Here is a 55,660-nt window from a genome sequence, read left to right as displayed (position 1 = left end):
CAATAATATGCACCATACACGAAAAACAAACGCAGCTACAAAAGGTCATTGTCCTCAGGAAAATGTGTTCATGTCACTGGGAGTTGTAGCCGCCTGCGGCCAGTAGCAGGTTGCGTCTGGTGAAATGCAGATGGGTGACAGGTGTGGATTTGCTGTGGTACGTCCCGAGCAGCAGCTCCTGGGAGTTATCGGGCAAGTGAATGTGGCCCGTCGTTGCAGTGAAGTCGTCAGTCTCCACTTCATCGAAAGCCTTCATGGAGTCCCACAGCCGAACCGTGTTGTCCATAGAACCTGGAAAACACAAGGAATTCTACACTGAACTGAACGACTATCAGTCAGACGACAGAAGGCATTCAGTATACGGTGTGCTGACCTGATGCGAGGATCTCTCCATCTCTGCTGAACTTGAGGGCATAAATTGTGTCTGTATGACCCTTCAGCTCTCCGATCATAAGCCCATGTCCAATATCCCATAGCAAAACTCTCCCGTCTGTGGATCCAGACGCCAGGAACTTTCCATTAGGTGAGAATGCTAGAGAATGGACGGGCCCCTGAAAAACAAACGTAGTCACTTTTTACAATTACTCATATGTTTAACACTGGTCATAGGATAATGGTCAATAGGTAATAAATTGCAAGAAGGTTAGTTGGTGATGGGTTTGAAATGGCATGACAAAGTAATAATAAAAATACATAATTTATATTAAAAAAAACTTATTTAGAAATATTGTCTGGGCAACAAACTGAAATACAATCGGTTTAAGCTGAAGTACTCAAATTACTAAAACTGAAATACAAATATAGCTAAATTATATATATAATTATATATATATATATATATATATATATATATATATATATATATATATATGAATACAATACTATAATAGTAAGGCTATATGAACAACACTGACAGGGAGAACATGAATAATGAAATGCAATGCAAATTCAAACATAAATGAGATGAATGGGATTTCCTGTGCAGTGCTCATATCTTCCGGTCACCTTTGGAAGCTTTCGATACCTTGTGACCTGTGAAAATGCGGACACAGTTTCCATTCAGGACGTCCCAGAGGCGTACGGTGCGGTCGGTCGAGCCTGTGGCCACATAGTTAGAGTTGGGGTGGAACCGTGTGCAGGTGACGTCAGCCAGGTGCCCAGCAAATATCCGCAAGGGCTGGTAATGATCCGTCGCCCAGAGGCTGGGAAGCAAATAAAGATACCCTACTTGATTAAAATCTTGTAAACGTCTGCAAAATCTTGTCATTCATAGATGGGTCTCATCATAAACAGACTATATGTTAATCATGTAATGCTAAGCTATGTGGGTGAAAAAACGGTCCAAAATCTTTCAGGGCATATTTCTCGCTAAAATCAAAAGACTTTTCTTAAAGGAAATAAGCCTTATTATTATTATTATATTTACAGATATATTGATACATAAAGTTATATATGTATATAAATATATAATTTTTATTTAATTATTATATATTGATCGCAACACACTCAAAAGAAATACTATTAATATTTATAAATTATTGTGGAATGTGCCGATCCTGTATATGTATTAGTAAACACAGTTCTAAATAAACCCAAATTGTCATTAATATAATAAAAACAATTAAATAAATAATAATAAAAAAGTTGTTTTGATTGATAAAAGCATTACAATAATGAGAATCTACCGTACCGTGCTACTCTATCGTGTCCTCCTGACACAAAGTAATAGCCGAAGGGTGAGAACTGAGTGTCCCACACTGGATAGTTATGTCCTTTATACCCCACGAGACACGTAAACGTCAGCAGGCTCCACAGTCGGACCGTACCGTCCTCTGAACTGGACAACAGATAGTTCCTGAGAGACACACAGAGAAATCAAAGCCCACTGTCAGACCAGCTCCTTCATAACTGCAGGAAGACTGCAGGAAATCACTTCAAACAGGTTTAGTGCATAGCAAACTAATTGTTTGGTTGTTCTCCTGCTTACACACTTCCCCTGTTGACCTGTATTTCTCAGGGATGCTCAGAAAACACTTTTAATACCTGTCTGGACTGAAGCTGACACCATACACCGGCCCACTGTGACCGTAGAGTATCTTCGACTCACTGGCCGTCTTCTCATCCATGATCCTCTCCAGAACGTCATCAGACTCTTTATCAATCATATTCAGATCTAGAGAACAGGACAACATGACTGAAATCAACCATACACCACTTACACTGGGGTCTAGAATATTAACGTTGGAAGATTTCACTCAAATGTGAGAGTGATTATGGAGGTCCGTGCCTGCTGCAGATTTGACTTTGCGCAATTTCTTGGGTGTGACGCTCCACACGCGGACTGTGGAGTCTGCAAACCCTCCCGCCAACAGACTGGAGTCGTCCGTGAAGTCCACCGCCGTCAAACCCTGAGCGAAGACACACAGTCAGCAGGTGGGAAGTTAAGAAACACCTAACTGAACCATCAGCAAACACACTGCCAACCTGGTAAGCGTTGAGGAACGTATAGAAGCAAATGGAAGGCAGGTTCTCGGGGCCGAGCCGGATTCTTTTGGTGCTCTCCTTCATGTACATGATCTTATCCAGTTTGTCCGAGTCCTTCAGCTCCGGCAGAGGGATCCTGTCAGTCAGAGAACACCCCGAACGAGAAAAATAACAGGTTATGAGACTATAGATCCAGAAATCATTCTGATATGCGGATTCATTTTCAATAAACATTTATAATTATTATCATTTGTGGTGCACAATAATTTCATGGAAACCATTGATATGATTGGTAAATTGAAAAATCTTGAAAAATTCAATGAAAAATCTTCAATGGCACTTTTGATCAATGTAATGTGTCCTTGATGAATAAAAACTATAACAAAAACAGTCATACCTGTTCTGTTGAGGAGCGTTGGGGTCTTGTTTCTTACTCTTGGAGCCCAGGCTGTCCTTTTTTGTTTTCTTCTTCTTGGGCTTGCCTTCCTCATTCTCTGCTTCTTCATCTTCATCATCTAACGGGACCTCAATCTCTGGCTCCTTTAGCAGTCCATAGAATACCTGGAGCCATTAGAAACAAAAAACACACAATCATTTTCAAATAAGAGATGATTTCAATTCAAGAGACTGCAATTATGAGATATGCCCATCCTTATAATTTCCTCAAAGTGCAGACTCTGTCACTGTGATACCGTCAAGTATCCAAACGTCCATTATATACACTACCTTTCAAAAAAATTTAATGCCAGAAATGCATTAAATGAATCAAAAAAACATTTACAATGTCACACAATATTCCTGTTTATTGTACATTGTCCATACGGAAACGTATTTTACCTTGGCTTTATTGACTTCTCGTCTGGCCTCTCCCGCAAGACTGCCGGACATGCTGTCGATCTGGCTCTTGCTGCGAGGCATGCCATCAAAGATGTCGATGTACAAGTGCTCCTGAATGATGTTCCATATCTGGTTATTATGCCTTTCCTGCAAGTGTCTCTTCAGCAGCTGGTACGAGTCTCTGGAGATGCGCAGCACGAAACGGCTGGTGCGGAAGTCCAGCAGCGCCTCGTTCCCCTTCAGGTGCTCTTTCTTAGTGAGGCCGCAGAGAACGCGCAGGTCATCCTGATAGTAACACTCCTGATCACCGCTAAACCTGTCAGCAAACAGGAAATTAACTGGTTAAGCCACTACTGAAGAGTGCAAGGTTTAGATTTACAGAATAAAAATGGTCACCATAGTCAAATAACATGAGGATAATCATATCATTCTCTAAGATCTGATGCTTACTTCTCAAAGAAAGCCTTTGCTTCGTTCTCATGGTTGTTGTAGACCAGCTCCAGGTACATGTGGACGAACAGAGGGTAGAAGAGCTGGGACAGCTCCGCTCGGTGACAGTCCAGCACGGACTCGATGAAGTTCTTCAGGCCGCTGTAGTACACCTGGTACAGAGAGGGATCCCCCTGCTGGCTGTACGCTGATAACACCACACTGACATCCGGCTGGTCATCTGCTCCTGCAGCAGACAACATGAACATCAATGGTGAATCACACCTGGAGATATTTATGATATAACTGCATATTGAAAAAGCAAGTTAAATCACAGCAAAAGATGCTACACTGTAAAAAGGGATAAGATATATACACATATGTCACACACAATTAGTAAGATTTTTTTATGTTTTTTAATGAAGTCTCTTATGCTCATCAAGGCTGCATTTATTTAGCACATTAATGTAGCCATAACTTTTCTAGTGCATGTGGAGTGACAGTAAAATAAGCAAGACTATTTGGACATTTTTTTTACTGTTTAAAAGGTACAGTACACATTTACTTCGTTTATTAAAGGTTACACTGCATGATATATATCAGCGATCAGAAGTAAAGACACTCACTCTTCACGGGCATGTTTTGGGGGGCGACTGCTGATGTGATGGACACCCGGCTGAGCAGAGAGTGTGCATCCCCTCCATCCCCGTCTCCCTTCCCTCCTCCGCTGCCGTCGGTAGCCAGCGAGTCCTCCTGATCTTCTCCTAGACCGGCTTCCCGCCGCAAGATCTCCACAGAATCCGTCAGTTTATTCCGCTTTAGAAACTGCAGAACTGCGATCAAAGTCTGCTGGTCCTCCATCTTCGGGGCTCCGCCGGCGGGGGCAGCGGTGAGGGGCGATGACGACAGCGTCCCACTCGCTGTGTTCCCCGAGAGGTTTGACGTCCCATCGCTGAGAATCTCTGGCTTTGTCTCTTTCTCTGCGTCCAGCTCCATCGGTCCATCTTGCACAGCCGCCATTTTTCCCTAGCGCTAAAAGCATATGGCGTCATGACGTACGCAGCGTACTACGTCAAGGCGTACGTATGCAGTCCTTTTTTTTATGAGTTCAGTAGCCTAGCCACAGATATATACATATATCTATGTAGCATAGCTAATTCGTTTTCAAGGGGTAAAATGATTATGAATATGGACACTGTCATTGTCCTTTCTGAAGCATTTTTACTTTTGGAAGGGCATTTTGTTTTACAGTTTAAACATAATATCGTCCTTTGTACGTCGAATACTTTAATTGAATTTGAATAAATTATTAGGAATCTGAAAAAGTATTGGTGTTAAGATACGCAATCATATTAACACGAAATTCAAAAGTAGCTGTAAATGATGCACAAGTATAATATTGTATCATAATAAAATAAACGCAATAAAAATTCGTTTGACCAGTATGAGTTTGTATGAGAGATATCAACATTTTTATCAAAAGTTTGAAACCTATAATAAATATTTCAGTAATCATTGGCTGGAGGATTCTCCGTTCATATCCCTTCAGAGATATTCGAGGACGTAGGGATAAATTCGCGTTCACAATTTCGAAATCACATACAAGTTGCGTTGGTCAGCGTTTGAAAGCTGGTATTTGGTTAAAATACGTATTATTTTCCAAAGCGACGGTAGAGGCAGTAATGTAACAAATGAGAGAGGGAGCACTGTGCTGTCTTTTACTTTCCGGTAGGAGGTAGTGGTTGGAAGTCTGACTCATTTCCGGGATTCGGTTCTTTTGAACAGTTCATTTCAAAGAACCAAATCAGGGTTCCCTATCATAGGTCACTTCGATGCTGCGGTGACGTCACCACGTATGGGAACACCTCTGGTGTGACGAATGTCTGAAGCCCTATACCATCCCGCCAATCCTATTGGCCAAATGGCGCATAGCACCACCCTGCGCATGCGCACGCATGATATACCTGGGTGCAGCGCGCCATTTCGCTCAGATTTCATTCCTTCAGGAATAGCGAATCATCTGTGCCCTATCGTCTCGCGTTCTCCAGCGATCTCTTCGAGCAGTGTTAACTCCTCTTCGCGGACGCGATGAGTTTTCGGAAATGTAAGGAGCCATGTACCAGGTACATCACGGCGGGGGACACTCATGACAGGTGCGTAGTATGTCTTGGTTTACATCACGCACAGGCGGCGCTTAGCGGCCTTTCTTCCTGTCCCCATTGTGATGGCCTGCGGCTCAGAGTACTGCGCTCCAGGGTGGAAGTATTCTCTAATGTCGCCCTCGAGTCTAACCCCCGTCAGGTCACCTCTGCGACTGCCGAGGTACCGCACGAGGCGAGGGCCTGGGGTGACACGTGCGACATGGATTTTGTGGACAGCGCAGCGCTGGAATATTCTCCACATCGCTCGCTCTCCCCTACCCTGCTGCAGAATAAAACTTATACTGAGCCCGTCGTCTTCTCTAATGAGGATTTACTTCCCACACCGGAGGCATGCGCCGCCATCTCCTTCGGTTGTGGACGCTATGACGACGATGTTTTATCCACCGCGGCCTCGGGGTCTGAGGACTTCGCGACCGACACTAGCCCTCTTCCTCCTAGCGGACAGGATTGGCGTGTTTCCCCCTCCTACAGTGAGCTGTTGGATGTGGTTTCTCGTGCGGTGGGTAAATTGGGGCTAGACTGGGAGGTTGACAAGGCCGAGGCCCAACCTTCTTCCAAGCTGGACGACCGTTTCCTAACCAGTCGGACACCTACACAGCCCCGGAGGCCTTTGCCTTTTTTCCCGGACCTCCACCAGGAGGTTTCGAGGTCCTGGAAACAGCCGTTTTCGGCGCGGATTACTAACGCCGCGGCCGCGGATTTCGCCACCGTTTCTGATATGGCGAACCATGGCTATACTATGATGCCCCCGGTGGAAGAGACTCTGGCCGAACACCTTGCGCCTAGTTCGGCCGCGGCTTGGAAGTCTCGCCCCCTTCTTCCTTCGAAGGCGTGTCGAGTCACGTCTAGTTTGGTGGGTAAATCCTACATGGCGGCTGGTCAGGCGGCTGCGTCGCTCCACTCTATGGTGGTCCTTCAGGCCTACCAAGCGGAGTTATTGAAGGAATTGGATGAAGGTGAGGGCATCACACCGGAGGCAGTTAAAGAACTGCGTAGAGCTACGGATTTGGCGCTACGCGCTACCAAACATACCGCTCGTGCAGTGGGCCGTACTATGGCCGGTTTGATTTCGGTTGAGCGCCACCTCTGGCTTAATCTCACCGATATTAAGGAGAAGGATAAATCTTTCCTTATGGATGCCCCTGTCTCCAGGGATGGATTGTTCGGTGAGGCTGTCACGTCAGTAGTGGAGAAGTTCAGGGCAGCGAAACAGCAATCAGCCGCTTTCCGCCAGCTGATTCCCCGCAGACCCAGGGAGGTCGAACGCCGGCAAGCGCCCGCGCGTTCTCGCTCAACCTCCTCTCACCGCCAGCGAGCAGCCTCTCGAGAGGAACCCACACCCATGGCGCCTCCTTGTAAGGACTGGGCCCTAGGGTTCTTCCGGCGCACCAGCGTCAACATAAGCGATTGAACCTGACCTCGACGGCTAAAGCCTCTCGTTCTCGGGTGCCGAATAGCAGCTCCTGATCTTTTTGCTGCTTGCCAGGGACTGTGCCCTCCGCTAGAGAGCGCTGTCGGACCGCTTTCGCGCATCCCACACTCTCATTGCAGTCCCCATGCTCAAACATTGATTGTCTCGCCGCTAACAGCGCCTCGAGCAACATTGGATCGAGCTATAATAATACACGCTCCCTCAGACACTCTGCGCAATCCTGCTTTTGGAGTTCGAGGGACGACTCAAGGACCCTGCACAAACGGCCCGTTTATGACGGCTCGCACAGCCACCGCTTTTTCGCTAGCGGCAGAGCCCGATGTTCCATCTGTTGGCCTAATTCCTGCCGTGGACACGTTTCAGGATTATACTCAACGGAACGCAACGACTCTGGCGCATACGCTTCCCCGGTGCACGAACACCACGGGTTTTTCGTGTCCGGTCGTTTTAACGCGTATGACGGCGTTGCTGGGAGCGGAAGTCTTGAGACCGCTAATATTGTTTCGGGCCGCGTGGGAACGCTTGCCCGGCATTCCTCAATGGGTGTTACGCACGGTTTGTCACGGATACACCATTCAGTTTCGGAAAGGCCCGCCTCCTTTCCGCGGAATTCTTCCCACTACGGTGAAGTCTACGGAAATGGCGGTGCTGCGACAAGAAATGTCAGCTCTGCTGAGCAAAGGGGCTATAGAAGAAGTACACCCCTCTCAGATGGAGACAGGTTTTTACAGCCGTTATTTCGTGGTACTGAAAAAAGACGGCGGGTTACGACCCATTCTGGATTTACGCCGTCTGAATCTTGCACTCAGACCGAGCAAATTCAAGATGTTGACGGTGAAATCTATTCTGTCTCAGATCCGACCAAGCGATTGGTTTATTACGATCGATCTGAAGGATGCGTATTTCCATATTCAGATCGTCAAGAGACACAGGAAGTTCCTCAGATTCGCTTTAGAGGGCAAAGCGTATCAGTACCGCGTTCTTCCTTTTGGCTTGGCTTTAGCGCCCCGTACTTTCTCAAAATGCATGGACGCAGCTCTGGCCCCGTTGCGGCTCCAGGGCGTTCGTGTGTTGAATTATTTGGACGATTGGCTGGTGCTATCGCAATCGCGGACTCAAGCACACTCTCACCGAGATCTTGTGCTGAATCATTTAAACAGCCTGGGCTTACGAACAAATTTCAAGAAGAGTGTTTTAACTCCCTCTCAACGGATAACTTTTCTTGGAATAGATCTGGACTCTCGCGCGATGACAGCGAAGCTTTCTCTCCCGCGCGCTCAGTCGATTGCGTCATGCGTGCGGCACTTCAAAGCGGGTCGCACGGTGACAGTGAGATTGTGCCTCAGGCTCTTGGGTCTAATGGCAGCAGCATCCCCCGTGATTCGTCTGGGATTGCTTCAAATGCGCCCCTTTCAGTGGTGGACAAAAAGGCGGAATATTTCACCCCGTTGTCTCCCGCATCGCACGATTTCGGTGACACGGCGGTGTGTGATGTCGCTAAGAATTTGGATGTCAACCGAATTTCTCCTGTCAGGAGTTCGATTGGGAATTTATGCTTTCCGAGAGACTGTTGGGGAGCTGTGTGTCGAGGGCGACCAGCCCACGGAGTGTGGACAGCGGCTCAGCGCGGCTGGCACATAAACAGACTGGAATTACTGGCAGTTTTTCTGGCTCTCCAGTATTTCGCGGATCTGCTGAAGCGGCCGTCATGTGCTGCTCTGATCAGACAACACAGCGGTTGTGTCTTATCTGAACCATCAAGGAGGATTGCGCTCTCGCCCCCTGTGCAGGCTGGCGAGGCGTGTTCTTCTGTGGTCTCGGGACAAGTTTCTCTCGATCCGGGCCATTCATGTCCCCGGACGATTGAATTTCGGAGCGGACCTGCTATCCAGACAGGCTCTGGAACAGGGAGAATGGCGATTACACCCCCAGACGGTGGATCTGTTATGGCGGATATTCGGCAAAGCGAAAGTGGATTTATTCGCATCGAGCATGACTACGCATTGCCCGCTATGGTTCTCCCTACGCTCCCCATCGCCCCTGGGCGTGGATGCGTTAGCTCACAGCTGGCCCAGGACCAGTCTGTATGCTTTTCCTCCGATTCGTTTGATCCCAGCGGTATTATGCAGAGTACGCCGGGACAGAGTGGAACAGCTGCTGCTGGTGGCTCCGCGATGGCACACGCAGCCGTGGTTTGCGGATCTGATCAGTCTGCTAGCGGGCTCTCCGTGGGAGATTCCCATCAGACAGGATTTATTATCACAAGCACAGGGGCTGATTTGGCACCCGAGGCCAGATCTGTGGAAACTGTGGGCGTGGCCACTGAGCGGAGTGCAATAGTATGTCCCGGTCTTTCTGTTGAAACTACTGAGACTATATTGAGTTCTAGAGCAGCTTCTACGAGACGCTTATATGCTTTCAAGTGGAGACTGTTTACAGCCTGGTGTGGCAATCATAATGTGGATCCAGTTTACTGCCCAGTGGCTTCAGTGCTGGAGTTCCTCCAGGAGCGTTTCTCGGATGGCGTTACACCAGCCACTTTAAAGGTTTACGTGGCAGCCATTTCAGCTTACCACGAATACATAGGCGGTGCCTCTGTGGGGCGTCATCCATTAGTTTCTCGTTTCATACAGGGTGCGCGACGGCTGAGGCCTTTCCGCCCTGTGCGAGTTCCTTCATGGGATTTATCCATTGTGTTGTTAGGTTTATCAGGGCATCCGTTTGAGCCCTTGGAGACCGTCTCAGATAAAATCCTGACACTGAAGACACTTCTTCTCATGGCCTTATCCTCCCTCAAGAGAGTTGGGGATTTACAGGCTCTTTCGGTTTCACCCTCATGCATGGAATTTGCACCAGGCTCTGTGAAGGTGCTGCTGCGGCCCAGGCCTAACTATGTTCCTAAGATCGCATCTAACCCTTTTCGCTTTCAGCAAGTGGTTCTGGAAGCTTTTTCACCTGCTGAGGCCGGGTCAGGAGATCTAAGTCTTTGCCCTGTGAGAGCTTTAAAGACTTATGTGGATCGCACAGCCCCTTGGCGTGGATCTGACCAGCTGTTTGTCTGCTTTGGACATAAGAGTAAGGGCCATGCAGTTACAAAGCAGCGCATGTCCCATTGGCTGGTGGAGGCAATTTCTTTGGCCTATGAGGCGCGCGGACTCGCTTCGCCCTTAGGGGTTAAGGCTCATTCCACTCGAGCTGTAGCTTCTTCTCAAGCTTTTCTCAGTGGCTCTTCTATGGATGATATCTGTGCTGCGGCAGGATGGTCCTCACCGAGCACTTTTATCAAGTCCTACAGTCTGGATGTGAGGATGGCCCCTGGCTCCCGGGTTCTCTCCGCTTGAGCAGTTGCTTCCTCGGATCTCAGTTATCAGGTACGTCAGGCGTTTTGGTATATCGTTCCCATACGTGGTGACGTCACCGCAGCATCGAAGTGACCTATGATAGGGAACATCTCGGTTACGTATGTAACCTTGGTTCCCTGAATAGGGAACGAGATGCTGCGGTTCTGGCCGTTCCGTACCTTGATAACTCTTCATCTTCAGTCATGAAATCTGAGCGAAATGGCGCGCTGCACCCAGGTATATCATGCGTGCGCATGCGCAGGGTGGTGCTATGCGCCATTTGGCCAATAGGATTGGCGGGATGGTATAGGGCTTCAGACATTCGTCACACCAGAGGTGTTCCCATACGTGGTGACATCACCGCAGCATCTCGTTCCCTATTCAGGGAACCAAGGTTACATACGTAACCGAGATGTTTCTTTACTTCATGACGGAATTGCGTCACGTGGTCCCTGAGTGGCTCTAAAACGTTACAGTAAAGCCACATTTAAACACACGTTACTGTTTAGTATAATTTTTTCCGATTACGTTTTATTAAAAGGAGTTTAATGTCCCAGTTCAGTCCGTTTGTTGGAATGACCCAACTCATAAAAACATAATTTGCATTTACATAAAAAAAAATCCTGATTATTTTAGCTGATTCAGCCGTCCTACACGTAATTACAGAAGAGCTACGTTTTAATGGTCAACCTTTCTACAATTTGTCTATTAAAGTATTTTACAATGAGTTAGTCAAATATTCGTGAAATCTAATATCAGCTTGATCAACGGAACAGCTCATTTCGATTCGGGAACGAGTCGTTTGGAGCGTTTGGAAAGATTCATCCAAAAAGATTCGTTCACATCGCTAGCAGGAGGCGCCCAGAACGGCTGTGTCAGTCGAAAGCGAACATCTCCATCAGGAATTTTGGGTTTTTTGAGGACTCAAGGAAACGTTAACGACATTTTCCGTCGCTTGGAAGAAAAATGCCTGAATTACTTTCGTTTTATCGGATCTAGATCAAATATTCATGGACTGATGCGGCCATGGCAAGTCTCGGTGTCCGCTTTATCGATACACGCCTGCAACATCTGAAGGATATAAAGTGAAAGATACATTATAATTAAGTTGATCTGATCTCGGCAGGCTCAATCTGTGCGCATGCGAGATAACAGTCCTGTGCTCTGGATATGCTGATGTGAACTGATACAGGCTGAGTATCTGCTCAAGATAATGTGATTTTGTCTTTCCATGGACATTTTTCTGTGACACTATCATTGGCAAGTCTAAAACGGGGACTATTTAGTTTGTAACTTGTTTTTAAACGGCACATTTGATGGTTAATGATCGGATATCTTCATCTACAATCAGCTGACCACCTCTGAATTCACTGCATTAGAAGATATATCCTGGAGTTTTCCTTCATTTGCCTAAAAAAAAGCAGATTTGGACCCCAGATATTTAGTCGTGTGTTAAAGGAGCCTATAAGGATCATTGTGGTCGAACAGTAACGGGATCTTGGAGATGTCAGGCCGGCCTAGGACCTCCTCATTTGCGGAGAGCTGCAAGCCAGTGCCGCAGCCTTCAGCCTTTGGCAACATGAAAGTCAGCAGTAAGTATCAACATCTACTCTTTCTCATATTGTAACAGTTCTCAGGCAAACACTATAAGAAAAACAAGAATCTCACAATCGTTTTTGATTAGAATTCATATGTGTAGCATCTGTCATGTAATCTTGCATTGCTGCCTGGATCTCAAGGGATGGGTCAGGTCCTGTCTCTTATTATCAGATCTGCTCAATGGAAACACATTTGCTGCACTGCTCAGTAATTTATAACAGGGAGGTTGCAATGCTCAGACCTTTTTTTTTTTTGTGGTTAAGATAATGACTGTGTTAACTTGCAGAAGGATTGTCAAAAATGAATAATTTTTTTTCCTCATATAAGCATCATGTAGTATACACAAATTTGTGTGTGTGTGTGTGTGTGTATATATATATATATATATATATATATATATATATATATATATATATATACATACTTTTTTATTTGCTTGAAATTAAACATGTACTGAAAATAAAATATAAAAAAAGCTTATTTTATTTGAGCAATGTGGCGCATTGTTTAATTTGATGTAATAAAATAACTCTGAATAAAAGCTAGATAGTAACAAAAATGACAGAAACATACAGCAAAATTACTAAATTTTTGACTTAAATGAAAGCGTATATAAAATAAAAACAAATGACATTTTTAAGGGAAGCAGGAGTCTTAAACAGGATTTGATGGATAATTAAAGTGTAATGTGTGTGTATATTTTATCTGTGTGGCCTATGTGAGTGTTATATAAGTGTTAGTAGGGAAAAGGGAATAGATTAGGTTTTATTTTAACTTATTATCTGATCCACACTCTGGAGCAGAAGGGGTTGGTAATGCACCAATAAGCTGGATGCCAACTGCTGTTAAACTGAAAAGAAGAAGAATGAAAGCAAATCTAAAAATTAAAACTAGTTCCAAATATTAATAAAAATTATAATAGTATCCCAGTGGCCGTAAAAGACCCGAATGTCTGATTAATGAATATTCTGTCTTCTACAGGTTTTAAAAAAATACTGTGTCCAGTCTGGTCCATCATTTATATGATGTATACATGACCATTTTTTCTAATCAGAATATTCCCATGGACACATAAAACTGTCATTTAAACAGACAGAAATAAAATTCTGTCATTGTCATTTACTTAACCCTCAAGTTGTCCCACTCCTGTATGAGCTTCTTTCTTCAATGAAAGTCAATGGCTACCGTCAGCTGTTTGGTTACCAACATTCTTCAAAATATCTTCTCTTGTACTCAACAGGAGAAAGAAACTCGTACAGGTTTGGAACAACTTGAGGGTGAGAAAATGAAAAGAAAAGTTTTCGTTTTTGGGGTGAACTATCCCGTTAAGGGCTTAATCTGAGACCCTTTTAGCTGGTTAGATTCATTGTACTACCATGGAAGATGTTCCACAATGAGCTCAGGGCTTGTTTTAGTGCCCTGAGATCCTCGAATAGGTATTGATTTATAAGCCATAAATGTCTTGAGGCACACCTTACTACTTAATATCTCACTTACTTTCTAGCTGCATGAGCTGTAAAATTGTCCATTGCCCCTCTTTGAACCCATGCCCCATGGTTTGATTGACAGGCCTCTCTCCAGAGCCTCAGCTCAGCTGGATGACTCATTTCCTGCACTAATGATGTGCATCTCACCACTGTGCTCCTCAGGAAAGGAGGATCAGAGGGATGCATGTGACTCACCTCTGACTCTACATCTTTTCCAAGTGAAAATGCCTACAGTAGCTGTCTATAGTGTCACAGTCAACTTAACAATGGGGAGGACATATGTGGATTGGCACTTAAAACATCCATGTCTGTCCAATGGTGTCATAATGGAAACATAATGGTTTCATTAGATTATTTTCTCCTTGGGATTAGGTTTTGGAGGGTTTAAAAGCAGATATTGTGCGGTAGAGATGCATTAAATTGATCAAAAGTGACACACAAAAAATTTTTTTATGATGTTGGAAAGGTCTATATTTCAAATTGATGCATGTATGTGAGAGTATGTGGCGGTGGTCCTGTGGTTGATCTGATCAGCTGACTCATCTTGCTGCCATAGCAACACTCAGGCCTGAGGCAGCGGGACTTCCTCCACAGGGAGCGTCCTATAGAGGGGCTTCACCTGAGCATGTGATGCACTCATTACCATCACACGCCAAATAGTCTAACGGTTCTGGGGGGTGAACAAAGGCCTGCTGTAGTGAATCGATGTGTTTTTTTAAGAAGAATATCCATATTTAAAGTGTAATTATCACTTTTTTCTAGCTTGCGCTCAGTTGTAAACGAGGAGTGGCATCTAACGGCTTAAAAGATCAAAGACAATTTTAAAAACAAATAACTCCAACCGAATTCATCTGAAAGAAGAAAGTCATATACACCTAAGGTGTTTCTCAATGTCAAGGAAGGATCCTCGGAAGCCAGTATTTCGAGCATGCTACGTCATCGACATCCGTTGAAGGACTGTTCCAATGTCGAGGATCCTCGGAATTTCAACCAAGGACTGAGTCCTTCGTTCGAAAAATATCCCATACACAGGAAAGGATGCATATGTGTATCCTTCGTGCTCTTCGCGCTCTCAAATCACCCACAATCCTATGCACGCAGCTTTGCTATCTAACGTTAGTTCAAAAATTAAAAAATGTCGAACATTGACATAGTCGAAGCATTAACGGTTTTTATTTACGTTACCAAACATTTGTTATATCTGTAGTAAATATAAGTAAAGTTTGACGTTTAAATGCCAGTACAAATTACTACCGTATTGATATTGTAAATTATACAAATACAAATGGTTAACAGAACCGGACCTGTCATTTAACAATAGGTTGCGTCAACGGCATTTATTTTATAAATAACTAGTTAAGTTGTCCAAAGTAATTTAATTATACCATTCACAGCGTTATTCAAACGGACCTTTTCACTGATGTAATGACGCAATTACGTGCACTTGCTAGCCTGTTCCATTTACATGTTCTCCGTATGCTAAAGAGGAGTCTCACTTAGCCTCTGAAGGAAGTGACTTGGAAGGATCAGTCCTACCAAGGAAGTATCCTTGACATTGAGAAACGCCTCTAGATTGACTTCAGGGTAGGGGTGGGACGATATGGAAAAATATAATATCACGATTTTATCACAATTCTTGTCATGTTGGTTTTACTATTTTGCAAGTTGTCTGAGCATTACAGCCAAACTAATTTCCCTATTATAAAGACAAAGCCTTTCAAGGTAACAAAAAGAAAAGAAAAAAAAGATGGCAGATATTTAGGCCAAAGAGGGCGAAGATAAAAATCTTTGTTCTTAATTTTTATATATCAAAGATAAAAGATTGACAAAGATACACATTACAACTACACATAATATACAAATAAAAAAACAGTGCTTTATATTTAGGTACAATAGGTGTATTTTGCAGGAGCATTCAAGAAATTGAATGAACAAATATGAAAATGAAACACTATAAACTGATTCCTAAAGCAACTGTGTTAAATTTCTTCAGGAAAGAGCAGTGAGTGATTTTCCACCATTTACTCACTAAAAAGTGGTTTTAAACCTGAATGAGTTTCTTTATTCTTCTAAACATAACTGCTATTTTGAAGAACGTGGAAAACCAAACAGTTGCTGGTCCACAGTGACTTCCATTTTTTGATACTATCAAATTAGCATCTGTTTGGTTAGCAACATTTTTCAAAATATCTTCTTTTGTGTTCAACGCAAGAAAGAAAGTAATACAGGTTTAGGACAACGTGACAGAGTAAATAATGACAGACATGAAATTTTAGGGAGATCTATCCCTTGACAGTAACGACAGTAGGCTGCATGTTTAATAGGCCTACTGTCCCTTTAAGTGTGCATTTTTCTCTCAACTGTTTACTTTCATTTAAGACATAACCAACTTGAGTCTATATGTAAACCTTGTGTGTTTTGACAGTATTAGTGCAAAAGACAACTTAGTTCAATAATCAGACACTGTTTGAAAGGTTTTAGGGAGCACACTTCCGCTGTAAAAAAAATCACAGAAAAAGCTAATTTTATATATATTTTATATAATTTTTGAACCCAAACTTTTAAATGATAGTGTAAAATATATTTTTTTTTAACTTTTTTATAATACTATTAAATGTAATCTCAAAATGAATATCCATTTTGCATACTGTATATTATAATTCCATAATAGGAAAATAATTATTGCCTTATTATTATCATTCAGGATTTAAATATTAGTACAACCAGTTGAATGCATTCAACATCATTGCCTCACAGCCTGTTTTGGTAAGTGTCAAATTAATTTTGACATTACCCTGACTAATGTTCTTTATAATAAAATAACAAATATGCAAGGGCTGATATTTAGAGAGTAAAACTATGCAGAGCTGATAGATATTCATAATCCGTTCATGTTTATTTGTGATCGTTTCATTTTCATCTGTTCTTAACATTGCAGATGGAAAGGGATAATCATTTTGTATGTGAGATAATGTGAATAAGTCTCTTAGACTGGAGAATATTAAGTATTAAATGCCTCGGTTTATCTGAATTGCTAAATGACTAGTCGGTTTGTGAGCTGGATGGTGTCAGAGGAGCAGGATGGTAAGATGATCTTTGTAAGTAATGGGCCGTGACACAATTAAAATTCCATGCTGCCGAGCCGAGATCTTTAATAGCTCATCATACAGTTGTGTGTGCTCTCTCACGTCCTCTGACTCAACACAATTCCCCGTCCTGAGCGTGCGCTCTGTCTGCATTTCACTCCACGGCTCACCTGACCTGTCAAACACACACTCGCACTCACAAAATATACTATTTCACTTAACCTGGGCTTAGATTGCCTGCTCATTTCAAATGTCCTAAAGCTGTACATTAGCTATGCGTGAGGAACAGATAGAAATTGAAATCATTATTACCTGAGCAAACTCTAAACTAGGTATGTTTCTGATCTGATTCACAAAATAAACTAAACCATTTGTTCATGAATCGGTTCTCTAATTCAGCTCACTTACTCATTGATCTATTCTCAGCGGTTCTAATCAGATTTATTCAGTGATGATGGCTGTGTTGACTGTAAAAATTAATCTCATGTGACTCATTTAGAAAGCAAACACAAGCCGAACTGCTAATTATTCCCTTTATTTTTGTAACACTGATGCATTCCTCACTTATATGCTCTGCGGTGAATCATGAAACTGTCTATACTTTGAAACCTGTATGGTAAAGCTGATATTTCCTCCCTTGTGCTTTCATTCTGTAGGGAGTGTCTGTAATAAACTGAAGAACAGATTCACAATTTCTTCCCTTACCTTGATTTTTATTGATTTTTTTTTTTCAGAAATAGGTCTGATTGAAAGTCTAACTTGGCAAAATCAGTTATATATTAAATATATTTATATTTTTAAAGGGGTGGTTGGTTATGATTTCACTTTTAACTTTAGTTAGTGTGTAATGTTGCTGTTAGTTCATAAGCAACGTCTGCAAAGTTACAACGCTCAAAGTTCAGGGCAAAGGGAGATATTTTATTTAAAAGAAATCGCTGTTTAAGGGATACCAAAAAAAAAAAAAAAGTCTGGTAGGCACTACAATGAGCTTCTTCCTGGGTTTGTGACATCACTAACCCTGAAATTTACATAAACCCTGGCAACTACCTGTAATGAGGAAGGGGCGTGGCTTTTCTAGACAACGTGCTCTAGGCAGTTAGCGAATCACAACACACTGGGCCAGCAAACCAATCTGAGCCCGACTGCTTATTTCTGAGGGAGGGGCTTCAGAGAACAAGGAACTCAACAGACTGTTTTGACGAGAATGGAAACAGCGGTGTAGAATTAAGGTAAAATATGTGAAAATAATGTTTTATATATAACCCCCCCCCCCCCCCCCAAAAAAAAGAAAAAACGCATGAACACGTTACACTGCAACCACCTCTTTTAGATATAAATGTATATGTTTCTAGGGGTGCTCCGATCACGATCGGCTGATCATTAATGCGCATCTCGTCAGTAAAGCCGGTTCTCTAATCAGCGGTTAATTCCATCAGGTGCGTGATTTCACATAGAGCAGCTGTTACTACACAGAGCCGTTGTTAACTGAGAAGATGCGCCAATAAACGCGGAAAATTAAGTGGATTTGCGCATCTTCTCTATTAACAATGGCTCTGTGTAGTAACAGCTGCTCTATGTGAAATCACGCACCTGATGTTTCTATTTTTTATGCTTCTATATTTTTAGTATATATTTTTATTCAGCATTAGATTTATCAAAACTGACAATTATTATATTTACAAATTACAAAAATTATTTCAAATAAATGCTTTTTTATTAATCAAAGAATCCAAATGCTAGCTATACAAAGTCAATATCCATAATTTAAACTCACAAAAGGAATTAGTATTTAGTTAGTTTCATATTACAGTTCCAATTTTGTCCTCATATTTCCCATTCTCATGTGATCAAGCACTTGCTCAGGGGTGTGAAAACATGAGGTGTGAAGCAGATGAGCTCTGGTGAATGAATGATAGATGCAGGATCACACACTAATGAGCATAGTAACACCTAGAGCAGCACGTGTGACCATGCAAAACAGACCAGTCAATTACAAAGGAGTATTCATGATACATTGCACTTTCTCTCTCGCTTTAGGAGATAAAGATGGCAGTAAAGTTACAACAGTGGCCGCGACACCTGGTCAGGGACCCGACCGACCCCAGGAGGTCAGCTACATGGACACAAAGGTCATCGGGAACGGCTCGTTTGGGGTCGTATATCAAGCGAAGCTGTGTGACACCGGTGAGCTGGTGGCCATAAAGAAGGTGCTGCAGGATAAAAGGTTCAAGGTAAGCATCTGTTTATCATTGCTTGTGCGCTTACATCAGAAATGTTTAGTCTTGAGCTGACAGGTTTAGTCGTATAATCAAATTTCTCATGATTTTTCTTTTCTTTCTCTGTCTATAAATTGTTTCTGTGTCAGAATCGTGAGTTACAGATCATGAGGAAGTTGGATCACTGTAACATTGTCCGTCTGCGCTACTTCTTCTACTCCAGCGGAGACAAAGTGAGTGCCACTTTTCTTTTTCTTTTTCTTTTCCTGTTCAGCATCATGTGCACTATAAACCAGAAACATACTGTCCAGCAGTTTCCAGCAACTGCTCTAGGTCATGGGATATGTATTCCTATGGTGCATCCAGAAGTGAATAGCAGTCTGATATGTTTGAGATGAATTCAACAAATTCAATAAAATGTACTTTACTGTAGCAGAAGGGAACTCTAAATCTGTTAATAATATGTACAAGCATACAGTACATAGACTAGAAGATGTGGTATTTTTGTTGTGATTTACAGCTCTGGCTGCTCATGCCCTACAGTATTGACCTGTGGATAGGATTTCTGGTAATCCTGCGATATCCCCGAGGGCAAAACCTGTCACAGCAGTGGCCAGAGACAGCTCAGTAGGAAACTTTTGATTGATGGGAAAATAAACTGTTAGACTAGCCCTATTTTTACTTTATGACAAGCTCTGGCTCCTGTGCAGCCGACCAAAGGGACAGTGTGTAGAGAATGTGTGTGTAGAGAGGTCATCAAGTCAGGTCTATGGGAGTTCAGACTAGGGATGCACAGGTTGACCGGCCACTAATCAGGTTTTTGGTCTTCTTTTCGGCCGATTTTTCCGGAAGTGCACCCATGTGCACAGACTACATTGTAATAATTCGCTATCATGTAATTTGTATGGAAGTATTTCGAAATCTGTGCGCAAGACACGGACAGCTGTTCAGCACTGGAAGTGCAGCGCAAACCGTCTGAGGCACAGATCGCAGGAAGTGAACCGCTGACTGCACAAAAAAGAGCCCATTCCTGCTCACTGAAGCTGCGTGAGCGTACTGTACCTGTCCCGGCAAAAGCGGACACAGTGAAGGAATGTTCAGCTTAACTTACGTGTGTTGGATGAGAAACGAAATGGACTAAACTGTGACAAAACTGAAATGCTTTTTTTTTGTAAAGTAGAGCTTACATGTCAGTCCATCCTTAAAAATATTTTGGTTTGCAGTAACAGTAAAAATTAAAATAAAAAGGGTTGGTAGGTAGGTCTATATATATTTTTTTTTCAATGTAAGAAAAAAAAAGTACAATTTTGGTGATGGTGATGACGTAGGTATGAATTTAAACAAATTAGTATATCGTGACGTCACTGACTGGGTCTTCAACCCGTGCCTTCGGGCACATTATTGCAAACCTCATTTTGATGCAGGCTATATAGACCACAAACAATTTAAAATCTTTTGTCAAAAACATGTTAATTGCATGAATTTTAGGTGAGAAGAAAAAAAATGGGGTAGGCTACTGTTATACTGTTTTACTTGCATCCACCGCTAGGTGTCATGCAACCTAAAAAAATGAGAGACTGTTTACTTTGCTTTCTTGGGTTGTCACTTTAGTGAAAAAAAATCCTGTTTGATTTGAGTGGCAAGTGTTCATTGAATCAATTGTAAAATCCATTTAGTATGTCTAAATGCATTTTATACAGCAAATAACACCAAATATAGGTAAATGCACGGACAACAGTCAGGACGAATATAAAGATTGAATATATTGGTAAAGACCAATATTTCTGATGATTTATTGGCGTTAAGTTTCGTGCACAATTACAAACAGGAGTAAAACATTCTCGAAAAACAAGAAGCAGAGTGGACTGCCATAATGCAAAACATTTACTGCAGGCTTCAACATGGCTGTGTTTACGATTAGAGATGGCAACAACAAAAAAATCGCATACGAAGGCGATTCTTGCCTGAATCTGAATCTGAATACCGGCAGAATTCGCATTTCTGTTGTAAAAAGAGAAACATTGAGCAGATGTATTATTTGCTGTTATGAGTGTGTGTCCGAACCTGCAGTTGCTGTGTGACGCGTGTTCCAAAAAAAAAAAAAAAACCTGGATGCTCTCCGAGAGAAGGTCAGTTAACTATTTTCGTTTTCAGAACTTGTGTTGGTTGCTCCAATCAATTCGTCGAGAGGTGTTGAGCTGTTTTAATGCATTTTTTAGATGTATTATTGTGCCCGAACCCGTATGACTTTGAACAGTGTCCGCAAACATTTTGTTTACTGCAGCCGCAGCCATCATTACCAAGCACGAACCGTTGACTCTGACAATGAATGAGAATATGATACGAAGAAAAAAGTGTTTCATTCATCCAATTAAATTTTTTTAGGGTAATGATTCACATCTATATTTTTTAACTTGAGACAATATTTATTTATTTTTCATTGGCTCAAGTAAAAAAATAAACATGTGAATCATTCATTACCCTAACTTTTTTTAATTGGATGAATGAAACACTTTGCATCTTTGTTTTAGTTTGCACCAACATTATTTGGTTTTACCATTTTGGAATAATTTATTTATATTAGTACTTGGCGGTTTGACCAAAAATTTACATCACAGTTTTTTTTCAAAATCATACAGGTTTTCCGGTTTATGACTTTTTTTTTTCATGCATAATCAGATGTACAATGCATTTTCTGTTGGTTGATATTCCAAGATGTGCCTGCGGCTAAGGGGCTGGAGCAAATTGCTCGTGCTACTGATCCGCGTCAGTTTAGTCCGCAAACACAACATTTGCTCATTGTTTTGATTTCATATCATGTAATCAAATCATGCTTTTCAGAGTAGCTTTTTTAGCCGCTCTGATCTCCTTTGTTAGTCGGTTTCTGGCCTGGTTATACAAGGTTTTATCCCCACTTCTGTAAGCATCCTTCTTGGCATGATGAAGCTGTTTGAGCTTCCCAGTAAAACATGGTTTATCTTTATTGGTGATAGGAGTGTCCGTGTAGGGATGCAAATATTCTCACAGAAACTGATATATGAAGTTACAATATCTGTGATCTCATCCAGATCGGTGGCTGCAGCTTCAAAAAGAGAAGAAACCTCCCGCGGCGAGTAGAAAGGTTCACAGTTTATGAAAAGTGCCTCTAAATTAGGACAGCATATCTTTTTCAGTGTTGTCACATGTGAAAACCAACTTTTGTTGATGAGAAACACAATTCACCACCTCTTGTTTTCCCCCGTTAACTCCGCGATGTGATCCGCTCTGAACAGATGGAAGCCCCACAGATGAAGCACGTTGTTGAATGGCTTCACTCAGCCAGGTTTCAGTCAAGCGCAATGCAGCACTTTGAAAAGTCCTTGTTGATGCGGGGAGAGGAGCAGTTAAAGAAGGGAACGGACATTTGCAAAGAGAATGCTTGACCGTTCAAAAGCCGTGCTCGCAGAGCTTAACCAGTGTGCTTCCCTCTTCTGCATCTGTACATGTGTTTGAACAGCACCGCTGCACCAGGGATGTGTTGCTTAATGTTAAAGAGTTTGTCTCTGGTAATAGAAGAAGAATTACTAAACACAGAACAAACAAACACTGCAGGATCTTAAATCTTACAAGCTGCAGATAACCCAAATCAACCACTTCTTTCTTTTGAGAAAGAGGAACAAAGGTACCACAATGTAACCCAACACTAACCACATTCATATATGCATAATTCATGTCAGAGGTAGTCCACTTTAGCCAGGAGAGCCACATTCATATAGAAATATAGACTGGTTTGGACCCTGATTGGTGGTGAAACTTGAGGTTAGTTTTTTTTCTGAGCAAACAGGGTCTGTTTCATCCACATACTCTTTTGTTTCCCTTTATGTTTTAGAATGAATTCATTAAATTTAAGTATCCAATATAAGTGTACAAATAATTTTTCTCTGTGCTGGCTTGTGCCAGAAGTTACGATTTTCAGTATCACTTCCTCAAAAATCTGATAAGTTAATATTTTTTTGTGACGTCGTTTATATGTGTATATCTGTATAAATATAGCACCTTTCAAAAGTTTGAGGTTGCAAAGATTTTGAATGTTCTTGAAATAATTATTTCACCAAACACATATTTTATTTGGTAAAATAAAAACAAATTTTTTTTTTAAGTATAATTTATTCCTGTGATGCAAAGCTGAATTTTCATTTCATTACTCCAGTCTTCTGGAGTAGCCCATTTAAAGTTAGCATGCGAAGAGTATGTTTGTGACCTGTGAAGTGATCGTCAGGGCTGTCCTCACCATTTAACCCTCCATTCCAGCACGGTGACATAGTGTCTGACCACAGCGACTTCGTTCTGACGGCTCCCCTGGTGTCACAGATAGAAGATCAGTTCATTTATGTAACCCCGTCCAGTCAGGAATCTCATCCATTTACATATCTGTTTACTCACGCATTGCAGTTGAATCAAAGTTTGCGGATATTAGCTATCACATCACCTTGTAGTCAAGAACAGAAATGCAATCTAGACTCAGTAGTATGCAACTGCCAGCTGCATTTGCTAAAACGTGCAGTCTACAACAAAGCACACTACACTGGCTATTATATCCCACAATGCAATGCACTTGTCTTATTTCTTGACTCTTTTTTTTGTATTTTATTGGACTGCTAAAAAGACATTTTCACACAAACATGGATTAAAAATAAAAAGAGCATTATATCTATTTATTTATTATATTATTTTGTCTGTGTGTGTGTGTATGTATATATATATGTGTGTGTGTGTGTGTATATGTGTGTATATATATAATCGTGTGGGGAAAAAAAGCATCTAAATATTTTAATATTTTATATGCATTTAAATATTTTTATGGATATTTCAGCTTTATATTTTCTAATGTATACGTGTAAGTATAATGTTTATCCTTGCATTGCATTGCATTCACAAGCCTTTAGGCAGTATAGAGTACATACTGTATATAATGAGTTTTCAGATGTTACTATATCATGTATTTTAGCATATATTCCAATAACCATGCTATTGTAATAAATACTATTTATAATAGCAAGTAAACACACACCTGTGACCTTACACCTATATATCGCCCAAAAATGATAATTTGGTAAGTTTCATTATTCACTCTCATGTCGTTCCAAAAGAAGATGGGATCCCAATTTTTGTAAATACAGTGTAAGTCAGTGGGAACCAGAAGCAGTTTGGTTACCAAGATTCTTCAAAATAGCTCTTGTGTTGCTCAGAACAAGGAAAGTCATACAGGTTCGGACCGTCGTGAGAGTGAACAAATGATGACAGAATTTTCATTTTTGGGAAGACTGTCCCTTAAAGTGTTTTCTAGATATCAACCTTCTGAACTCTTTTCCTTTTGTCCCTCACCCATCTTCTTCATGCCTACAGAAGGATGAGGTCTATCTGAATTTGGTGATGGACTATGTGCCTGAGAATGTGTACAGAGTGGCCAGACACTACAGCAGAGCCAAGCAGAATCTGCCTATGGTCTATGTGAAGGTAACATCTGTTAATACAATCTCAAATTTTCCTCTGTTTTGAAGACATGCGGTTTCTCCATGCTGGTCAAGCTCATGAACCAAAGTTGAACAACCTACTTAGTGAAACCAGTCATCTAGTAGCATGGACTATGGGCAAGCTGGCCGTATGATCAGGTTTTTTTTTTTTTTTTTGCTGCATTAAAATCACTGTTTATGTGTGTTTTCAGCTATATATGTACCAGCTGTTCCGCAGCTTGGCATACATCCACTCGTATGGGATCTGCCATCGAGATATCAAGCCGCAGAACCTCCTGCTCGACCCAGAGACAGCTGTACTCAAACTCTGTGACTTTGGAAGGTGAGACGGGGAAATGAGGTGCTGTCATGCATTTAACATCTGCTGTACACTTACCAGCACTCATCATTTATTTTGAGATCTTCAGTAAAACATTGCTGAAACATTGCCTGAAGTTCTGTATTGATGCTCATAATCTTTAAAACCTTTTGGTGATTGACGACGGTAAATATAAATGATGCATACCTTTCTGTTCAAACGTTTGGAAATTTAAAAATGTATACTTTTATTCCCCAAGGAGACATCAAAAGTGACAGTAAATACACTGTCAGAAAAGTTCTCTATTTCATATAAAGGATCTGGATCACAGTTTCCACAAAATATGAAGCAGCATATGTAGACGTGTGTTGGTGTAATTTCTGGTTATGTCTAATTCTCTCTCATTTGGTGTGTTTCTTTCTATCTCCTGCAGTGCTAAGCAGCTGGCGCGTGGTGAGCCTAATGTTTCCTACATCTGCTCGCGCTACTACAGAGCCCCTGAGCTCATTTTCGGAGCCACGGACTACGCTTCCAGCATAGGTAATCTAATGCTCTTTTTATCTTTGAAACTTTTTAAACTACACCAGGATTTGTGTACTAATGCTAACTCTTTTTATAAAAAGATTCAGTATCATGCAAAATCCTTTCCTGTTGCAATTTGTCACACTAATGGAGTCATTATGCTCACCAAGGCTGTATTTATCAGTATGATACACTGCTCAAGAAACATTTGATATTATTATTATCAATGTTGAAAACAGCACAACTGTTATTTCTGATATATGATTTAAAATGCATTACTTTACATGTTTTCATGGTTAAAACTGCATGCAACAGCAAAAAGTGTATCAATTTTGACCTTTTTTTTGTGTCTAAATGCTTTAATAAACACAACTTCAGCGTAGTTATCGTGTAAATGCTGTATTATTGAGTGTTTAACTTTGTTTCCATACAGACATTTGGTCGGCTGGCTGTGTACTGGCTGAGCTGCTGCTTGGACAGCCCATCTTTCCTGGTGACAGTGGTGTAGATCAGCTCGTTGAAATCATCAAGGTAAGTGTGCGTGTGTGTGTGTGTGTGTTTTCAGAAATAATCTTAAAGGGATAATCCACCCCATAATGACATTTTTGTCATTAACCACTTCACCCCCACGTCATTCCAAACCTGTAAAAGCTTTGTTCGTCTTCGAAACACAATTTAAAAGGGGAGGTGAAATGCTTGTTTTCACTCAATATCCTGTTAATCTTGAGTACCTATAGAGTAGTACTGCAGCCTTCATAACTCCAAAAAGTCTTTAGTTTTATTATATTTATAAGAGAAAGATAGTCTGTACCGATTTTTCCCGGAAAAACACGACCGGCCGGAGGCGCGACGTGTGGGCGGAGCTAAAGAATCACGAGTGCCAGTAAGCTTTTGCGTTGAGAGCGTTTGGAAACTGTGACACAGATCCAGAGGCTGAAATTTAACAAGAGCAGCATCAGTAACGGCGTCTCTATGTGGTATATACTGAAACTGTATATATTTGCTTAGCGGTTTTGGAAAATGACTAAGTTTTTTAAGCTGTACATGTGGAAAGTGCAGTTTGATGACAACATCGCATGTTGTTTACTTGATGTGCTTACACGCTGATAGCTAAGTTAATAACACAGAGATATTTGAAGCAGTTTTACTCACCGCCTTCGGTTCCAACACACGATCGTGACCCTTTTTCGTTGGGATTGCATTATCCTTAAGAAATAAACGATGTGCAAGTCCGGCGTCAAACTGGCCCTTGTTTGTAAAACAAGCATCTTCGAAATGCAGGGAACAAACACAAACACTTGCACAACTCCGTTGATGCTCTGTAAAAATAAACTCCATCCACTGGTCCCTTAATGCTGTTTCTCTTTTGGTAATCTGTGCAGGGTTGTCTTGCCCTGGCAACCAAAAACACACTCCTTTTGTGACTTTTCGCGACACTTTCGCTCTGATCAGGCTGTGCTCAGCCTCTCTCAGTGCTCTGCTCTACGGGAGCGCGTGCTCTTCCGGCAGACGTGCCTTAGGACCCATATAAGGAAATTCCGCTCCATTTAACGTCACACAGACCCATACTCGAAAAAAACTTTCCGAAACTTCTGACAAACCGGTTTCGGAAACCGTTTTGTCCGTTTTGTCAGACAGAAACTGAGTTTTTTACACTGTTAAAGAGTTGGATTCCCATGGCATGGGAATCCAACTCTTTAACAGTGTAAAAAAACTCAGTATGCATGAAATAGCATTTCACCCCCCCTTTAAGATATTTTGGATGAAAACCAGGAGGCTTGTGACAGTCCCATTGACTGCCAAGTAAACAACAGTGTCAAGGTCCAGGAAAATCTGAAAAGCATCGTCAGAATATTCCCTCTGCCATCGCTGCCTTCTGTGTCAGCCGCGCCACAAGGATACTTTTGATTTGAAAGAAAACGGTGCATCCTTGTGGCGTGGCTGACACAGAAAAGCATACTCTGCCTGCGTTCAGCTCAGATTCGCCAAAATGGTGCTGCGCTGATGTGGACCACTGATAGCAGATGGACTATTCTGAAGATGCTTTTTATACTTTTCTGGAGAAAAATTGTTGAATAAATTCGTTATTTTTATTTATTTGCTATTTGTGAAATGCAGTTATATTTTTTTCTGTGGCGCTCTCCTAGTTTACAGCCCAATCATAAATGCACTACTTAAAAAAAAAAAAAAAAAAAAAAAAAAAAAAAAAAAGTCTTGCTTCCTGTAAGTTAAGACTTGTTCAGTGTCATTCTCATCATCAAGAACTAAAAAAAAAAAAAAAAAAAAAAAAACGTTTTTATTAATGCAATTTAAAACAAAATTGAATAATTAAACTGAATTCGTTATTTTTATTTATTTGCTATTTGTGAAATGCAGTTATATTTTTTTCTGTGGCGCTCTCCTAGTTTACAGCCCAATCATAAATGCACTACTTAAAAAAAAAAAAAAAAAAAAAAAAAAAAAAAAAAGTCTTGCTTCCTGTAAGTTAAGACTTGTTCAGTGTCATTCTCATCATCAAGAACTAAAAAAAAAAAAAAAAAAACGTTTTTATTAATGCAATTTAAAACAAAATTGAATAATTAAACTGACTAATATTTTAAATGTTACCTACAGAGTTAATTGAAAGAAGTTAAAGTACTAAAATTATTGAAAAGTACAAAAACTGAATTAAAAATGTATAAAAATAAAAAAAAATCTAAATAATAATATAAAAAATATATATAAATATATATAAAAATATATAAAGATAAACAATATTACCATCCATACAAATGGACGATAATGTTTATTCTGGTATATAATAATAATGGTTGTGCATTTTTTGCTCTGAAAGTGACTCCAGCTGTATTGTTTCTCTGTATTGTTATAGTTGCGGTGTGGACTATACATTTAATTGTCAATATAATAATAGAACTTGTTTCCTCCAGGTTCTGGGAACTCCCACACGAGAGCAGATCCGGCAGATGAACCCAAATTACACTGAATTCAAGTTTCCACAGATAAAGGCACACCCGTGGACTAAGGTTTTTATATCACTTTCATCCTTCTCTTTTCTCCTTACTTTAATTCTAGACTTTGATTCTGGCCCATAATAACTTCTTATTTTACAGAGTGTGTCTTAAAGAGTATTTTCTACCAACACAATTGTACTTTAATTTCTCCCCTGTGACTTGTTTAAAACTAAGAGGACAAATCTATATAAAAAATCTGTATTTGTGCAGTCAAAAGCTGAAATGATTATACAGACAATTGAGAAAGCATTCATAATTCCTGTGTTGTTGTCTTTGTGTTAGGTTTTACGGCCCCGGACCCCTCCGGAGGCGATAGCTCTGTGTTCTCGACTGCTGGAGTACACCCCTACGGCCCGCCTCACTCCTCTAGAGGCCTGCGCTCACACTTTCTTCGACGAGCTCCGTGAGCCCAACCTCAAGCTCCCGAATGGAAGAGAGCGGCCTGTGCTGTTTAATTTCTCCACACAGGGTATGTTGCACACAAATGATGGGGATCGATTGAATCTTTTTGAGGTACTGGAACAAGTGTTAACTCATTTCAATAGCAAATATACAGCACCATTCAAATACTTTTTGAGTTTGTTATATTTTTTAATGTTTCTGAAAGTGTCTTGGGCTCAGAGTTTATTTCATCAAGAAGGCAGTAATATTGTGAAATATCATTACAATTTAAAAGGACTATTCTTTAGTTGATGTATGTTAAAATGTAATTTATTGCTGCGATGCAAAGCTGAATTTTCAGCTTCATTCCTCCAGTCTTCAGTGTCACATGATCCTTCAGAAATCATTCTAATATGCTAATTTGTGAATCAAGAAACATTTAGCAGCCATTACTTCAGCCATTTCTTATTACCGTATTTTTTGGACTATAAGTCGCACCTGAGTATAAGTCGCATCAATCCAAAAATCATCATGATGAGGAAAAAAACATAAGTCGCACTGGACTGTAAGTCGCATTTATTTAGAACCAAGAACCAAGAGAAAACATTACCGTCTACAGCCTCGAGAGGGCGCTATATGTCTTTAGTATAGTCTACAGGAGCACAGAGCAGCATAGAGTGCCCTCTGCCGGCTGGAGACGGTAATGTTTTCTCTTGGTTCATGTCTCTTAGTTCGTTTCTCTTGGTTCATGTCAAATTAATTTTGATAAATAAGTCACACCTAAAAGTGGGACTTATAGTCAGGGAAATATGGAAAAACACTATATGTTTTTACAGTCTGTTTTGTACAGTTTAGTTTAATGTACAGTCCAGCTTAACACAGTCTTGCTGAATAAAAATATTAATTTATTTCCCCCAAAAAAATATTTTACAGACTCCAAAAGTTTTTTTGAACGTAAGTGTAAATGTGTTTGTACGTGCATAATTCTGTCTTTTACACCAATATTTGTTGATTTAATGATCAGAGTTGTCCAGTAACTCCTCGCTGGCCTCCGTACTCATTCCCTCACATGCTCAGAACCAGGCGGAAAACTCTTCCCAGTCTGCCTCGGCTGCAACAGGTCAGTGTTTCACTTTCAGCCACTCACAAAGCCCTAGACTCTCCTCATCAGCTCTTTTTTAATAACCTTCTCTTACTGTTCCAGGTGCTAACAGCGGCGACCGTGGCCTGAATGCCAACGCTGCCTCTGCCGCCCCCAATCCTTCAACTTGAACCCCATCCACCCCTCAATGGGCCACTTTACCCTGCTGCTTATAAGCCACGCCCATTCCCCGAGGTCAAGGGGCGTGGCTAAAACTAACCGAAAAGCTCATGATATGATGGATGCACCAACCAAACCTTCCCCCAGTCATTGTCTTGGTTTTTATTATTATTATTATTATTATTTTATTTATTTGCTCTAACAGACACGATGAGGGCTAAGAAACACCACTTCAGGACTATCTGTGGTGATGTTTGAAAATTCTCTCTCTCTATATATATATATTTACACTTACATAAACCGTTACACCTACAAATATGTCTACTTTGACATTTTTTTAAAGGGAAATCTGTATGCTGTAGCTGCTGCTTCTTTTATAATCATCTCGGCCCCACTCCTGGTTAATTATGGGTAGAGACAGACTTTGAATATGAGCTGGCACAGGTGGGATTCAGGAAAGCTGGATCCTGATTGGTCCAATACGACCAAATCCTGAATCGGTTCAACAGCATGGACTGATTTTCCATGACTATGTGAAATATATACTAATGACTTTTGCCTTTTCCCTCAGTATTGGGCGGAAATGTTGTATGCTTAAGCTGTATGCTGCTGTGTACCTCTTTGTTTTTCGACAGCGTTTGAAGGAGGGACATTATCCATTCGTTTCCTGCTCAGTTTCCTCCTTCCTGTTGTATAATACTTCACTGAACTCTACGGATGTTGACACACATGTGATATCGGATCATTTTTTTGTGAGCACGTGACGCGTGTGTGTGTAAGAGAGAGTGCATGCTGTACGTCTTATGTCTATAAATACTGTATGCTGATTAGTGAGCTAAAAGAAACTAGCGCGTAATTAAGAAAAAAGATAATCAGGACCTTTAAACAGAGCAGGTTTCTGCACCGCAAATTCCAGCCTTGAGGCTTAAGCAAGATGTTGGGTTTAGTTTTCGAAATCGTGTCATTCGGGTTCGAATTTAGCAGGAACGGGCGGCTGAAAGCAGTTTGAAATCTGTAACCATCTGGACTGCTCTGTCAGGAAGTCGACTCTAATGATGAGGAAAGAAGATAGGATGGGAACGTTTTCTCTACAGTCCGTTCGCTTCCATTTCTTCTTGTTTTTCTTCCTCTCGTCCTCTTTAGTGTCCCCTAGTGTTAGTGGAAGTGCACAACCAAGGCAGTTGGATCGTGTTCCTCCAAATACGGTCTACAGAAGAGTCACTTCAGACTGTTGATGTCCCTCCCAAAAGTGCTGTTGAAAGAATATCCATCTGTTCTGTTGCCTACGTAAAGCCACAGTTCACCCAAGTTGCTCACACTCACGTTGTCCCAAACTCGTATGATTTATTTTCTTCCATAAACCCTTGATGAGAATGTTTACTTTATATTTTAAGTGATCTTTTCTATGCAATGAAAGTGACTAAGGGCTGTAAACCATGAAAATGATAAAAAAAAGTAATGTAATCCATGACTTGTGTGCTATATTAAAAGTCCTCTTGAAGTCATACAATCATTTTATGTGAGGAAAAATGCAAACTAAGTGGTTATAATCAACATACTAATAATCACTTCTTACTCCCTAACTCTCAAATACTGTGTCGTGTTCAAATTTGGAGAACCTTGGCATCACTGAAATAAAACCTTATGTAATAACCAGTATGATTTGCCATATGAGCAAAACTGAAATATGAAAGCTCTGGCTAAGATTGTTTGTGTAATTTTCGGTGCTTGAAAGATGATGATCATTCACTTTCATTGTATGGAAACGATTCATCATCTCACTATTTTTATTCTGTTTTATTTTTTTACAGTCTTTTTTTTTTTTTTTTTTAATATGACAGTTTTTTGGGTCAATTGTCCATTCAATGTTCTTCTGAACTTTTTTTTTTTAAATGACCAGTTATTAAAATATGATCTTGTATGACGGTGCTCCATCACTTTCATGTATTAAAATCTGTTTAGGGAACTTATTCATTTCCTCTTCCGAGCTCTTGTTCAGGCCAGTTCACTGTCATAGCAGGAAAAATAAATTGAACAGTGTTTTTCTTTTTTTATATATGTTTTACTTCGAGTTTCAGAAAGACTTTATCTTAAAGGGGTCATATTTGGTGTAACAGAATATGCTGGCGTGCTTTAAAGTAAAAAAAAAACATGATTCAAGTTCAGACCTCCTCTCCTAGGTTCACGAAACAGTCGTCCATAAAATGCATTGCAGTTCGTCTGTAAGTAAAATTAAAGATTCCTAGATGCATCTACTATCGGAGGCCAAATAAAGTGTTTTTGCTTTCACCTAGATTCATAGCATCTCCCTGACATGACTGCTTCAACACTAACTGTGTTACTGAAACCCAGCCTTCTTTCTTTGCGTGAACATTTGTGTGGCATCACGCAAATATTTCCACATAGTGACATAGACATGTTTTAGAGGGCGTGGCCGAGTCTTAACTTTGATAAAGAATATCTCTATGGTTTCGAGACTTTGGTCTTTCTAACTTTATAGATCTTCTTCATGCACCAAGAGCTTTTAACACTCCAAAGAGAAAGGAAATTTTTTATTTATTTATTTAATGTTCTTTTAATTGATATGGAAGTTCTTTTATATTTACAGGTTTTTTTTAATCATTTATGTAATACGTGAGAATATGGTGTCAAGTATCTACAGTGTTAAGTAATGATTTTGCAATAATATATTTTTGATTTGTGTTTGTGGTTTTGTAAAATACTTTCAGCAGCACTTAAAGGGAGTGAAGTCATGTAGCGCTACAACCATTTTCATAAGCTTCATTAAAATATGTTTTTAAAGCCTCTGCTGTTAGCAGTCACATTGCTTCATGATTTACTTTTCTCAGTGACTCATATTTGAAACAAATATGAGATGAAAGGGAAAATGTAGAAATACACACTTGAACTGCTGGTAGCCATAAAAGTTCATCAACAGGCACCAAAACTGAAAACAAACAAACTGAACATAGCTATTATTATTATTATTATTATTATTTTCTATGTTCATGACAGTATGTTGAACGTCACACTGATGTGTTTTCTGTCCCTTGTGTGCTCTGGTTCAGAGAAGTCACCTGATACTGTACTGTATTGAATAAAGTATAGCTTAGCCTCACTCCATCACACTGCTGCTGCTCTCTTTATTGCTGTGTCTTTTTTCCACCTCCCTGCACACCTTCACTCTTCTCTATGTACAGTTGGGGGACAGTATGAAAAGTATACTTTTAAGTATAACAGAAGCAAACTTTGAATACACAAATAGTTTACCTCTATGTTTGTAATGCAGTTATAGTAAAAGTGAACTTATAGATAGTTGACTAATTAAATACTTTGTGCACTTTGAAGTATAGTCTATGTAAACTACTAGTTTAATGGTTTTATACTGCAAATCTGGGCCAGTCTTCAAATGGGGAAATATTCATTAATGACAAGGGCTAATATATGCCATAATTGGAAATGGGTGTTAAAGTGTACTACTGGAGGTTATAACATTAGCATAGGTTCACAGTAGCTAGCAGCAAGATAAACCAGCTAGATAGAGAGATGCTACAGAGATGGAACCTGGGAAATGTATTCCAATAGCAAGCAAAGGTATCAGGTTAAATTCATTTCCCAGATTCCCAGTTAGTTTAGTATATACGGTTTAAATCACTGAGCAGGAGGGGGATCTGCCTCCAGGCCAGTCTATAATGTTCTGCACACACACACACACACACACACACACACACACACTGGTATCACAAAACATGCAGAATATAATGGCGTGATAGACGAGGAGTCTTTGTTCCCCGAGTAGCCCCAATTTCAATAGAATAGAGAACTTTAATAACCAAATTAATAATCTGTTAATCAAATTGTTGCTTAAATTTTCGCTTGATTTTTTAAAAATGTTAATGCAATGTTAAACAAATGTTAACAATTTTTTGTTTTAAGTGAATAAACACAGTAGATTGTTAAACCTGTGTAGAGACAGAAATTATATTTCCTGATATTGGAAATATAGCCTACATTTTCTTATTGAGATTTCTGTACTTGAAATATTTTTCATAATGCTTTTTAAAAATGGGTGATACTGTGTTTGGCATGCATAAAGCGGTGAATATGTATTGTCTTTTTAAAGCGTATGTCCCAGATTATCAAAAACACTAACAGGTGTGGCATGTCTCCTCTACATTCTTCTGGTGTGGTTAAAAAACAAATGAGGGATTTCAGAAAAGTCTAATGTTTTGATCTAACGTAAAAAAGTCCTAGATTTCCCCAATTCGCCCATTAGTGTGAAGAAGTTTCTTCAGACTAAGAAATAAAGATTTTTCCAAAGGGAATGGGAACCTCTACACTTTACCAAAATTACTCTGGTTTAATAGGTGAGTTCAGCCACCATCACAACCCTGAAACAGATACTGTTTCTGTACTGAACTCTTATTTGTGTTGCGTCCACAGCTCCTTGTTCCTGCATAAGCATGTCGGCCTGCTGGAACTATGCTCTCCAAACCTGTAATCAATCAAGATTTACATCTGCTGATCTGCCTTTCTCACCTTGGTGATGGGGATAATATAAAATCAGCTAAATCAAATCTCAGAACTAATTGCAACAAAAATTTAACAAACTGCAATGTATAACTTTTTGCAAGCAAAAATAAAAGCAGTCAAGCAGTGTCTACTGTACTCCCGAGGTCGCAAAATGAACAAACAACTGAGAGATATCCCTTTAAAATAAACAAAATTCAGAAGACAAAAAAGCCTAGTCCTCACAGCCTCGTTTTCATCCGCAGTAAATTAAATACGACGTCTAACCTAATTAATGTCTATCCTGCCTAAGGGCGCATGTTCTTTGTTGTGTTTCCTTCTCATTTAGATGCTTTTCAATGACTCCTGATAGCATCAGTCAAATGCTTTGAGAAGCCTTATTGGGTTAGGATGAGGACTTTTTCTGTTTAACACTCTTTAAAAAGAAAAGGATAGCTACTACTGCTTTCTATTCTTTTCTTTTCTTTCGATCTGAGCGCCTGGTTCAAGATGACTGCAGTGACTGTAGATAGTAATGTTTGTCAAAGGGTTTCAATGGCGCCATCTTCTGGACAATAGACAAGAGCCAAAGGATAGAGCTGTTCGGCAACTGATGCTTGAAATAATAATAATAATAATAATAATAATAATAATAATAATAATAATAATAATAATAATAATAATAATAATAATAAAATAAAAAGCTTCCTAAATTTCCTAAAAAATAATTACATATAAGTAGTCTACATGTTGTTCGTCAGTAATATTTTAGTATATTTGATATTCATTAGGCCTATGTTTAATATTTATCATATTTAATAAATATATTCACGTATGCAATTAACAAGAACACTCGTGCAAATCTGACCAAAGATATTATAGTCATTTTCCCTATGATTTTCTCCAAATAAAATGTTATTAAATTAAAAAAGTTAATGTTAACTTCCACTCTCGTAGTAGGCTATCCTACCAACAGATAGATAGATATATAGATAAAGACGGATAGACGGTTAAATTTAAGAAAGAATATATTTTTATTTTATTTTAGACTAATAAATATTTGGTTTTTTTTCAAGGCACTTCCAACATAAGGCCAATAAGTACTTCCTCTGACGGATAACCTCCGTGTCAGATGATCTTAAAAGAGTTACACATCTACCTGCTCCACAAGAGCACGTCAGTATAATAATAAAACATAATATACAGCAGCTTCCTTCCGTCATTTCATGTGGCTTTGGGAAACAGAGTTCATATGTGACACCAGTCCAAGATGATAGCCTAGGCTACTATAATTAATTACAGAAGTAATTACAAGCGGTTGTCAAAATAATTACAAAAGTAGCTATGTTATTATAGTTAAAATTATCCATCACTTATTTGTGCAATTACCAACGTTATATAATAATCTCCCCTTGTGAATTTCGTGTAAACTTTCATAACTGCACAAGTCTCTCAAATCATTTCAAATTGGAGGAAGCCGTCAGACGAATGTTTTTTTTTAAGACAAATAATACATCCCATAAGACACGGGTCCGTTAAATAGTCCTGGGATCGGAACGGGCCGCGGGAAAGAGGCTGGAGGTCCGTACAAAGATGATGGAGATCCGAGAGGGAAGGGCAGCGCGAAGGGGGCCAGAAGCGGCTTGGAGGCGCATTTGAACTTCTCCAGCTCGGCCTCCTGAAGTCTCTTGGCCTTCGCCCTCCTGTTCTGGAACCAGATCTTGACCTGGGTCTCGGTGAGGTTTAGAGAGTTGGAGAACTCGGCCCGTTCGGCGATGGAGAGGTACTGTTTCTGCCTGAACTTGCGCTCGAGGGAGAGCAGCTGGGAGGTGCTGAAGGGCGTGCGCGGCTTGCGGTTCGTCTTGTGCTTGCGCAAGGTGCACGGCGTTGGGCTCGGGTGACCTGGAAGAAGCAGCGGGAAAAAAATATTATTTCTTCAGAAATAAGAAAAATTTCAGTGCCATAATCTTTCTTCCTCGTGCATGTTTTTACAGACCTTGTTTCGTTCCTTATTTCTGGCGAAATTCACTGAAATTTCGTTATTTTTAGTTCTGAAACTCACTAATGATCTTTATCTATATATTGTGTGCAAATAGCTATTACTTTTTAATAGTCATTTCACAATAACAATGATAATGTTTTTAAATTATTATTACTTTACTGATTAATTATTAGTTATCATTGCAAGCGTTTAATATTTAATAGACAAATATTATTGTTGTCGTTGTTGTTAGTAGGCTATTATCGTAAAAGTAAAAGCAGTAGGGCCTATCTATTAGTAATTAGAAAAGTGTCATGGTTAAACGTCTAAATATATATTTTATATATACATATTTGTTTTTCATTTTTTTAAAAAATTTTTCTTCCTTTTAAATCTAAAACATTATAATTATTTTATAAACAAACTTTCGAGATTGTCAATACAAATCAATACAAATCGTTTTGTTTTCTCATTCTGGTTAACTGATAAAATTATTGAAGGAAAAAATTATTATTATTAAGGTTATAATAATATTGTTTCATTAACACTAATATAAATATAAATTTATATTAAATTTATAAACACTAATTTAAATTAAATGTATATGTAAAAAAAAAATCTTTAATTGTGCATCAAAATGTTATTAGCCTATATTTATACTCTTTTGAAATAAACAAAATCAAAACAAACAAACTCATCAATGTCTGTAAATAGTAGAAACGCTTACGAAGTGGAGAAGTGAAAGATGAGTTTGACCAAGTGCTCTGTTCCTTATCGCTCAATTCTTCACTGTCGTCGTTGAGGCTGTCCGAAACGCTCGACAAACTGTCCACAGAAACTTTGGTTTCCTCTACAAAGTAAGTCCTGACTAAGTCCTGTCCCAGTCTCTGGTGTGGGAGAGCCGGGGAGCACGCGACCTGGCAGCTGGATTTGGCCATCAGGGATTTAACACTGAACGGGAGGTAAGTCTTCTTCACTTTATGTCCCGTGTCGCTGGTCACATCTCTCGGCTTTTGACTTTCCTCGCTGTCCGAGTCCGACTTCTCTTGAGCTGTCGTTTCAACGGGTCCCTTCGGAGGATTCATCGTAAACCATCGGCCGCAAGTTGTTGCATATAGCTACTATCGCGTCTCAACTTCTATCAGGCTGTTGTCGCGCGCTGTTTAGTACACTTATAATAGTTCCAAACTGCTCTCCTCCAATCAGCGCGCGCGCTCTTCCAGCTGACTTACAGACACCTCCTTGTGATTGGTCGGAATGTTCCCCTGGGGCACTCTCGGACCAATCACAACCGACCCCTCAGAAGTCATGTGGTCCAGCTGACACTAAGACATCAAGGGGATATTGAGAAAAATGAGTACTTAATCGCGGATGTCGTGCTGAGATGGTGTGTAGATGGCCTCGGGGCGCTTGACTCTTTGGAGCAAAACGTAAACCGATTTTAGCCCAATTAAACAGTGGGGAAGCGCTCACAGTATCTGTATCCGACTGTTGAGAAGTCATTGAAAAGGCACAATGGAATTACTCCACACCAAAACTTTGGTCATAGGAATACACGGTAAACAAGAAAACCGGAATGTCTTGTTCGCAAAGCTACAGTTTGTAAAATGCTGTTGTTAAGAATTTATTTTCATGTAGCTAAGCTAAAATAATAAATAAATAAAAATAAATCTAACTACAGTCAACAATGTAGCCTTGAAATATTATATAGTAAAGCATATAAAATGACAGCTGTTTTATAAAAAAATAAAACAAGTTTGATTCACAAAGTCAACAGTGACAAGAAACGTTTTAATAAAAGGCTCATCAAAATCCAAGTGGGACATATTTCAGCCCATATATAGGCCTCTACACACGAAAAGCAATATTATTTGTATTTTTTTAAATATTAAAAATATAAAGGCTTGTTTTTGAAAAAGCATTTCGTGTATGGAAACCTTTCAGTGTTGCTTTATTGAGAAAAGCTTTTGTGAGGGCAGAAACTGATTCGAAAGGGCTGCAAGTTACACAATACTTCGGCAATTTAAGGCATGTCACGGGCTTTAAAGGCTACAAAAGGCTCAGCTGAGAAGCGAGCAGAGTTTTCTTCTCTCTCATTTAGAGCCAGACGAGCTGCGTTCTGGAAGGCGCCAGAGACGGCGGGATCAAAAGAGAAGGTACCTCGAGGAGGAAAAGGCAACAGTTTAACTCCACTTAACCAATTGTCCTCAAAATATGTAGTCCTGAGCATAGCTTCAAGGCCAAACGTCGACGTCAAGAAAATGAACCAGTACTTTCTCAAATCCGAAAAAAAGAAAGAAAAACGATTGAAAGTATGAACAAGCTCTCCTCAGTGTTTATAATAATTTCTCTTTTCTAAACATCAAAAGAACACGTAGACCTACACCTAACAGTATATACATATATATACACACACACAGTACAGACCAAAAGTTTGGAAACATTACTATTTTTAATGTTTTTTAAAAAAGTTTCTTCTACTCATCAAGCCTGCATTTATTTGATCAAAAATACAGAAAAAAAAATTAATGTTGTGATATATTATTACAATTTAAAATAATTGTTTTTAAATTTATTATACTTTAAATTATTATTTATTTATGTGATGCAAAGCTGAATTTCTAGGATCATTATCACATGATCCTTTAGAAATCATTCTAATATGATGATTCATTATCAAAGTTGGAAACACTTCTGCTGCTTAATATTTTTTCAGAACATGTGATACTTTTTTAGGATAGTTTGATGAATAAAAAGTAAAAAAAAAATTGTAATAACAATATGCACTACTGGTCAGTAATTTGGGGTCAGTAATTTTCTTTCTTTCTTTTTTTTAAAATAAAATCAATACTTTTATTCAGCAAGGATGTGTTAAATTGATAAAAAGTGATAGTTAAGAAAATATATTATTAGAATATATATTATTAGATTTTTTTTAAACATTTTGAACAAATGCAGTTCTTTTTAACCTTTTATTGATCAAATATATTAGACAGCAGAACTGTTTCCAACACTCATAATAAATCAGAATATTAGAATGATTTCTAAATGATCATGTGATAGACTGGATGTTACATGTGACACTGACGGCTGGACTAATGATGCTGAAAATTCAGCTTTGCATCACAGGAATAAATTATTTTTTTAGAAGTATATTCAAATAGAAAACTATTATTTTAAGTTGTAATAATATTTCACAATATTACTGTTTTTTCTGTATTTTTGATCAAATAAATGCAGGTTTGAGGAGCAGAAGAAACTTCTTTTAAAAACATTAAAAATAGTAATGTTTCCAAACATATATATGAATAGGCTATAGCTAATAAGCTATCATTATAATGGTCTAATGATGATTGTGATCTGATGATTTTTTTATTTCATTGTGCATTGGCTACCGATTTCTCAGTCGATCTCAGATGCTCAATATTCTCTAAAAGCCAAATAATTGAAATGATCGCATCCGTTACTTGCTCGTTTTAATGGCTGTAATGACGATAGTTTAATTGAACCCGTTTGAGTCGACTCTCTTTTGTAATATAAGAATCGTTTGGAACGAAGGACAAAACTGAAGCCTTAATCTAACTGGATATGGGACATGCTGCAGATGTAACCTAAATAAGATGCAGTCTGCCCTCGAGAGATAGACAGATTACCATAATAATCATCATTACAACAAAAGGATGTGGTTTCACTCTAAAAAATGCTGGGTTGTTTCAACCAAATTTTGGGTCAAATATGGACTAACCCAACTTTTGGGTTAAAAAATGTAATGAAAAAAATGAACCCAACAGTCCATATTTATAAGTCCATATTTGACCCAAAGTTGGGTTGAAACAGCCCAGCAGATTTGCCCTCTGAAAGTTGGGCTAGGCTGCATAGTTTATAGCCTATAGCCAATAATGGCTCTTTTCACATGGAGTCACTTCCAATCATTTTCAAGCTTGGTTGAAACCACTCAGTGAGTTCATAAAACCAGAGGCCAAGTCAAATTTAGCAGCATCAGAGCAGCATAATACATACTTTAAATGTTGGTCATTGTGTGCTTGACATCCAGTTCTCTGTCCGCTTGAGTATTTAAGCGTTCATGCATCCATTTTGACTAATCATTCATTAGTTCATTAGATAGTTATTTCCTATTCTGTGTTTGATCTTTAAAAGTTAAAGCTTTTTATAAAAAACAAAACAAACAAACAAACAAAAAAGTAATATTAAATACATTTATGAAAAAATAAAAAATCGAAAAAAGAAAGAAAAAAGGCCCACACACTGTAAGGATGAAAGAAGCAACAACGAAAAAAAGGAACTGCAAATTTTTCGGTTTTGCATGACCACTTCAGGGCACCTTAAGTTACAGTGTGTTGGACATATTAAGCTAAAACTATATGTGTGTGTGTGTGTGTGTGAGAGAGAGAGTGTGTGTGTGTGTGTGTGTGTGTGTGTGTGTATATATATATATATATATATATATATATATATATATATATATATATATATATATATATATATATATATATATATATAACTTTAAAATATTTTAAAAGTAATACAAATCATATTTTTCTTGCTTTGATAAGTAGTATAACCAAAATGCATTCAAATCTATGGAACAAAATTTACTTCACCGCTCCTTGTTCCTTGTAATGTTCTCCTGGTGCCATTGATGCCTGTGTTTGTGTTCCTCACCGATGCATTCTAACCAAAGTGACTTCCAATTCTCAATCTAGTGAATATCGCACACACAAGCTCAAGAGACACTGTTACACTGCAGGCTGAGGCAGAGACAGTGACTAATGCTTGAAAAGGGAGATAAGCAGTTTAACACAGGAATATCTGACGCTATTATGGAACAGATGACAGATGAGGGAGTTTTATATTTGTCCAGCACTGAATGCATTGGGCGTATTCTGCTCAGTAATGTCTCAACAAATGTTTAAACCCACTATGTGACAGAAGCTTTTATTTTCTGCAACAAAACTCATTGTGTTCAATGAGTGATGGAAGTGACCTAGTGTAAGACGCTGGTTTTATCCATTGACAGTGAACTGGCACACTAGACCAGTTTCCTTCAGGATTTTAAGCATTGAGGTCTATGGTTGGTCTTATGCACTTATTGTAGGATCATGAGGTTCCGTTTCATTTTAGATGTTGCCTATGTATTCAGCTCATTAGGTTTTGGAACAGAGCTTATATGTGTCTATGTTTGTGAACGCTACTGTGGCCGTTCTATATTTACACCAATCAACCATGAATAGTTATGTGTGTGCGCCACTGTGGCGACTCCATGGTCACTTATACGAACCAGGAATGTCTCCACACTTTCATAGGCCAAACATGCACTGTTATTTTTCACGAAGACTCCCACAGCTGCCTAAATTACGCTTTAACTGCTGGGGTCACATCTCAACCGCGAGCTATTGTATGAAATCCAGCACTTGGAAGGACATGGAGTGGGTATTTTTCTTTCGGCTCTAGACTTGAGTAAGATTGCAATATGATACCATGCTAATTTGTGGCACAGCTGAATATACAAATTGACCTAAATAATCTGAACAGTCCATGGCACTAATAGACACATCTATCAGTTATGGTTATGTGACCGCAAATCTGGACAGTAGTATCTCTGCAGGCTCGATCCGTGCATGTGTTCCCATTTGACTTCATCGTGAATTAATACAGGTGTTTTTCCAGTCAAATAACATGATTTGCATATGAATTCATTTTCAAGTCGTTACATGGGAGTATTCGTGAATGTCTCTTGTAAAAGAAGGTGTGACAGAAAAGTCGATCTTTGTGATTAGAGAATAAGCTCATTGGCACAAAGCTGTGGGATATGAGAAGAGATTTAATAAGTTTCATAAGTGAAACATTTTACCCATAAAAAAAAGTGTTGTTCAATGTTAATGATTTTAAAGTTTTAGTAGAGGTAGGATGGATTGCTTTGGGGCTGAAACGTATATTTTCAGAGGCTCATAAAATTATTTTTTAAATTCTTCGGTATTCTTATGACGGCATTTTATTTTCCTTTTTTATAGGTCCTCTGGCATCTCCCTCGGCTTGCCATCTGGTGTCATTTGATTATGTGGGAGATCAGGCATGAACAAATATGTGTGCTTGGTTCTCCTGAGATTACAATTTGAAAGTTTTACCATGAAAAAGCCAGGCACCAGGGGGCCAGTGGGTTGAAATGACTCTTTGAATCAACACTCTTTGGTCTCTCTCAATGAGAATCGAGAGGGAGCGCTGAGCTTTTAACAGCACTCACAGGACACGAGGCAGGAGGTCGGAGCCGCTGTCTCTGGGCAGATGTCTGTTTCACAGTGTCTGCGCTGATCCTGGAGCAGTTCTGCAGCCTCTCTTCAATCTACAGTTTGATCACTCAATCAGGTGAGATAGAGGTTGCTTCTAGATGAGTATTAAAGATCGGCCTCCATCCAGAACCAAGCTTATTTTATTAGTTTCTGAGGCCAAAGACCTTGGGAAAAGTTGTTCTTTATTCGCACAAAAGACAAAAACAAAGTTTCTCTCTAAGTTTGCTTGAGTGAGGAATCCACTCCATCTAAACATTATATTTATATTAATATATTTTAAATAACGTATATTTACATTTATTTTAATTTAATAATTTAAACCGTCTGGGGAAAAAATTAGATAAATAAATAATAAAAAGTAAAAACAAATAAATTGTAAATAAATGAAAACATTTTAATAAACAAAACTAGGGGGGAAGACAAAGAATACATCATAAACATGTATAAATCATAACAATTATAAACATAAACATAAAAAAATATACATTTATTTTAATTTAATTATAAAAAATTAGGGGGACTTAAAAATAAGACAAATAAAGAATAAATTATAAAACTAAATAGTAGTAACTAAAAATGTATTAATATGTTCAATAAAGTATTGCATTGTATTTATTTGTGTTTAGAATTTTATTTATGAACTAAAAACAGTTTAAAAATACTAAATACTAAATCATGTAATAATATATTTATATTATATTTATATTAGTGTACTTTAAATAACTGGTTATAATTGAATTACTTAAAAAATGAGGAATTGGAAATTAAAAAAATACTTTTTTAATTTTATTTTATACAGTTTATGCACGTGTGTTTTAAAAGGCATTCCCCCCCTGTTTGACTTTCCTTCCGTCTCTCTTGGACAGAAGGTGTGCGGGAAAAACAGAAAAGTTGAGCAGAGAGAGAGAACTTCGGGCTTTGTTGTTCTATTGCTTAATGAGGTAGAAAACACAATTGCACTTTCTGAGTGTGATAATTATCTGCAGGGCAATGTAAATGAGATGCGTGGGGAATGCCTTACAGGGGTGTGTGTCTTGCTGTGTGAGGAGAATGAGGAAGAGAGGGAGGGGAGGGTCGAGAGGAAGATCACAGGGCCAGTAAGCTTACATTAATCCACCTTACAGGTAATTGACTTGTTGCATTTCAAAGGCTCTTCTGAGGTCTGTTATTAAGAGTTGGGTAATTAGCAGTAGCTATGAGGAACTGATGAAGAGATTAGACCATTGATGACTGCTTTCACATCAACATTGATGAAGTGTCATAGTGGCTGAAGCTGTGCTACTGTGTGGGTTAACAAAAACAGGGGGGTATTTTCTAATCAGACAAGTTACAGGCTGTGTTCCAAAACCTGCTGAGCTGTAGTCAGTATTGGGAGGCACCGTGAACATAATAATGACACAAAAGTATGTGTAAAGTATACTTTTTTGGGGCTTATAATTACTTTTTAGGCATTACTGTACACACACACACACACACACACACAAACACATTGCTAAAATATATTACCAATTTATGAATCAAAATTGTTCCTACACCAAATATTTATGTGTTCAAGATTTTTTTACATAAATCTCTTTTGCTCACGAAAGCTGTAATTATTTATAAAAAAATACAGTAAAACTGTAATATTGTGAAATATTGTTATATATATTTTAAAATAACCATTTTCTATTTCAATATATTTTAAAATATAACTTATTCATGCGATGGCAAAGCTGATTTTTAAGCAGCCATTACTCCTGTCAATTCTAATTATTATCAATGTTGAAAATAGTTTTGCTGCTTAATATATATATATATATATATATATATATATATATATATATATATATATATATATATATATATATATATATATATATTTTGTAGCAACCTTGATAATCTTTTTTTTCAGGATTATTTGTTTAATAGAAAGAATAGTATTTATTTTAATTAGATTTATTTTGTCATTTTTTTTAAAATCAATTTAATGCATCTTGCTAAATAAAAGTAAAAAAGAGAAAAGTTAAACACTATAGTAAACAGCAATTTTTGAACCTGATCAAATAAGTACATTCATTAAACTGAAAAAGCACACACAACGACTTGTTTTGTCATGTTCTCACTAGTTTTTCTCTGTTTTTATTAGGTAATTATTATTCATTACAAACCTACCAAGCACCTTCAGACTCCAAACAAACGTAATTAGCTCTTTATGCTGAAGTGGCTTGTCAGACTGTTCTCACACTACAAATTTCCTTTGTCCACGAACATTTCTCAAGTTTTTCCACTCAGCATCTGCCATGTTTGACCCTTTATGCTGATATCTGCATTCTAATAGATTTCTCCTGCTGAGGCATTCACTTCTGTGTCCTGTCTGTCCACACGTCCGTCCACACGGCTATATTTTAGCCGCCGCGCTTGTTTTGTCCCAGTTGACGTTTGCTATCAGCCCCATATATAACGGTGTAAGAAAGAGAGCTCTAATATTCAGCTGCACAGGGATTTGTCTTTCCCATTCCACAAGCTTTTCCACAAGGCTGCTGTTACTAAGTGGCAGTGAACTGAAAGGCCTCGCATCCTCTTTTCATCCTCTCCGTAGGGCGCTTTGGCTAACAGCTCTGGCAGCTGCTGGGATCTCTATTTGCCCACTGAGCTCTATAGTCCTCTCTCCGCAGGTGAGGTAAGACTCAAAGGACTCTCTAATAATCTCTCTCTCTCTCTCAAACTCGACGGTGACTGACTTTGTGGCTAGCGTTTCCCCGCAAAGCGGCCTACTGAATGCGAATGCTGCTCTTAATAGTTGATTATTCCATCGGCCGGGAAATTACAGACGGTTGCTGGGCTCACGTGGTGCAATGTTTCGGATGAGGTGTGGGATCTTCCTCAAAGCACTTCTCTGTTTTTCCTCTCTCAATGCTCCCCAGCAAGAGATTCTATTCATACGGTTACTTAAGTGTAATTGCCTCCCTTTGAAGCCTCTGAGAAGCAAATGATTTGCTTTGCCCCGGGGCGGCCATGGTCGAATACCCATCCCATCTCTGTCCCGTCCACACTCCTCCCTCCCCGAAGGGTTGAGAGTGCCGGCCTGCCCAGCGAGAGGGCTGCTCCCTCACAGAGAAGAAATAATACAGCCTGGGCTGCTCAATTTCTCCTCCTTTTCATCCTTGTCTTTTAAAGTTTTATTAACAACAGCTTTTTCTCGTACGGTGGTGGGGTGCGGGGGCGCAGAGATGGCGGACGGCTCCTGGCGGACCCTCAGGTGCTCGCTCAATGACTCCTTATGTGTGCTGACAGGTCAGAGATGCTCTTTAGCAAAAACCAAAACTTCAGGAATGTGTTCGATTTGACCACAACACCCCCTGCCATCAACAGCTACTGTAGTTGAAAATAAATTATTGAAAAGTCAATTTGATTTATACTGAATGTTAATTGTTTTTGTTTTTTTGTTCTATGTTAAAATATAATAGCTTTAAAAAAATCAATTTGCAGATACATTTCTGTGGAAACCACTTCTTTTCAGGATTCTCTGATGAAATCGAATCTGTAATATTATACATTTCTGTGACATTTAATTTAATACATCCTTACTGAATCGAAGTATTAATTTCTTTCAAAAACAAATAAATATTTATCCAACATTTTTTTTAAATGGTAGTGTGCAAAGCTTATTAAGTTTTGAAAGCGTCACAGAGTACGTCCATTAAATTAGATAAGAAAAAACTTTTTTTTTCTGTTAGGTTCAAGGCGAAAATGTTCTTGTTATATTTTATATTCTTATCACATATATATGTTTTGTTTCCTTTTAGCAATAGTTTTCTTTAAAAATGAAATACAATTATAAGCCATGTTTTTCTCAAGTAATCACTATCATGAATGGTGCTCATTTCAGTCCATTCCAGGAGAGCATCTTTATCTGTTTTGCTGACTGATTCGTTCATTTACTGATTTGTTTATTAACCCCATTCTTTGGGTCTGTGGGTGTCTCTGGTGGGCTTACTTTTAGTTATCTTGATGATTTCAAGAGGATTTACTGTAAAGTCATTACAGGATCCCTCATACATGGATATGAGCTGACAGCAGAGCAGTCTTTGCTTATTTTAATTCAAATGAGTAGCGACATGTAATGCAGGAAAGAGTCCTGGCTCCACAAAGATCCCTCCAACCCAAATGCCAAAAAGCGGCATTATCTCAGCCTCGCTATTCCTGAGAGCCCCATGAGTGCTTGTGTGTGTGTGTGTGTGTGTGTATAAGCACGCAGCAGCGCTAAACCAGGTTATGAACATGGCATTTTCCTTGTATCATTTGCTTTGAGGTTTTTAAGAGAGAAGCATTCCCCAATGTCGGTCCAGATGGTAACGATTCTGGAGCGAATTACGAGGCCAAACAACATACCTGTGGGCGATGTTTTTTTTCACAGCTCCATAAAGAGCTCAGTAATGTAATTTTGATCTCATTTATCTCATATCACTCCCACACAGGGTACTTTACGCAAAACTAGGCTTCTTGCTGGGCACATATCTTCTTGATCTCCTGTGTTGAAATAGCTTGTATCATTTAACTCAGAGGATCCAAAGAGGGTCAAGCTGGCTGGAGATGTGGTGGGTTAGCTTTGCATTTACTTAATGGATGTCCCTGGGCACTCAGGATTTTTCAATCTCTGCAGAGGTAGACTCCTATGCTTGCGTGTTTAGTATTTGAAGCCCGAGGAACTTGTTGGGCTCACTTGAGCTTTATAAGAGCGACTCTGGGTTTCATAATAAACTAAACACATTTTAAAATATCGTCATCTATGGCTCAATGAAGAACCTTTAACATCAGCTGTTTACTGAAATGATCTTTGGGGTACCAGATATATAAAACTTTTTTTATGGCCACTTCATCTCCTTTAGAATTTGAAACATGGTGGCTGCATTTTTGACTCAAGCAACCATAATCTGTCCAGTTGAATGTCTATGAACACAAACAGGCCTTTCTCAGTCATCGGTTCAGGCTTCTTTATGTGTCATCCTTCCTATTAGTAACGTAGGTACAACACGGAAAAGCAATAAACCCAAAACAAGGCTGAATAACGACTAACGAGGGAACTTGTGCACAACTGGCAACCCGCTGTGTGAAATCACTCACTCTAATGGCACAACACACATGTTTGTTACAGGAAATCGTACAGCCGCTCTATAAGTATTCCGTCGGTGATAAAACCAAACTGCATCATGATGTTGGGTCAAATAAATGAGAAAACGCCCCCTCCCCCTGCGTAATTAGCTCCATGAGAAGTCGCTCTTCCACGCTGATTTGGAAACGGCTTCTCCAGCTCGACTCCCAGTCGCAAACATTAACAAGAGCAACCGCACAACTTGGAAACAAATACTTCTGATATGAGCCAAATGATTGTACTGCAAAGTAATTGCACAATTAAAATCGAACTGGATAAACTTGTTGCAGAAGTTGCTCTTTAAAGCTCACCACTGTTGCTGTTTGACTTTTGATGATTAGGACTTGGATTTGGGAACTTATTCCTCGATCAGTAAAACAGCACAGACTCCCCTCCAGCAGTTGATTCGTTGCTATTATCCGAAACTCAGAATACCCTCAGCGGCCCAATTATTGTAAATTAAAGAACCTAGTGAACCTAATGAAACTGTTGCAGTTCTGAAGACTGTTTTTATGTGGAAGGTGTGCTGCTAAACAAGCCATTTGATAGGACTAATTCATGCATGCAATGTAAATGTGCATCAGGCTAAGACTGGTCAGGACTAGAACTATCACTAAAAATAATAAATATAAATAAATAATATCATTCTAAAATTGTATGACTTTTTTTCTCTGGAGCAAAAAAGTGAATTCTTCAAGAGTACCCGGTCCACTCTTTTTAATATAATGTAAGATGTCAAACATGCCATAAATTGGTTGAATGCATGATTGAGAATCATAATTGATAATCTAGCTGAGTACCAATATCTGAATCATGAACTGATTACTTTTACTCACAAATCTGGTTTTCAAGTGATTCGCTGACCCAATGGTTCATGTGAAACGATTAAAAGGAAAGTTCTAAAGTGAATAATCACTTAAATTTAATGAAATATTTATTATAGTATATGATTATCCTCTTTTGTAAGTTTGTATAAATGTACATTTCTGTCTCTTGCTTTGTTTTTGTTTTTCTGAAGCAAGGTTTGGAATATATAGTGTCATATGATTGATTTTGCTTTTTGTATCTTTTTGAAGCTTGAAAACAGTACATTACTCAATACAGAAAAACCTTTACAAGAGTTCACGTGTGTGTTTGTCCTCATTTAGGTTTGTATGCAATTGATGCATGTTGATCTGGCTTTCAATTCACAGATTCAAGCACTACAGTAAACAAACACTGTTGATTACAGTCCAGTTCTCAAACCACCACAGGATGTTGTAGTAAAAGTAATTTAGATGTGTATCCATCGTGCATCTTCATCATGTGGTTTCTTCTTACAGAATCCATCCGAGTTTCTCAGATGACAAACAAACTACAACATGACGGTAACAGGAAACTAGAGAGTATTTCAGTGCAGTTTTCTCTGGTTCTGTTTTCCTTATGAAGTCAATCTTTCTTTTTCTTTTTTTCCAGACTGTGTGCATTAGACTAAGATAGCCAAACAGTCCTCATCCCTCGAAATCCTGGCTACAGTAGGGCAAAATCCAGAAACAAACCTCCTCCTTTGACCCTGTCAGTGTTTTTTTTTTTTTTTTTTGTGGCGGTGAAATGTCTTTGTAATTCACTGGAAAGGCTTTTCAGCCCATAGGATTTACCCTGAAGAAAACTCAGAGAATCCCTGGGAGAAGAACAATGAAGGGGCCATGATGATTTTTTTTTAGGAAAGCCTGACAATGAATTATGACTGAAATAAGACCCCAAAAGCTTTGCAATAAGAGGGAAGTAAATTCTATTATTGATGTCAGAGGACATCAAAGGTCTTCTGTGTTTTAAATGAAGTTTACCCCAAAATTGAAAATGCTTTCATCATGTATTCATCCCCATGTCGGTTCAAACATGTGTGACTTTCTTTTTTTCATGGAGCACAAAATGTTAAGCTGAATATCTACGCAAAGCTTTTCTTGAAGTCTACAGTAACCAGATGATTAGAAGAAATTAATTTAAGTCTGCAATGGAAATGTCATATGCATTTATTCAGATTTCAGATTTTACATCAATGATAATAATGATTTAAACACGAGCTGCTCCATGAAAGGAATACAAGCACATTTCTGTAAATGATGACAAACCTTTTTTTTTTTACTTGAAAATCTCCTGAGATAAAGTATTTACAAAATTAAAAACTTTCTAAATGCCAAACAAAATAATAAATATAAATAAAATTGATACAGCCTATAACTTAAAATGTTATCTTTTGATATGACAAATATCTCTCTGTCTGTCAATGGATTTTCACATTTCTTCTCTCCAGTGGGGATTTCCTAAGACTTTTAAAAATAGTTTCCCTTATTTCCTATTTTAAGAACACAGTTTTTCTTTAGTAAAAGTAATTCCTTCTCTTTGGGCCTGAAAACAATATAAACACACAGAACAATAGGAGCTGGGGTGTTTGGTCTGCTTTATTGTCTGTGTGTACTTCAGGCCCATAATTATGTTGTTTGAGGTTATATGGAGTTCATCCTTCTTTTATTCTTTTGTCCTGCACAGGGATAAGGTTCAATAATACTGCAATGCAATCAGTTCTTCTGCTATCTTTGTTAGGTTTGACATTTCTATTATTTTTAATAGTATTAAATCTTATTTTTTTCTGCCAAATAAACACAATAGGAAATCACATTTTCAGTGCTGTGGGCGAGCAAAAAAAAAAAAAACATCAGTTATTTCCATATAAACATGCTGAAATGGGATTTCTCTGTAGACTGCCACACCAGTTAAGCATGATAATTTATGCCAAAAGTAATTTAGTTGCAAAACAAAAAACCCATCATGGCCACAAATGTCTTCATTTACTCTACTTCTGTGGCAATAAAACATCGATACAACAACAAAAAATCAATATGAGCTAATGCTACAACAGTCAACTTATACAGTTGAATTAACCGATTTTTGACTCTGCAGTAGTCAGAGCATGAAATTATAATACAACAGAGCAGAGAAGAATAATAGCACACACACACACACACACACACACAAAAAGCAATTAGACCATTTATCTAATATCTGAAATCTGACGTTCAGACAAGTAGGGCTAAGTATTCTTTTCCTTTCATCATAGTTTTTAACATCCCCCATGACTGTCATAAAGACAATAATGACATGTAAACAGATGTGTGAAAGTAAAATTAACTGCCAGATGTGAGTGCAATGAGTACTTATGAGGCTGTAAAGATAAACAAAACAAAACAATGCACAAGCAGATAAACACAAAGTAAGCTCTCCAGAGAACTTTCGAGAGCTTGAATGTCAAAGAGGGAGAAAAACGTTTAAATATGTTTACATGTAAAGGGAGCCATTTCTGTCCCAGAGGGGAAAATAGTAGTTTATAATATATTAAATTTAAATATCACAGTTGCGATGTACTGTAGGTTACCGTATATAATGTAATATAATGAATTTTATGAAAAATTACAATTTTAAACTTCATGTTATTTTACCTTTTTAATTTAATTTAAAGTATAAAGTTTTATTTTATTTCATTTTAACCGCCCAGTGGGACTTCCTTGTAATTACGAATAAATATATCTCACTTATGTAACATTATTTATATCGCAATTGGGATTCAGTTTAACATATTTGATTTTATATCTCACAAATTAACTTCTAAACTTTAAATCTCAAAATGTTTAAACTTTATATATCAATAATATTGTGATATAATAATATAAGCTTTCTTTCTTGTCTTTCTTTTTTCTTTTTTCTTTTTTTTAAAAAAACAGAGGCAGAAACAGACTTCCACAGCAAACAGAAAGAATGGTTTACCCAAAGATAAAAATTCAGGCATCATTTACTCACGAGAGAGCTTTTCATGTGACTAAATGGACTTTTTACCCTACAATTATTGAGTTTTATAACATAGTACATGTGACAACTAATCCCAGTCTCCCTTCTATAATGTAGATTTATTTCAGCAATGTGGTCCGAAACTCTTATGTCATACACCAAGGCCATGCCAAACTCCCTCTCACTAATAACAGCAGCAGAAGTCATGAAAGTTAATGTGCTCTTATCAGTAACGCCAACTCAAAGAGCAGCTCTGGAACCAGCTCTGAGGTCCGAGTGGAAAGCCAAGCATCTGTAGAACAGGATCCTCTGTGTCTGACTAATTGACCTCTGGTTCCCTTGGGGTAAATCAACACAACCTAAAGCCACTGGGCCACTAACAAGCGGCTCTCGTAAAGCAATCCATAACCAATGGGCAATTTGAAACACATGCTATTGGATATATTTACGACTCAAAAAAGCGATTCTGATGACCCCCAACTTTTTTTTTTGTTTAAGACAAATGGCTCATTCTATTTCCTTCCCGAAATGTCACACATAAAGTAAATGCTTTGTAATTGACATGACTTGTGTCAAAACAACATTCAAATAAATGTTTATTATTAGCTTCATTCAGCGCAACATGATTGCATTAGATGGTTGAGGACGGGAGGATTAGGCTTTATATTAAAAGCAGCTGGGCTGTTATTCTTTGATTATCCTCGTCAAAACGATCCAAAAGAACACCAGTCACACATAATCAACAATCATGCTTAATCACCCAGACATGCGAACGCAAAGAGACCCAGTTACGGCAATTTACATGCATTGCAGTCATTTCATTTGCTACAAAACTGTGATTTTTTTATATATTCTCCCTGACTTCTTGATTTCCATGGTGTGTTCTGGAATTTCAGACTACTCAAAAGTGACTTGATGGGCTTTCTACTTTTTTTTTGTAGACCCTGGCATGCCTGGTTCTGGAAAAGGCCAACTGTTATCCCCAGTGGGGTAATCTGACAAAGCACTTCATGAACTGTGCAGCCACTGGCCTCAGACCAGCTGATACCGCTTAGCCCCAGTCGTAAAGCAAAAGGTCTCTTCAAGAGATCCATTAGTGCTCTTATCCCCAAGAGTGGAGGCCGCGGTCTGCTCAAGCAGCGCAGGGAAGCTTGAAGGAAAACAGCATGGCAGACAAGTCAGAAGATCAAAGACCCCCTCAGACGGCAGACCCCGTCTCCAGACAGCCAATCTCTATGGTTCTAATTAGCAGATGGTGGAGAAATGGCTCATATTATGGCTTTATCAATTAGAGAGAGAAGTTCATATCTCTCTCTCTCTCTCTTTCTTTCTTGCTGTCGGCCTGTGAGTGTGGCATAGATAGATGAACTGAGAGAAGGAAAAGCATTTTTCAGGATAGTTCACCCAAAAAAGGAAATTCTGTTAATATTTACCCACTCTCATTTAATTCCAATCAGCTGTTTTCTTACAACAACGTTAGTTTATAATGACCATTTTTAAGCTACAGTGGCTTTGTGTGAGTTAAAAACTTCACTTAAGTAGAGTTTATTTCATTCATTCATTCAGTGGCAGCTCTACGTTAAGGCGTCTACCACTTCTAAATGCATTTAATTTGACATAAATCTTGCTATTTTATATACATTTATTTATTTAGATTATTACAAATTCAGGCAAAAAAAAAAAAAAAAATTCTCTAAAGCTTCCCAATTGAACAGAAAAAATAATAAAGTAAGTGATGTATACATTATGTTACAAAATGACATTTATATTACATTTGTCTGGTTATGTAAGCTAGTGGGACAGAAAAAGAATGGTGTTTCCCTATGTGTAATAACGTAACAAACAACATAGCATGACGTAAGTCATATATCTACCCTAGCGAGATGAGTTTTCATTATTATTTATTGAGGTGATGTAAAATACTGTGAATAAAGGGAAAATAAATGAATTAGCCAAAAAGACAGTATTTTGTTCTATGCGCACGCTTGTTTGGACTGAATTATCTCATCATAAATAACATGCAAATAAACATTAATGTAAGTAAGAGATTCATTTTATAGTGTAGACAGCTTCACTGATGATAACTGGATTTTTTTAAGAGTATATAAATCACAGTAACAGATTATTGTCAGCCCTGTTTCGGGGGATTAATAGCCTGCTTTCTTACGTTCACACACAGTTCGGTTTTAAACAGGAGTGACAACCTATAACCATACTCACACCAGTGCATTTTCTAGGTGCAGAATAGCATTTTGGCGAACCCCTGCTACATGAATGTACTCGACAACTAGTTGTTCGATTGGAATCTTGTATCATTTAACTATGAATGATACATTCAACTATGAGAAAACTTTGAAGTATGACATTGACGTTTCTGAATCTTAGACGTAACATCTGATTTGAGAGCCAGCGTAAATATCATATAAGGCTTTAGAAGACTTTTAGGCTTATTGCCTTTATGTCTTTTTTTTTTTTTTTTTTTACAAACGTATATACGAACACTTACGTTTTTGTTGTTGTTGTAAGTTTCTTTTAAAATAACAGCCTATGGGGTTTGGAATGACATGAGGTTATAAAGTAAATAAATCCATTTTTTTTGTAACTAAAACACAATAATATTGCTACACCGATTATAGTTAATTGTAATGACAGTACCGATGAAAACAAGCTTTGTAACATGATGAAAACATGAGGTCATGCTAAGAAAAATAAACAAAGTCTTACATCCAAGAAATGACCTGAATGCCCTTGACTGAATCAAAACACATAATAAGCATTATTAGAGCACTTTGGGGCCCCGAAGTGAACAAAACGAACACAAATGTTAAAAGATGAGTGAATTTAAAATAAAAGCTGTTCTTGCGTCTGATGTCTGAAAGTGATAACTTTAAATTATTGATACTATTTCTAGAAACTGACTAAATTTATAGTCTGCTGTCCATAGGACTTGTATTGCCATACATGCATGATGATTTTAAATTAATGTTGGAAATGAGTTCTATTTTTTTGGAGACACCAGTGCACTTTTACAAGGCACACATTCAAAATAAAACTTGACACTGGTTTGTTTAACATAAACAAATCTGACACTTTCAAAGTGACAACCAGATGTTACAATCAAAAGATTGAAGAAAAATAAATAAATAAAACATAAAAAATTATTCAAGCAGTCTTAATCATGTCAGAATGACGTGTTCATTTGAACACCACCATAATTATGTAATTACCAATTCTAGATTTTCTAGTTTTACTCATGTCAATGAAAGAACAATGGCAGAGACAACTGATATAAATCATAATTAGATCAACCATGTAAATAATAATTTAAGATTTTTAAATAACAGTTGTATAGGAACTTCTCAGGCTGCATAACTTAAATGATGCTGAGATGATTCATGTCACTCTCTTCTGACCTCCTGAGCTCTTCTGAGTCCATTAAAACATCTTGTTTTGGGTCACTTAGAGAGCTCTGTGTATGCCAGACCCTTGGAGAGCAGCTGGCTAAACGCTGTCAACGCTGGGCCTCAGTGGCCTGACTCACCTTCATAATTACCCATCATCCCCTGCACAGCCAGGCTCTCAAAAAATTATGCCCCATTGAGGACGAGTGATAGAGCTGTCAGTGAGTACTCAGTGTTTCTTAGCGGGAGAGGGCCATCACACATACACACAAACCTGCAGAGTAGGCAAGAGCTGGTGCCAACATCAGAAACACTCCCCAAGCTTTCTTCAACTTCAACACAGAGGAACAATGACTGTGGCGACACTGACATAATAGAGAGAGTGAGAGAGAAGAGCAGTGTGTGTGTGAGTGTGAGGAGGAGAAAGAGAGAGTCTGGGATACGAT

General features: G+C 38.7%; 3 protein-coding genes and 1 long non-coding RNA gene across 5 annotated transcripts in view; 2 read left to right on the top strand and 2 right to left on the bottom strand.

The window, feature by feature from the left end:
• The window catches only part of taf5 (TAF5 RNA polymerase II, TATA box binding protein (TBP)-associated factor), a 5,197-nt gene extending 389 nt beyond the window's left edge, over positions 1–4,808 (bottom strand). The window contains exons 1-11 of one of the 2 annotated variants that reach the window (XM_026202863.1): positions 4,377–4,808; positions 3,772–3,997; positions 3,322–3,637; positions 2,882–3,045; positions 2,485–2,620; positions 2,288–2,408; positions 2,044–2,173; positions 1,691–1,855; positions 1,025–1,202; positions 374–551; positions 1–291 (exon numbers count right to left, since the gene is read on the bottom strand). The exon at positions 1–291 is cut by the window's left edge and continues 389 nt beyond it. In XM_026202863.1, coding sequence (XP_026058648.1) covers positions 74–291; positions 374–551; positions 1,025–1,202; positions 1,691–1,855; positions 2,044–2,173; positions 2,288–2,408; positions 2,485–2,620; positions 2,882–3,045; positions 3,322–3,637; positions 3,772–3,997; positions 4,377–4,770 — 2,226 coding nt within the window. In that variant the 5' untranslated portion in view covers positions 4,771–4,808 and the 3' untranslated portion in view covers positions 1–73. Of the gene's footprint in view, positions 292–373; positions 552–1,005; positions 1,203–1,690; positions 1,856–2,043; positions 2,174–2,287; positions 2,409–2,484; positions 2,621–2,881; positions 3,046–3,321; positions 3,638–3,771; positions 3,998–4,376 lie in introns of those variants that run through there. The other variant, XM_026202935.1, reaches the window with a different exon arrangement.
• A 6,709-nt stretch (positions 4,809–11,517) lies between these two features.
• On the top strand, positions 11,518–33,182 carry gsk3bb (glycogen synthase kinase 3 beta, genome duplicate b). Its single transcript, XM_026202736.1, has 11 exons — positions 11,518–12,277; positions 18,895–19,088; positions 19,223–19,306; positions 24,459–24,569; positions 24,778–24,908; positions 25,318–25,424; positions 25,840–25,937; positions 28,334–28,429; positions 28,700–28,886; positions 29,823–29,918; positions 30,003–33,182. Exons 1-11 carry the CDS (start codon positions 12,190–12,192, stop codon positions 30,068–30,070), a joined length of 1,260 nt encoding a protein of 419 aa, XP_026058521.1. The 5' UTR covers positions 11,518–12,189; the 3' UTR covers positions 30,071–33,182.
• Positions 33,183–35,834: 2,652 nt separating this feature from the next.
• Positions 35,835–37,708, bottom strand: msx1b (muscle segment homeobox 1b). Its single transcript, XM_026202616.1, has 2 exons — positions 37,277–37,708; positions 35,835–36,470 (listed from the first exon to the last, which is right to left on the bottom strand). Exons 1-2 carry the CDS (start codon positions 37,632–37,634, stop codon positions 36,067–36,069), a joined length of 762 nt encoding a protein of 253 aa, XP_026058401.1. The 5' UTR covers positions 37,635–37,708; the 3' UTR covers positions 35,835–36,066.
• A 4,895-nt stretch (positions 37,709–42,603) lies between these two features.
• On the top strand, positions 42,604–50,537 carry LOC113062344 (uncharacterized). Its single transcript, XR_003278903.1, has 3 exons — positions 42,604–42,933; positions 49,314–49,358; positions 49,447–50,537. It is a non-coding gene; the product is annotated as an uncharacterized LOC113062344 (long non-coding RNA).
• The last annotated feature ends 5,123 nt before the right edge of the window (positions 50,538–55,660 follow it).

This window comes from Carassius auratus, chromosome 1 (genome assembly GCF_003368295.1).
Source record: "Carassius auratus strain Wakin chromosome 1, ASM336829v1, whole genome shotgun sequence".
Taxonomy (NCBI): Eukaryota; Metazoa; Chordata; class Actinopteri; order Cypriniformes; family Cyprinidae; genus Carassius; species Carassius auratus.
The sequence above is the reverse complement of the archived record's forward strand: the minus strand, read 5'-3'. Positions and strand labels throughout refer to the sequence as shown.

Bases quoted from the DNA above. Each gene is read 5' to 3' on its own strand.
- gsk3bb (XM_026202736.1), top strand. From the start codon at position 12,190: ATGTCAGGCCGGCCTAGGACCTCCTCATTTGCGGAGAGCTGCAAGCCA. The intron at 19,307-24,458 runs GTGAGTGCCACT...TCATGCCTACAG, and splicing joins TCTACTCCAGCGGAGACAAA to AAGGATGAGGTCTATCTGAA. The intron at 29,919-30,002 runs GTCAGTGTTTCA...TTACTGTTCCAG, and splicing joins GTCTGCCTCGGCTGCAACAG to GTGCTAACAGCGGCGACCGT.
- msx1b (XM_026202616.1), bottom strand. From the start codon at position 37,634: ATGAATCCTCCGAAGGGACCCGTTGAAACGACAGCTCAAGAGAAGTCG. The intron at 36,471-37,276 runs GTAAGCGTTTCT...TGCTTCTTCCAG, and splicing joins ATCTTTCACTTCTCCACTTC to GTCACCCGAGCCCAACGCCG.